Source organism: Pan troglodytes, chromosome 14, assembly GCF_028858775.2.
Source record: "Pan troglodytes isolate AG18354 chromosome 14, NHGRI_mPanTro3-v2.0_pri, whole genome shotgun sequence".
NCBI lineage: Eukaryota > Metazoa > Chordata > Mammalia > Primates > Hominidae > Pan > Pan troglodytes.
In genome coordinates, this window is record NC_072412.2 from 43,090,320 (window position 1) to 43,145,714 (window position 55,395).

A 55,395-nucleotide genomic window follows, 5' to 3' on the forward strand; every position below is an offset into this window, starting at 1 on the left:
TTTGATATGGTACTACTGATTCAAAGACATAATATGCTGTAATGTAGTCATTCCTAGTCTTATTAGATTTGATGCTATTTTTCATCAAATTACCTACAATCATAATATAATTATATCAATACTGACTGAATATAACAAAAATTAATTTTAAAATATGGAGCTAGATCAAGAAGTGAGATGTTGAAACAAAATCTTCTGCCACTCAATTTCGAGTCTCTCTAAACATACTCTTTCATTCTCTTGCTATCACATAAAAAAGTTACACGAATCACTATGTGAAATAAAATTGTTTTCACTATAAAACAAAGCAATGATCTATAGAAATAAAACATAAAAAGAAGATAGTTTTACCTTATTCTTTTTAGTAGGTTAAAATGGACTATATAATTTTATTATACTCTTAATTTGTTTAGCAAAACGTTTCCTCCCAGATACTGAAAGAAAAACTTTAGCTCAGGCCAGATTTAATAATCCTAAACTTTCTGAATGTCATCTGAAAAATTAAACAATCAGTCAAATTCTCTAATCTGTGTTTCTGGTTCAAAATCCTTTTCCCCGTCTTTCTAGGTAACCTTCAGCTATTCAATCCAGAAAACGTAGTATGTTAATGATTGAACAAACATCACAAGACTGGCATCCTATTTAAAATACTGTTTCTGCACTCTGCTCATGGGTTTGAAACAAATAATTTCTCAGTAGTAATTGCTTGCTTTCCAGAAAGAGCTACGGTTCAAGAAGAAGGGTTGGTGGGAAACTTGTACTAGTTACAAACCTGATTGGCTAGCATCTATTTTAGAATCCTTTGGGACAACATTGAGGTGGGTTATATTGGCTAAAAGATCATATTTCTGGGAACTTGCCAACCAGAAACTCAAATGAAAGCTTGTGCCCTGGAAGCTCTGAAACAAAGATATCAAAGTAATACTGTGTCCCTTCATAGTGCCTGCTCCGTGGTTAGGAAATGACCCTAGGTGACACTGGGAAGACCCAAGGCCTGGCAGGGCCTTGGCTGGTCTACACCCTAAAGAGGAAGAAACCACCAGCATCTTTTATTTGATTCAGTTCAGTTTAAAATATCATCCCGTCTGTGCCAAAAAGGGGCAATTTGATCTTATGAGCAAACAACAAAAGGAATTTTGCATTAGAGGATTAAAAAAAAAAAACTGTTTGTTAGTTTCTTACACTTCCTGCAAATATCTTAGTTTGAAATGCTAAATGTTTTTAGGACACTTTAACTTTGTTTTAGATGTGTATTAAGTACAAATCTTTTTTATGATATTGGGCATTTATGCTCAATCTCTTTTCTGTTAATAATTTTTCTTATTTGATTATTTTTAAAAAGAAAAAGAAAACAAATGTCTCTTTGTCCAGTGTCTGGTTCCAGATATTTTACTTTTAAATGTTTACCTAAGGAAAAAAGAATGAGATTGCTATTTGCCAAGCCTGGAAGGATAGAATTTGCTATTTGTTTACGGAAGCCATTGGTGCTACTGCCTTACCTGCTACCCACTGCCCTACGCAACCACTTTCTCATTCTTCAAAAGTTTCACTGACATGAACCTCACTTGTGGGTGCCAGGTTATGACCACATGCATAGTTTCATCTTCATCTTATGCAACATTTGGGGTAAAAGGAAGGTTATGTGGTAACCAGTTTATGACTTGAACTATAGGCAAAGATTGACCAGACCAAGCCCTGAGACACAGTGTTGAGAGCCAAGACATAAAGTTGTGAAGATTCAGACCCAGAGCCCAGCAGGGTACAGGCTGGAGGGGTGATGTGAGTGATCAGTAACACCATGAAGACTCTGCTCCTGGGTCAGGAATGCTTTTTTGTCCCTGTTTTGGATTTTCCACCATGAACAGGTATGTTTGCTCACCTCAGCTGGGAGCCTGAGTGGGAGTTGGGGGACTATGGATGTTCTCTGCCACTGACTGGAGGGGAGCACAGCCAAGAATCATGAGCACTTTTGCCTTCATGACTGTATTTTCTTATGATTAGAAACAAAACTAAACAATTGAAATAACTCTGCTTAATGGAAGTCAGGAAAGAGAAAAGGCAGCTATGAAGTGTTGTTGTTACAGACTGTGCATGGACCCTAATGGTCACCTAAATGTGAGAGGAGGCTAGGCACTGAGAATGCCGTGTGCAAGGAAATAATAAAAGCAAGTCCTCCAAGACATTTCCCACAGACCCAAATATTTTCAAAGTATCAAAAATAAGAAGAGTGCCCTTTTTGAGTCCGAAAATTGGCATGAAGTGAACTGGTTCTATGCTTGCTGTAATTGTTGTTCAAGGAGGAAGTGGGGAAGCCATTGAATGTGTTCAGTGAGCCAGAAAGGTAACTTTCTTAACTGGAAGAAAATGATCAAGAGTGAGAAGTCAGGAGGAAAGAGATGTTTTTGACCAGGTCTCATTCTTCTCCCTCTGTGTCTGACCTTGAAAAGGACAGATTGCAGAATAGGAAAAAAAAAAAAAAGTTTGAACCTTCCCAAGAGATGGGTAAACAGCTCTCCTTCAGAAGAGGTTGAGCTGTCAAGGATAGTGGCTGTGTGACATCTCACAAAGGTAGAAACACTATTAGGCCATCACTGGGATTTTAGTTTACAGGACTCTATTCTCCTTCCCTCAAAACTTTGACAAGATGCAACTTCTTTCCTGAGCTAAACTGTTGTGTTGGTTGTAGTATCTTGTCTTATGCCTCATTACTCACTATCAGAGCTCAGTGATGAAATGATAGAAAACTTGAGTCAGTGAGGGGGACTACTTGAGACTGAACAGGCAACAAAATGAAACCTTCAGAAGCCTTCTGGAAAGAGGGACAGGAGACGAAGCAGTGGAGGAAATTTCATGCGGGGCTCCTGGAGGTGCCATAAACAGGATAAAGATCTGGGACTTGTCTGTAATCAAAAAGCACAGGGGATAACTCAAAAGTGCTCAAGGAGGGGAAAGAAAGCAGACTTGGTCTTCTTGCAGTAGCACTGGCTGGTAATGGTTGAAATGTGAATGATCACATTCTAGTTAGGCACATTTCTTCAACTTTCATTCCATATTGTGTTGTACCTTATATATGTGAAAAATTTAATATGAAAATGAAATTGCTTTTTGATTTTTTTTATTTTAAAGAGCATAATCAACTGTGTTCCTGCTTCCTCCAGTTTCTCCTAATGAAGGAAAGCCTGTCTGCAGACCTCTGTACTTGTAGCTGATACCTGTGTATACACAGTGGGGTACATTATAATTTCAGAGTTAGTGCACTTTCATAAATTATTTAACAAATAATCAGCCTCCATAAGATTGGTCTTGGATATCCGTACCTGTTAAGTGATGGCAACTCTCAAACCCTAGGAATAACAAATACCCACTCAGTTCATCAAGAAATAATTAATGTAAGTTTGGGAGCAGAGAGATGTGTGGGCTCAAATCCCAGTTGCAGAGAAACCACCGTGTCACCTGTAACCTCTGAGAGCTTAGTTTTCCCATTCATATTAACTATAATTTCTAAGAAGCTATACTGTTGTAGGAATTACATATGATGTATGCTAAGTGCTAGCACAGTGACATACAGAGCTTTGGAGCCTCAGTTAATGCTCATTACTGTCATTACAGCATACCATGAGACCATTCCTATTTTTAGAAATATAGGTACTAGATACATGGGGGATCTTAAATCTAGTTGTTTTAAAGTCCCATTGGTCATCTAAATATAAAGTCATAGCATTCTTGAAAGTGGTTTTCAGAAATACCAAGAACTATAAGATTTCTACTTAAACTAGAAATAGTTTTGGTCTCACATAAGGTGACCAACTGGGGCTCCCAAGGTGATGTCCCCAGACCAGAAGCATTAGCTTTACCTGGAAGTTTAGGAAGGCAAATCCGTGTGTCCCAGCCCAGACCTACTGAGTCACAAACTCTGGCTGGAGCACGAAGTATGTGTTTGAATAAATTCTCCAGGTGATTTTGATGCACGCAGCATGCTAACGTTTAAGAAATGCTGGTCTATAATGTTTCACTTATGCCAAACTAAGACATTTTACAGAGGGGAACAGAAAAACAAAAGCAATAAGCCTTTCAATTTCTCTAAGACACATGCGTCAGTACTTTTATAGCTGATAGTCTGTCCCCATCACTAAAATGACTCAAGTTTTCTATCATTTCATCACTGAGCTCTGACAGTGAGTAATAAGGCATAAGATAAAATGCTACAACCAACACAACAGATTAGCTCAGCAAGGAAGTTCCATCTTGTCAAAGTTTTGAGGAAACGAGTTTTGAGGAAAGGAAAATAGAGTCCTGTAAACCAAAATGCCTAATAGTGATGGCCTAATAGCGTTCCTACCTTTGTGAGATGGCACACAGTCAGTATCCCCAATAGGGACTAGAGTAGGAAGTATATGGGTAGGGTCAGATAATATTTCTGAAAGGAAACACCCAGGAGTATCCCAAGTTAATGACATTTTAGACCCTCCAACAACCACACAAGTCAGCTCCTTGGAAAGACTCTGGTTACTTTTACAAAGCAAACCAGGGGAATTTTCATAATACCTGATAACTATGTATGACTTGGAATATTTGAATTTCTAGGACATGGGATTGTGCAACCATTCATTTTATCCCATAATATTGAAATCTCCTTCAGATAAGCCTCTCGGCACCTAATAGAGTTTTCTTAGTGAAGGGCTACCTTTCTGTGGGTAACAGGGAAGGGCAAAATAAACAACAAAATAATATCATAATCACGAGTGTCAGTGATTGCTGGAACAGGTGGGGGTTGGTCATTAAATTCTAGTTGTTTCCACTATTCCAGTGGGAGTTGTGTGAATGGTAACAAAAGACCAGGGTGTTACGATCTGACTGTGTTTCATCAATTGCCTTGACTTTTGGATGAAATGCGATTTGAGGACATATCATTATTAGATTTGCCACAGATTCCAATTTTTTTCTCTAATATGAGGCTAACCATGATGTCCTTTCCCAGGAAGGACAATCTCTCCTTTATCAGGGAAAAATCAGTAGGGGCTTCCTCAGTTTTCTCCTTCATCCCCACCACAGAGTCATAGAGGTCAAGTCCTTTTCTTGTGAAGCCTAAAAAATGCAAATTCCAAGGTTGCTGCTATGGTATACTAATTTTGTCACAGTGACATGCCCTGTCACAGGGCGTATGTGTTCTGTTATACAGTTGAAATATTGGATATACTATTGAAATGTTTTTGTACTATTGAAATCTCAAATAAACTTAATTCTAAAAGAAGCATGACCTCAACAGCCTCACACCTACTTATATCTTGTAGTTCTTTCTGTCTAATGCTGGCAATCTAAGCATGTTCCAGGCAAGCAACATTCAATAGCGTTTTACTGCTCCAATAAGTTGGTTCAATTAGCAATGTCAAAGGCAGTCACTAAATAGATAGTGTATAACCTTCATACAATCTCATATTATTTTCCACTAATTACTATAGAAAAATTGATGAAGTTTCTTTACAATGGAATAACTTCAATCACACTTCAAAAACTACATACGGAAGATAGCCACAACTTGCTGCTCTCAAAAAACACAGAAATGGCATCTTTACTTTGTTTCAAATCCCCAACCCTGGTGGCGGTCCAAAGTTATGGCAGTTATAACCCCTTATGTCATTATAAGGAGGAAGGGTAAATATTAAGTCAGCATCCTTTAAAGCTAAGAGTATGACTACAGTGGGGTGGAATTTGGGACTTCATGCCCACTCCCTGTTTCTGTTCTATTTTACCTTTCCTGACCTCTAAGCCAACAGGAGAGGGGGAAGGGCCACACTTTTGTGACCCTTCTTAAAGAATTGTGAGTTTAGGAAACAAAGATGAACTTCTGAGGGAGTAGTTGAGGATGGGCTGAAGGCACAGAAGAAACCAGCTGGTGTGCCCCTCTCCCCACTAGCAGACCCTTCTTCCTCATTGGTTCAGGGCAAACAATCCCCAAGAATTCAAGAAAACTAACTTAGAGTTATTTTCTGTTATTTCTCTTTTCCTTGATCTGGAGCCAATGCAGGAAGAAATCTAAAGGTGAAGGAAAGGCAGCGTTCAGCACTGAGCAAGTCCATGTTGGAGAAAGGTAATATCATCATTGCCTATACCCAAGAGAAGGGACCAAGATGCCCTGGATGATGCTCAGCATCACCTGGGACTATGACTGTCCCCTGTCATCATTAGCATTGCTGAGCTCAACCTTTGAGCCAGGAATTAAGCCAAAATCTCCATGGATCTGTCTAACTTAGTCTTTGCCCCCATGACAGCTTATTACATCCTGAGGTAGAATCTTTGTAAACCCTGTGTTCAAAGGGCCCTGTTAAGGCACATCTTCTGTCTTGGACCAGAAAATTGCTTAAGCACAGAGCCTAAAGGCAGAGCTGCCATGATCTGCTCATGGGGATTGACTACTTATTGAAGGCAATGTCACACACCTGTTTGTCATTTTCACTTCCAAATGAAGAGTCATGCTGCACATCAGTGAGAAATGTTCAGCTCTCATCTGTCAGCTGTTTGTTTGTTTGTTTTTGCTCTCTTTCTATGTGAGAAGACATTTAATCATGGACCCATTGGGCAAGCAACATTGTGTGGCCTCTGAAGGCTGAGCTTTTAGTTCTCTCATCAGAACAAATGTAAAATAATTGAATAATGAAATCTGAAAGATTGTTGTTTCAAATCTAAAAATATTTTATCCCTTTCTTACCTTCTCTAAATGGTATTGTACATTGAAGGCAAAATAATAACTTCAGATTCTAAAAAGTTTAACATTGTTTACATGTTCAAATTTCTATTTTGTAGTTCCTTTAAAGGGCCTAATTACTACAACCAAATCATACAATTAAAAAGTTTGTATGCTGCTGAAATAATCACATCAGATGTATTGCTTCCAATAGGATAAATATTCTCAAAGATTCAAGCTATGAAGACCAAATCTACAGAAGATAGCAACTCAGTAAGACTTATTTATACAAGTTTAGTTTTATTGCCAATATCCATGAGATATTTTAAAATCAACTTAAGGCCGGGCGCGGTGGCTCACGCCTGTAATCCAAGCACTTTGGGAGGCTGAGGCGGCGGATCACGAGGTCAGGAGATCGAGACCATCCTGGCTAACACAGTGAAACCCCGTCTCTACTAAAAATACAAAAAAAAAAAAAAAATCAACTTAAATATCTGTAATAAAGGATTACAGACTAGGAAATATATTTCTTTAATAAAAATAACTCATGAAAGTTGAATTGTGACTAAGAGGAAGAGAAAAGAAAGAAATAAACTAACAATTGTTAAATACTTATTAGGTGCAGAGATTTATATACTTTACATCATTTAACTGTTAAAAGAGTCCTGTGAAGTGGGTATTATGACTATTGCTTTGAAGTTGAGGGAATTGAAGCTCAGAGAATTTGAGTAACTGAACCAAAGTCATACAGCTAGTAAGTGAAGAACTAGGATTCAAATCTAGATCTGTATGCTTCCAAAATTCACTCTCATTCTTTGTATGAGAGGCCAATTAAAAACCCCCTACGTCCCTCTGAATTTGAACTCAACTGAGAAATAAAACAGAGAGATGCAGATCAAAGCACTCATTTTCTCACTAATAAAAATGACTGGAAAATGTGGCTTTCGATGTGTGACTAATTTGCTTGCTGTAGTTCACAGGGAATTGGAAATCCTTGTCTTCGTGGTTCCTGGCTCAGCAGGACCCCTGTGGGGCCTCTCCCTCTCTTGGGAAAGAGACTGCTCTAGAAGGTTTACTACACCAGTGAGGAGAAGATGAGCGCAAGGGGGATTGGCTGGCTGAGGGCGAAATCAAGACTGGAGCCAAGTGCGCTGAGCTCTCACATGAGGTCCTTTGCTCCTGTTCCCTGGAGGCATAAGTGGCTGGCGTAGAGAGAAGCAGGGGTATTTCTTCTGTCCTTTCTTGCTTAGGGAGTGGGGGTGGAAATCTCCCTGCATCTAAGGAAATTTGAAAAGACAAACTATGGTTGCTTCTTCAAGCAAACCACCTCACCACACTATCCAGGGGATAAAACCCGCTTGCTGCTGCTAAATTATGCCAAGAGAGAACATTCTGATCTTTCTCCTCAATTCTAGGCATGACAGTGTGACTCGGTGCTTAAAGGCATGGAGTTTTGAGTTGCAGACCTAGGTTTGAGTGCTGAATCTACTAGCTTCAGGGTGTTAAAAAAGTTTCTTAATCTCTCTAAACCTTATTTTTCTCAAAGGTAAAAAACTGGGTGTAGTTGTGAGTATAGTGAATGCACATAGTATGTGCATTTGGCATGTTAATTCACTATTATTCTGGACATAGTTTCTCCTAAGAAAAAGGATGAACTAATTGCAGGGCCTAGCCTAAGCTCTGAGAAGTCATTTGTTATAGCATTTCAGTCCATAGTAAACAAGAAGAAATGAGGTAAAGAGTTTAAACCAGGGAAGGCATAGCTGTGGTCACCAAACAACCTGTTGAAGGCGAGCTGTAGGCACCAAAAAACCTATTACGGACTGAATTGTGTTCCTCAAATTCATATGTTGAAGTCCTAACCCCAAGTACCGAATGTGACTGTATTTGGGGATACGGTCCCTGAAGAAGTCACTCAGCTGGAAGGAGTCATATTGGATTAGGTGTTGGGAATTGGCTGGCCAAGGGAGAAATCAAGGCTGGAACCAAGTGCTGAACTCTCACATCAGGTCCTTTAGTCCTGTTCCCTGGACCCTAATCCAATATGACTGGCATCTTTATATGAAGAGGAAGAGGCACCAGAGGGTACACACGCAGAGAAAAGGCCATGTGTGGACACAGTAAGATGACGAACATCTGTAAGCCAAGGAGGGAAACCTCAGAAGAAACCAGTCTTGCCTGCACCTTGATCTTGGAGGTCCAGTCTCCAGAACTGTGAAAAAAATGAACTGGTGTTGTTTAAATCCCCCAGTCTGTGGTATTTTGTCATGGTGGCCCTAGAAGACAAATATACAACCCAAAGGAATATTCTTTCCACTTTCTCCCTCTTCCACTTTATAGTTTTTTCTCCTTCGTTTCTTTCTTTTTCTCTTTTACTTTCCTTTTCTTCTCTTCTCTTTCCTCTGGTTTTTAATTTTAATTTTAATTTTTGGCCTTCCTATACCTCCATTTGCCTTTCCAGGAAGCTGAATTCCAGACAATTAATCATTCATCTCATCAGTTCAGCAAAGCAAATGCCCTCAATGGTTTCTTTTGTGATTTGATTATTATGGGATCAGAATGTAACTTATTCCTCTGGGAAAAATGAAACATAAAAATTTCAGAAATAAGGTTTTGGGCCAGCTTCATTGGTTTTAAGAGAAGGAAGGGAGGAGACTCATGCAGGTTTGACGCTGAGCAGCACCATGTGGTTGGGCCTGGCAGGCACTCGAGGCTTTAGGTCTTGGTTTGAATCCAGACTAGAAAATCATTACTTATTAAAAGCCTTGAGGGTTTGGGTCTAGGAAAGTCTATGTGAAGAGATAATAGTTTGGAAAAAGTTTTGCAGAACTAAAGAAAAGTTTCCACAGTTACCTTTTCTGTCCTAATGTAGAGCATCTTTGTTAACTAGGTCTTGGATCAATCCAAGCTGTGTCTGAGAATAACCATTTATAATTTCTCACTGGCCAGCACTAACACCCTTTAGAAAAGGAACTCAAAGCAGCCCTAGCAGCCAGAGTCATGCAATCATGGTGGGAGTACAGCTCCTCACCAAGGTCAGCTCCTTAGTGAAATCCATGCCTTCTGGAGGACTGCTTGTAAATAAATACTAAGCACAACCATTAAAAAATAATTTGGCTGTGACCATCAAATAGTGAAAGAGTGTATCAATTTCATTATTATATAAGCATACATGACCAAATTCAGCTAGAGTGGAGTCTTGGCTCAAGTACCAAGCTTGGATTTCCCCAAGGAACACTTTCCCATAATTCATAATGAAAATCTTTCCATTTACTGTGGTTCAACTATTTGCAGAATTTTCAGGCTGGGCTCAGTGGCCCTAAATTTATGCATGCTGGTATACGGAGAAGATCACCATGTTACAGAGGCTCTTCTCTCCCAGTTTACTCCTGGAGTCTATTTAATTTGCAGCTCTAACTCTGCGTTCCCAGGATTGCATCAATTGGACTTTCCTCACATCTCAGCAGCCGCAGTTGGCTTGAAATGAGATACTCCCATCTCCGGTCACTGTGCTCTGGCCACCCAGGACATTCCTCTCACCCGCTGCCCACAGCATAGCTGCTGAGAGTCCTCTGCCCAGGAGTCCCAAGTGAGAGGACAGTCTTGACTGTGCCTGCCCTCCTTTAGTGACATCCTTCAGGGATTCCTCAGTTCATTCATTTCCTAGGGCTGCTGAAACAAGTTACCCCAAACTGCGCAGCTTAAAACAATACAAATATTATGCTTTCAAAGTTCGAGAGTCAAGAAGTTGAAACTCATGGTGTTGCCAGGACCATGCTCCCTCTGAAGGAAGGAGAAGAGTCCTTCCTTGCCTCTTCCTAGATTCTGGTGGCTCCTGGCATTGTGGCTGTATCTCTCCAGTCCCTGCCTCTGTCATCACACGGCCATCTTTCTTCTTTTTTTTGAGATGGAGTCTTGCTCTGTGGCCCAGGCTGGAGTGCAGTGGCGCGATCTCAGCTCACTGCAACTTTCGCCTCCCGGGCTCAAGTGATTCTCCTGCCTCAGCCTCCTGAGTAGCTGGGATTACAGGTGCGCACCACCAGGACCGGCTAAATTTTTGTATTTTTAGTAGAGACGGGGTTTCACCATGTTGGTCAGGCTGGTCTCGAACACCTGACCTCGTGATCCGTCTGCCTCAGCCTCCCAAAGTGCTGGGATTACAGGTGTGAGCCACTGCGCCCAGCCGTCTCTTTCTTCTTATAAGAACAGCAGTCATTGGGTTTAGGGTCCATCCTAATCCAGTATGACCTCATCCTAACCTAACTAATTATATCTACAAAGACCCTATTTTCAAATAAGGTGGCAATCTGAGGTTCCAGGTGGACATGAATTGAGTGAGGAGGGGAGGGGCACTATTTAACCCAGTATACTCAGGGACCTTGCTGACCCTGCCTCTCTGCTCACACACACCATACCGGGTCACCTGGTGGTGACTGCTAAAAGTAACAAGCTACCATTTGTCTTGGATTCCAAACCAATTCAGAAGAACCCTGGGAGCCGCATGACTATGAAGAACTATTTCTCACCATGGAAATTACAGCAGAACATTCACTGGGATCGTTGTTCGTTATGAAACAGGTACTAGACTTAACTGGCTTTGAAGGGTAGAACATATTTTAGAATATCTGTTATATGGTTCACTAGACTTTATTTTTATTTTTATTTATTTATTTATTGAGACAGAGTCTCACTTTGTCACCCAGGCTGGAGTGCAGTGGTATAATCTCGGCTCACTGCAACCTCTCCTCACAGGTTCAAGCAATTCTCTTGTCTCAGCCTCCCAAGTAGCTGGGACTACAGGTGCCTGCCACACCTGGCTATTTTTGTATTTTTAGTAGAGACAGTGTTTGGCCATGTTAGCCAGCCTGGTCTTGAACTCCTGACCTCAGGTGATCCACCTACCTAGCTAGGCCTCCTGAAGTGCTGGGATTACAGGTGTGAGCCACCATGCCTGGCCTCATTAGGCTTTAAAGCAATAATTAAAAAAAAAAAATACCCTGAAGATGTTGAAAATAAGGCATAAAGTTGGTGTGGCAGTCAAAGAAGAACACATCAGCTTAAAAAATGATAGAAATAGCTTTTTGAAAATTGCCTTTACAGGCCGGGTGTGGTGGCTCACACCTGTAATCCCAGCACTTTGGAAGGCTGAGGCAGGCGGATCACCTGAGGTCAGGAGTTTGAGACCATCCTGGCCAACATGGTGAAACCCCGTCTCTACTAAAAATATAAAAATTAGCCAGGCACAGTGGCGGGCACCTGTAATCCCAACTACTGGGGAGGCTGAGGCAGGAGAATCGCTTGAACCCAGGAGGCAGAGGTCGCAGTGAGACTCCGTCTCAAAAAAATAAAAAAATAAAAATTAAAAAAAATTAAAAAATAAAAATTGCCTTTACAGAAAAAGATACTGAATTGTACATTGTGCTTACCAAAATCCAGCTCTAAGAGTCCATCGTGTACCTGATATTTTTTCCAAGTTGAAAATGAATCAGGGGGTTGAAGTCACTTGAAAGAAAAAATTTTTTGAAAAAAACTCTGTTACGTCTAAATTGTAGCAACTCCTCCTACCCTCATACACAATGCCAGCTGAGCTTCTGACAAGCTGCTCAATATATATCTAAAGTCAGAATCGAGATTTTGTACTATGATATATGGCTGAGTTATAGTGAAGAGAGAGCAGGGAGACTTTGCTCATTATCCTGCATTAGTCAGACTAGATTTACAGCTCAAAAGAACAGTCACAGTAACTGAAGTGCAGACCAGGAACTTGAACTGATGAAAATCACTTCTATTTAAATGAACACTAAGAAGCTTGCTGCATATAGTTGTTATAATAGCCTTAAGAAGATCACTTTGCCAAATGTTTCCATCCAAAAAGAAATAAGCCAGACTAGAAACAATCTGGAAAACTCTACTTTTTCTGTATTTCCTTTTCCCATGAGGATGGGAGAGCTCAGGATGTGGAGAGGAGCTGACAGAACTCATCTGTGTCTGAATCTAGAGAATTGCAAAGAGGTGGAAGAGGCAAGTATTGCTAAAGAGGCAGAGGGCATGAAAAATTTCAAGGCAATTTTTAAATTGTATGGGCGCTTGGATTATTTGAGCATGCCTAGCAGGTTATGTTAATGCCTTAAACAATGTTTGTCAGGAAGCACCATAGCAGTTAAGTTACCAGCATGGACCTGAGAACCAGACAGACTTGTGAATGAGTCTCTCTTTTGGCTCCATGAGTAAAGAAGTTAATTTTCCTACATTTCATCATGTCTAAGTCGGTGCTTATAAGAGTACCTATTACATAGACTTGTTAAAAGGCTTCAATCAGATAACACATGCAAAATGAATGGCAAATAATAAGTGTTCAATAAAACTTAGCAATTAACTAGAAACCTTTTACTGATTTATTTGATTTTTGCCTTTGGAACATATAAAGACTACTTTCTAATGACTTAGCTAATGGAAAGAAAATATAAAAATCTACCTCTTCAGAGATGCACTGTGAGAAGGACTTGACCTGTTGTTCCTGACATTGAAGACGGAGGGAGACACCAGGAACCAAGGAATGAGGATGGCTTCTGGAAGGTGGAAAAAGCAAGGAAACATTCTCCCCCAGACCCTCCAGAAAGGAACTCAGCCCTGCTGACATCTTTGTTTTTCTTTTCTTTTAGTAGAGATGAGGTCTCCCTATGTTGTGCAGGCTGGTCTCGAACTCCTGGGCTCAAGTGATCGTCCTGCTTCGACCTCCCAAAGTGCTGGGATTACAGGTGTGAGCCACAGCACCTGGCCTCCTATGGACATCTTAATTTTAGTCCAGTGAGATTCATATTTGAATTTCTGACCTACAGAACCACAAGGCAATAACTTTGTGTTGTTTTAAGATGCTGAATTTTTGGTTTTTTGTTATGGCAGCCCAAGAAAAGAAATATAGCATTGTATTATGTCAAAAAAAATGTCTACCTTTTCAGTGGAATTTGCACTATACAGTGTTTAGGCACAATGCTCAGGGGTTTGTGTCCCTGGCTTTGAGGATGGAGGCATATGGTGAAGTTTAAGGGAAAAGGGAAGAGGGTGAAAGAGGAAGAGAACCAAGTGGTCATAAGGGAGAGAGGTGAGGAAGACAAATGAGGACAAGAGAGGGAGAAGGAGGAAGAAGGAAGGAGAGTGGGGAGAAAGAAGGAAAAAGAGGGCAATGTGAGAATCTTTGTTCTGGCTGGCTGTGTAAGCAATGAGCAAAGCTGCATCCCTGTGACCTGAGATAGGGCCCAGGGTTGTGGCTGACAATGGCTGACTGGCCTGTATGAGCAGCCCTATGAAGCCAGCATTGCTGTGTCCGTCCTTTCCAGGAATTAGGATTTGAAGATACCAAGTTTTTCTTAAGGGGTCAGTGCGGAATCAGACGGAAAACCAAACTGTTTGAAGTGTTCTTAGAAAAGGGATTAGAAAACAGAGGGGAGGAAATTACCATGTAAATAATGCAGGAAATTTTCCCTGAAGTGAAGTGCATAAGAATTCTGATAAAAGGGCCTTTCAAGTGTACAGCAGCACAACAAAATGAAAAGACAACAAAGCTGCCAAGGTCCTGAAATTTTATCACATTCATGAACAATAAAACATAACACATTTCCAGAGAGGAAAAAATAGGTCACACACTATAGTTTAGGAATTAGAATGGCATCAGTCTTCTCAGGAATAACACTGAAAGCTTGCAGACAATAGAACAATGTCTTTGAACAGAGAAAAACATACCTCACTTCACATTATTTCTCCAAGAAAATAATTTCTGACTTTTATTTTTATACCCAACTCAACTCTCAATTAAGAATGAGGCACTTTCAAATCTCAAAAATTTACCTTTCACACATAATTTCTTAGGAAGCAACAAGATAATGTACTCTACCTAAATTAAGAAAAAACAAACAAGAAAGAAATTTAGGAAATAGGGGCTCTAATCACAGGAGAAAAATGCAATCACCTGGTTGTTGGGGAGGATACATCCTTAGGAGTTCATAGAAACAGTAATGATTCCAGCCCAGGTGACATGGCGAAACCCTGTTTCTGCAAAAATTAGCCAGGCATGGTAGCATGCAACTGTAGTCCCAGCTACTCAGGAGGCTAGGGTGGGAGGATTGCTTGAGCCCAGAAGGTTGACCTGCAGTGAACCATGATCATGCCACTGTACTCCAGCCTTGGTGATAGAACAAGACTCTCTCTCAAGGAAAGAAGGAAAGAAAGAGAGAAGAAAAGGAGGGAAGGAGGGAGGGAGAGAGGAAGGAAGGAAGAAAGAAAGAGTAATGATTACAGCAGCAAGGCAAAGGACTGCAAGAAGGTTATAGGAGAAAGAAATTGAACCTGATGCATTTCATCACTTTGAGAGGGTATTTGTAGTTCAGGGGGAGATTTGGAAGAGGAATTAATGAAAACTAAACTAGAAAAGGCATATATACAAACAAATAACATGAGAAAAAGTTGTCTAAGAAAAAAATGGCATCATAGTAGATTACATGGCTCAGCTCTAAACATTTTTATTGCCATGATAATGTAAGCCCTGAATACTATTTAAACACAAATTGTGATAACTTTTTTTGTGAGGATGGGTGAGAGGAAAGTGTGTGTGTATTGAGGCTGGTGTAGAAGAAGCAATTTCACATCATCCAATTTACAAATTTAATATACCATATCTAAATGTGAGGAAACATCCAGAAATTATAAGCATATTATGAAAATGGAGATAGGCTGGGTGTGGTGGCTCACACCTGTAATCCCAGCACTTTGGGAGGCCGAGGCAGGTGAATCACGAGGTCAGGAGTTCGAGACCAGCCTGACAAGATGGTGAAACTGTGTCTCTACTAAAAATACAAAAATTAGCCAGGTATGGTGGAGTGTGCCTGTATACCAAGCTACCCGGGAGGCTGAGGCAGGAGAATGTCTTGAACCCGGGAGGCAGAGGTTGCAGTGAGCCGAGCTCGCGCCACTGTACTCCAGCCTGGGCAACAAGAGCAAAACTCCGTCTTAAAAAAAAAAAATTAAAAATGGAGATAAAAGACAAAATAAACAAAAGAATTGATTGAAAATCATTGTCCCTGGAAAGCAGGAATTGGAAAGGAAACTTCTGGTTTTTATTTATTTATTTATTTATTTATTTTATTTATTTATTTATTTATTTATTTATTATTATTATACTTTAAGTTTTAGGGTACATGTGCACAATGTGCAGGTTAGTTACATATGTATACATGTGCCATGCTGGTGCGCTGCACCCACTAACTCGTCATCTAGCATTAGGTATATCTCCCAATGCTATCCCTCCCCCACTCCCCCCACCCCACAACAGTCCCCAGCTTGTGATGTTCCCCTTCCTGTGTCCATGTGTTCTCATTGTTCAATTCCCACCTAGGAGTGAGAATATGCGGTGTTTGGTTTTTTGTTCTTGCAATAGTTTACTGAGAATGATGATTTCCAATTTCATCCATGTCCCTACAAAGGACATGAAATCATCATTTTTTATGGCTGCATAGTATTCCATGGTGTATATGTGCCACATTTTCTTAATCCAGTCTATCATTGTTGGACATTTGGGTTGGTTCCAAGTCTTTGCTATTGTGAATAATGCTGCGATAAACATACACGTGCATGTGTCTTTATAGCAGCATGATTTATAGTCCTTTGAGTATATACCCAGTAATGGGATGGCTTGGTATTTCTAGTTCTAGATCCCTGAGGAATCGCCACACTGACTTCCACAATGGTTGAACTAGTTTACAGTCCCACCAACAGTGTAAAAGTGTTCCTATTTCTCCACATCCTCTCCAGCACCTGTTGTTTCCTGACTTTTTAATGATCGCCATTCTAACCGGTGTGAGATGGTATCTCATTGTGGTTTTGATTTGCATTTCTCTGATGGCCAGTGATGGTGAGCATTTTTTCATGTGTTTTTTGGCTGCATAAATGTCTTCTTTTGAGAAGTGTCTGTTCATGTCCTTCGCCCACTTTTTGATGGGGTTGTTTGTTTTTTTCTTGTAAATTTGTTTGAGTTCATTGTAGATTCTGGATATTAGCCCTTTGTCAGATGAGTAGATTGCAAAAATTTTCTCCCATTTTGTAGGTTGCCTGTTCACTCTGATGGTAGTTTCTTTTGCTGTGCAGAAGCTCTTTAGTTTAATTAGATCCCATTTGTCAATTTTGGCTTTTGTTGCCATTGCTTATCTAGAAAACCCCATTGTCTCAGCCCAAAATCTCCTTAAGCTGATAAGCAACTTCAGCAAAGTCTCAGGATACAAAATCAATGTACAAAAATCACAAGCATTCTTATACACCAACAACAGACAAACAGAGAGCCAAATCATGAGTGAACTCCCATTCACAATTGCTTCAAAGAGAATAAAATACCTAGGAATCCAACTTACAGGGGATGTGAAGGACCTCTTCAAGAAGAACTACAAACCACTGCTCAAGGAGTTAAAAGAGGATACAAACAAATGGAAGAACATTCCATGCTCATGGGTAGGAAGAATCAATATCGTGAAAATGGCCATACTGCCCAAGGTAATTTACAGATTCAATGCCATCCCCATAAAGCTACCAATGACTTTCTTCACAGAATTGGAAAAAACTACTTTAAAGTTCATATGGAACCAAAAAAGAGCCCGCATCACCAAGTCAATCCTGAGCTGAAAGAACAAAGCTGGAGGCATCACACTACCTGACTTCAAACTATACTACAAGGCTACAGTAACCAAAACAGCATGGTACTGGTACTAAAACAGAGATATAGATCAATGGAACAGAACAGAGCCCTCAGAAATCACGCCGCATATCTACAACTATCTGATCTTTGACAAACCTGAGAAAAAGAAGCAATGGGGAAAGGATTCCCTATTTAATAAATGGTGCTGGGAAAACTGGCTAGCCATATGTAGAAAGCTGAAACTGGATCCCTTCCTTACACCTTATACAAAAATCAATTCAAGATGGATTAAAGACTTAAACGTTAGACCTAAAACCATAAAAACCCTAGAAGAAAACCTAGGCATTACCATTCAGGACATAGGCATGGGCAAGGACTTCATGTCTAAAACACCAAAACTTCTGGTTTTTAAAAATTGTTGTTGTTTTGGGTCTTGCGGTAATATTCACGTTTTTAAATTGTATACATTGATACTACAAAGAATTAAGAAAGTAAACGTAAAGTACATTTGGAATGTTGAGAAAAACATACTTCCCTATAATGGCTGGTGTGACAACTTGGAAAAATCCCTAACAGATAAGCATTCTATCTTCAATTTATATGTGAGGAAATTAAAGCCCACAGAGACTGTGCAGGTTGACAAAGTTATTCAGTGACAGAGCCAGGCAACAAACCCAGTCTTTCTGCTTTCCTGTTTCAGGGATCCTCATAATACCTCCCAAATTCTCATTATCTAGCTTGTATTTGTCATGTTGCTTTAAATAATATCATCCACACAGAAACAACTTTAAAAAACTGAAAATAGAAAATGACGTCCTTCATTAGGCATGGCCGAGCTAGATGAACAGATTCTAACGATATCTTAGATCTCTGTTGCACCCCTGTTTTGAAGACACTGAGGAATGGAGATGAACATTCAGGTAAGTAGCACATATAGCTTTGGAGTCTAAAGCCTTTTCTAATGGATAAATGCTTCTCATTAGATCATCCCAAGACAAAGAATTGATCTCATCATTGAACAAATGTTTTCAATTTGATTCAGTGCACCTGGGAAATAACATTTCTATTTGCTGCCAAAATATGATTGCATTAAACCTTAATAATGTACCTGTCATGGGGGTTAGACAAGAATATTTTAATTGAGTGTCAATGACACCACTGGAATACTCTTATAGATTTACTTTTTCAAAAAGCTAGAAACATTGATGAACTCTTAGTTGTCTGCTATTAGTTTTGTATAGCCACTGATTAGTATTGCCCCCCTTCTACAGATACAAGGCATCACTAGACTTCTCCTTGGTAACCAGATTTTTTTTTTGTCCTTCAGCACTAGTTCCTGAAAGTGTCATTATGATGTCTGCAATTTGCAGAATTCAGTGGCAGCTCCAGTTAAATAAACAAAATCTAATTATGTCAAAACTGGGCTATGCTCAAATTACTATGATTGATTTTCTTTCTGTATAATCTGTGAACACCTGCAAAAATGGTAAATGTCAAGGTGTTTCTTAGAAAACTTTAAAAAATTTTAAAAGAATTGGTGAGGGAAATGTAGATTGAGTTGCTGTATAGTCTATACATTTGATCTTTTTAATCTAGGTCCTTGTGTTTTGGATGTATGAACCCCTGCAATTTTATGCAAAATGACACATGAGTGTGCGTTTTGCAAAAAGATTGTCTTTAACTATCATTAGATTTTAAAAGAGGTTTATAACCCACCAAAACACAAATAACCATTGCTTTATAGAAAGAAATGGAGTTCCTGTAGAATCCTTTAATTAGGTACTTCTTAGTGGAAATAAAAATATTTTTGTAATAGGTGCTAGTAAATATCTGAGAGATAGAAAGTATTAAATTTGCCTTCCACTATTACTATTCAATTCCTTTTCTATTTCTGGAACCATGAATATCAAAGTTCATCTAAGACAAATTTCATCTCCCCTCCCACTCTACCCCCAATTTTTTATTCTAGTTTTTGAGGATTCATATGAGATTATCAACAGACAATACTTTTTGTCATGGCTTCCTAATTGAATGTTTTACTTCTCTTTCTGGATTACATACTGAAAATATTTATTAGAATAGTGAAAATCTCAAGCATTTATATTACTTAGTGATGACAGTGGAGTGACCCATTCACATTTGTCTTGGTTTCTTTCATTGATCAGAAGCAGACTTTGTGCCATCTTTGCTGGAGCTCTCACAAGACATTTCCGTGAAGCAATTATAGAGCAAGTAGAGCCTCAACTCAATGATAGGTGTGTGGCCTGGCTTTATGGACTTTCTTTAAAAAAATTTTATTTACTTAGATTTATAGCCAAGAGATTTTATTGCTGCTAAATTTAATCTCTAGCAACCTAGACACATCCCATAAAACCTCTAGGAAGAAAATTTAATGGATTATTACAGTTAATTAACATTTTTCTTTCATATTTTAAAGTTCAACTATGCTATATTTTATATTAATAAGAAACACAACACATACTCTCAGAAGCTTAATAATCTACTAAGAAAAATCTACAGAGTTTAAAGAGAAATAATACATAGGGTCAAGTTTTCAGAGTCAGTAAAGGAGATGAGTCACCACATTGTGAAACTTTCTCAGTTTTCTACATCCAGAAATTAAATTTTGAAGTGCATTTAGCCTTATTTGTTTCTTAGATATCAACTCATGCTAACCAAATTAATGAAACACTAAGGAATAGATCAGACACAAATGTATGTGTTTCCAGGAAGCTGAATATATTAATGTTGGTTATATTTGTGTCTTCTACTTTTAATACTTCCTGGAATCTAGATACTTGGAAACAAAAACCATTAATAGTTAGTTGATAGCTAACATAGAGTTGTAACAGAAAACTGGCTATGGGGAAATTCCTAATGAATGATCTCAAATTTACCATAGTACAGCTCTCCAGAGATGAAGATTTTATGACTGCATGATGGCTTAGCCCAGATTGCCTACATGTGTGAATTGGCTCTGCCACTTTCCAGCAGTGAAACTTTGGATAGATATTTACCTTTTCCGAGTCTCCTTTGCCTCAACTATCAGTAGGGTAAATAATAGTATCTACCTCATAGGTTATTAATATGTTTGAAATAAGAGAATGAGTGTAGCATACTTTGTGTTGTGTTGGTACGTAGTTAATGAATTGTATCCATCGACCACTCCATTTCCCCTTCTCTTACATTTATTCTTTGTCTTTCTTCTCTTCATTCTTAATCAAGTACATCCATTTTTTCCTTGAAAAACAAGAAATAATCATGTATCTTGAGAAATATTTAGCCTTGTTTTATGTGTATGGCTTGAAAGTTTTACATAAATGACATTGTGTTCTAGATCTCATTCTGTTTCATGCATTTTCATGCTACTATATGAGAATTTAATTCCTTACCTCCAAATGCTACACAGTATTCTGCCATGTGTATAAGCCATAATTTATGCATCTCTTCACTTGGTGATGGACACATGTGGCTTCCAACTTTTTACTGTTCTCCAAACAACTCTGTGAAAAAGAAACATGTGCACAGTTTCTTGTGAATCTGTACTAGCTTTTCTCTGGGATCTGCTTCCAGGGACAAAATTGCTGGATCATAATGCACACATTTACATATGGTGGACCTGGAAGGACAGGACATACTTTTACATACTTTCCCAGTAGAATAGGGAAATGAATAGGATGAGAAATGGAAGATGAATAGAAAAGTATTATAACAAATCAAGGACTGTCCTCAGATTGATGCTAATAGCATGACTTTGACTAATGAGTATGATCAACCTGTGTTATGTACTTAAAATCCTTAAAAATGAAATTAAAAAGAGCATGGCTTAATGCATTACCAACATAAATCCCATACCCACTACAATGGCTTTGTAGCCCCATCTGCGCTCCATAGCCAGTATGCCAGCCTCATACTATCCTACCAAGATGCTGCAGAAAATCATTAGGTGGCGTTTGTGAAGCCCTTAAAACTCCTGAGACTCAGACATAGACAGTGAAAAGCTATTATTCTGCTTTGCTAGTCTATGAAATTTTAACTACAGATCTCTTTGTTAATCAGCCCTGGAGATTGCTGTGACTTAAAAGGTCTCCAGGCCTGACCATTGCTGACTTCCAATTAGCCAGTAAAGTTATCTTATAAGGGGACTGTTTTGACATCTTTGACCATTTCATCCAATCAAAGAATAAAAGGTGTCACACTGAGGAAGTGTAATGTCACTATGTTAATACACTATGTGGTCACATATGTTAGCAAGAGGTATGGAATCAGGAGTGTTGACGTCAGCAGTGCAGAAAGAAGTGTCCAGGAGTCAGTATTAGTTTAAATTTCCTCTCATAAATAGATATGACTTTTCTTTTTTGAATAAAGAAGCGAAAAATCATTCAAGTAACTGTTTTGCCTAGGCAAAGTATTGAAATAACTAAACCTTTCATTTTCAACAACACTTTTTGGTTTTTCATAGGCCCAACGCTAAATGACGAGGTAACGATTTCTTCAGGAACTGAGGAGAGACAGGCCTGGAAAAGTTGCAATGATTTTCTTCCCAACTATTAAGAAGAGAAATAATATGAAAGAGGAATCTTTTCTGAGACATGTTCACAAGCAGGTCGGACCTTTCATTCAGAACAAGATTATTTTAATTTTTAATGGTTTAAGATATAATTGATTCATTTCTTAAATTAGTTCATCTTGCTGAAGCCATTATAATATTAATTCACTGTTATTTTTGGTAATACAGATCATTTATTTAGAAGCCAGGAATATACAAGGGAAGGGCATATTCAGAAGTAACTAACACCACTACAAGTTTAGGACCTTTCCATTTTATTGAATTGGGTTTTATTTAAAATTTGTATCTCTTTTTTTGTCATTCTTGTGTCTAATATGTTTTCATTCCTTAAATCTGCTCTGCATGTGTTCTGTTCACAATATTTAAACATACAAATTTTATCTTAAATTTTACACCAAACAGAAATTCTCTCAATGTATTATAGAGGAAATTTAAAACATAGGTTGCAAAGAATTAATTTTATGTGCAAATACCATTCCTATTCAGTTATCTTTATACAAGAAAAACAGTTCTTCATTTGTAAACGTCTTATGAGAGTTGACTATAAACATATCAGAGCTGAAGGAGGGGGTTTAGGACGATAATTTATGATTAAATGCCATCTTTTAATCCAGCTGTGGGGAGTTGCCTGTAAAACTGCCCCTTTTCACTCTAAAATTCACTCCAATCATTTGTATACTCACTGATTTACATAGCTGGAAGATTTGCCTCCTGAAATAGGAGCCTTTTTTTTTTTTTTTTTTTTTTTGAGACGGAGTCTCGCTCTGTCGCCAGGCTGGAGTGCAGTGGCGTGATCTCAGCTCACTGCAACCTCCACTTCCTAGGTTCAAGTGATTCTCCTGCCTCAGCCTCCCTAGTAGCTGGGAAGACAGGCACACAACACCACACCCAGCTAATTTTTTTGTATTTTTAGTAGAGACAGGGTTTCACCATGTTGGCCAGGATGGCCTCGATCTCTTGATTTCGCGATCTGCCCGCCTCGGCCTTGGACTTCTTAAATTGCAATCATTTTAAAGGGATGTTTGACACATCATGTAGCTGCAATCCTTTTAGCTAGAGGTAACTGCTGATATAAAACTATCAAAACTCATATGCACCTCTGTTCTGTTAAGTGTTGACATACTGGACACTGTGTATCTATAGTATAGCCTCATTTTCCAAATCTAATCTAGCCTAAACCCTTTGGTGGGGCAAGAAAAGCAAGTTGTAAAATAATCTCTTTGTCATAACCCTCAAGTCATATCTTCTGGACTTGAAAGGTACACTGGATGTCCTATGTGTTGGTACCTCATGCTGCTCAGCAGGAAATCTGAACTGTTCTCACCTCTCTGGTCCTTCTGTCTCACCAGGAGATACACCCAAGAACATTCTCCACATTGTCTTAATTCCCCTGCCTTCTGCCTTGGGTCACTCAACCCAAATAGAAGAGACTGCACTGTTCATATTAGGGATGCCTTAATTCTATAGTTCAAAGATTGAAATTTGACACAAAAATCTACTTTTTCTAGCTCTAACAGTTCTGGTGAATATTAAAAGGAGGAAGACTTTTGTTAAAAAAAATAGCCTGCAATTCAGTAGCATCGTCTTTATAAGCAGAGGATGCACAATCACCCACTTGCTGGCCACAGCTCTGCTTTAGGTCATCTGAAGTCGATTACTGCATCCTTGGAGGATGGTGTGAAATGCCAGTGAAATCGTGAGCTAATTCAATGACATGCCCATTGTTCCACTCATTTAGGCAAACGCTTTTTCTGAACAGGGAAGATTCTCGCATATTCCTAGTACTAAATTAACTCAAAAAACTTAAGAATGATACCCCACTGCTGCTTGTCTCTAGTTTTCAGCTTTCATCCTGGCAGGCAAGACCCCCAGCTTCTTCTCAGTCATAAAGTACTTGTAAGCATTCAGAAAGGCCTAAGTTAACTATCGTCGGGTTACACAGGTTTGGAAGCTTGAGCACAGTCTACGGCATTTGTGGTATGGCCTCTGTAGATTTGATATCCTTAATCATAGATAGCAGATGGAGCTGTGAGACAATGACCTTCCAGAGTCCCTTCACCAAATCGACTTAATGCTACTACACTTCAAAAGCAATCACTGTCCATCCGCTCCAGGTCAGCGTGCAGTACTGGCCAGGGGCCCGGGCTAGCAGAAAGACACTAGCTAGAGTTGAACGCTTAATCTCCCTGCTCCCAAGTACAGACAAGAGGAGAGAGAGAGGCTCATGGCTTTCTAGAGTTTTACGTGCTTAAGCGCTGATAGGAGCTACCTTTTGCTGCATGTTGGTCACTCTGGAATATAAGACACCTGGGACAGCAGCTAATGTGGCTAAGGAACAGTCAGGCCAGATTTGTTGTTATTTATTTAGCAGAACACAGAATCCAAGAATCCTCATGAATGCCAGTCAAAAGCATGACTCAGGCAAAGGGAACAGACAATAAAAGGAATGACTTCACATTTCACAGCAAGAATTCTCTGGCCTCGGAGAACACTAGATACCTCTGGACCACACATCCCTTTGGCAAAATACTTTTCTCATCTACAGATCACTGTATGGCTTGGTTTACCTGAAGCCTCTTATGGTTTCTCCACCTAATAACCCTCATGATATTTTTCTAGAAAAGCAGCATAGATGGAGATGGAATGTAACACCTGAAATAATAGGATTTTGCAGGAAATAATGTAAATCAAGCCTTTTGCCCTTAATGACCCATAATAAAATGCTCTTGTTACCAAGCTCTGCAGGCAACCCAGTGCAGGTTGCCATGGAAACGCCCAGCTGCTCCTCTGCGCAGTTGCTTAATGATCAGTGTGATGTCAGGCTCTTGAGAGAAGCACAGGCTCAGACAACTCTTTACAGCCACAGGGACAGTCCACTCGGGACTGCAGTTACGTCTGAGTGGGAGCCCCTGTGTCCAGGTATAATTAAAATGCACTCAGACCTATGACTGGAAATGCTTTCAGCAGAAAATTAGGTCACCTTTTTAATTTCTCCATTCATTTTCATTTCTCCACATGACTGCCCAGTCAGAAGCAAGACAGAAACAGGGTGGCCGTGGCACGTTGCTGCAGATGCCGCTTCACCAACCTGTGACCTGGCTTCCGCTCTACACAGGTGGGATATGCAGGTGCTCTGCCTTGACCCATGCCATAAAACGTCACCTTTTTGTCCCCTCTTCCCATGTTCCCTGCACCTACCTTTCACAGTGACTGGACCCGAAATTCTCACTATTACTCATTGCTTGATTTAGATAACAAAGGCAAGAGCTTTTGCCCAGAATATTATTTTCAAAATGTATTTATTATCTGGGAAGAAAAGACAAGCCTTGGGAAATCTCTTCCTGTCTTTCCCTCCTTTTATTCTTTTCTCCCTTCCTCTCTTTCATTCTCTCTCAAAAGGGTTTATTAGGTGCCTATTATCTGCAGGTGATTACCAGAAACACAAGGATGAATGAAGCTTGATCACTGTCCTCTAGGAGCTGACAGGTTATTAGATGGGGATAGGCATGTAAACAAATGCATGAGCTAAAGAGACAAAGGTGTGTACAGGGCACACGTGGAAAAATCCTACCCGAGGGAGAGCTGGAAAGGCTTTTTCGGGGGTGGGGGATGGGAGGTGAGGTAGAGATGCTTCTTGGGCAAACTCTTGGGAAGAAATTAATGAGATTGTGGGATTAGTGAAAGGAAGGGAAGAGGGACACTGTGAGTAAAGACTGAAGGCACAAAATAATCTTGTATGCTTGATAAATTGCAAGTAGTTGAGAATGGCTGGAGCTTTGGCCGGGAGAGCAGTCTAGGGAGAAATACATCAGAGGTAGGCAGGAGTGAGAATCGAATGAAGTTTGACTTTATTTTACAGGCCAGTAGGAGCCACTTAAGGGTTTTCAGGAGGGAAGACAGAGAATTAGAATTGCCGTTCGGGAAGATCTTTTTTTTTTTTTTTTTTTTTTTGGCAACGAAGAGCATGTACTGAGGAAGTACGAGACACGGAGTAATTAGAAGTTAGTGAGAGAGCGTGACTGTACAGAATAGCTATTGTTTTTTTGTCTAGCATCTGTTCCTTTGGAAGAGAGTCACCTGTCTCTCATTGCCTGGCCCACTCACACAAGGGTGGACAAATGACCCAAACTCAACCCTTTACAGTACCCATCCCTGGTTCAGGTGGGCACATAATCCAAGCAGTATTCATCAAGCTTCTCTACTGAAAATTCATATATGCACGCCCAGACATAGAATTTCTTCTTCTTCTTCCTCTTCTTCTTCCTCTTCCGCTTCCTCCCCTTCCCCTTCCCCTTCCCCATCCCCTTCTCCTTCTCCTTCTTCTTCTCCTTCTCCTCCTTCTCCTTCTTCTTCTTCTTCATAAAAGGATGTAGCTTTGCAGCTTCCAGAGGCCATCTTTCCTGGTACATGGAGAACACCTGATCATTAAGCCAATACTTACAGGAAAATGAACAAGAAGAAGGGGAAACAGAGCTGTATTAATATTGCTTGAGCCTCTAACAGTCTAGAGCCTACATCCCCCTGTGTCTGAAACCAGTTTACCAATGGACTTTAGAGTTATACACGCCAATAAGTTTATTTTTGCTTGAGCAAGCTTGAGTTAGTTTTTAGTCACTTGGGACTGAATGATTCCTGATTATGAAACCAGGTAAAAATGACGACAACCTGAACCAAGGTTGTAGGGGATGGAGAGGATGGTTTAGGCAAAGTTGAGGAAACCACCCAGGAATTGGAGAGAGAGAGGCTATGGAGTGGAAGGGGAAAAAATCAACCAAAATTATGCCCAGATCCTTTGTTTCAGTGAATAACAATGCCACCTTATAAGATGTTGAATATAAGAAGAGAAACAATTATTTTGGGAAAGAGATACAGGTTTTAATTTATTGGGTTTTATATATTTGAGGGATGTCCAGTTGAAATTTTCAAGTAAACAATTAGGATTTTCTATAACCCACTCCCTGAAATACGTGCAACTTATGGAACCACATGATGGTAAGCATCTTGAAAGTCTTCCAATCATATTACTCACTTGATACTTTAATTCCTTCTGTTGAACATTTATTAAGTGCCTGCTGGAATCATGTACAGCGCTAGGAGGAAAGTCAATATGTTTTCGCAGCCTGAGTTCTCCTGAGGTTCACAGTCTAGCTGGGGAGACAGACATGACACCTCCATGGGCTGAGTGAGAAGAGCTACTAGTGGCACCTACAAAGTACTGAAGGCACGCAGAGGTTGAACCTTCCAGCTGTGGGCCAACAACTCCTGATCAAAAAGGTTGTGCAGTTTCTGGTTTGGTAAGTAGATTGGACAATATATCTTCTTCTGGAGTAGGCTTGATTTCCTTTGGGGTAACTAGATTTATAGGCAGTTTTATTGTATGTTGAGTCAATTCTGTCTCCCACTGGCTTCACATAACATGGTTTTTGGTGGTTTTTAAAGTAGGTTTTATCAGTATATAAAGTTATCTTATCAACTTTGTATTTGTCTTTTGTTTAGCCATTAAGTAGTCATCCTCATGTGAACAGGGACCTTGTCTGTTGTAGCCATCATTTATCCCCAGCACCAAAATTAGTGACTGAAACAAAGTAGGCACTCACTAAACATTTGCTGGTGAATAGCTTCTAGTGTCTAGTCCATCATCATCTCAGTAGATCTTTTGGGAAGGCATTAGTTTGTCTGTGACCCGACTAATGTGCAGTGTCTACTGGAGAATACAACACTCTGAGATCACTAGAAACATCACAAAATATAAAGAAGTGGTTGCCAATTTGCTCTGGTTTCATATATCTATATTATGCAGTCCAAGATTGCACTGGTCTTTTGGGGAGCTATGTCACATTGTCACCCTCTATCGGTCATCTCAAACCATTAAGTTTTTTTTCATGAAACAGTTGCTAACACCATAGCTTCCTATTCTGGAAGAGGATTCTTCTTCTGTTGCTGGATTCTTACATTTTTTTATCTTGAATTTAGAATACCACATACATCTCTGAGAAATTTAGCCTAAAAAATGCCTGCCTGGCTTTTGCTTGTGATTCTGTTATCCAGTCTTTAGTTCTTCCTGCTTTCTAGCATTGGCATAATTAAAGAGCCTGTAGCCTCCCAAAGGTCAGGCTTCCTGCGTTGCCTGTGCTCCCAGCACATGGACTGTCATCAAGAGCATCCTCAGTTGGATGTTTATTGGGCAAATTTCTAAAGGCATGCCTTTTATATTTCTTTCAAGTTATTAATTAAAATGTGAAAAAAGAACAGAATGGTTTAGCTTTCTACTGGAAACATCCCTCTTTTGGTATCTATCTATCTATCCCAAATCCAGCACATTTGGATTCAGTTCATTTTTTTCTCCTTCATCTTTCAGGAAATTTTGCTGTCATCTAGATACACTGCATTTATACTACAGTACCAATTTCAATGAAAGAAATGAGTTTAGACTGACATAACCTAATATTAAGAAACCCATACAGGCTCCAGGTGATCACCAGTTACTCTTCCATGGCCCCCAAACCCACCACTTACAGGCAGATGTTACATGATCTCCCTGGTGGACACTCTGGTAGGGAAAGAATTTGTAGGAATCAATTGTGAAATTGCATTGACCTTTCTTTCACATTGCCACAGCAGTCAAGGATGTGTGTGGGGAAGTTGAAATAAAGAAGCAGCTACAGAAAAAAAAGAAAGAAAACAAAAACCTTAGAGGATGTATTTTTAAAGGATGTAATTTATGTGTCTATTTTGGGGGTACATAAATTCTCATCTTGTTTAGAAAAGCATCACATATCCAGTGCATATCCAAAATATGCACATTGATTATTTATAATGGGCAATGTTCAAGATGGAGCCTTCCTCCCCTCTTTAAGCCAAAGGGTGATTTGGGCCAAGAGGGTGCTGAGTGGAGGAAGCAGGAAGTCGGGGTGGGAGTTCTCTATGCTCCATAACCCCTTTGAGAGCCCCATCGAGTTAAGAGAGCATTGGTTACATCAGCACTGCTTTTTTCTCTATTTATGTCACGGGTAGTGATTCTGGAACACTGTGAAGGGCCTTCCTTAGATTTCAATGCCCTTTTAAAACCAAAGAGCAGGTGGCAATGGACCAAGCCAATAGCCACTTTCAATACAAAACAGCATGGTCCTTTGGTCTTGAGTGCCTTCAGCCAGAATCCATCAGCATAAAGAGCCACATTTCCATGAAATGTAAAGGATATTTAATAGCAATGAATGTATTTCCTACATGATTTATGGCTGCCTCTTTTCTATGGATTTTGGCAAGAAGATGGGAATTCAGACGTGGCTATGTATGGGGCAATTCAACAGGCTTGGAACATCATTTTGTTGAAGTTAATTTGAGAAGGCTGTCACTTTCCTCAAATCTGTGGCAGTTAGGATGTTTGTTATTACATCTCTGCTCTCCATACTCTGTAATCTATAATAAATTTGATTAAAGTGCAGATACCTCATGGAGATGTTATTTTTGCTCATAAAGAGTCTCTCTGACACTCTTAAATGGCTTTAAAAATGAACCTAAAATGTCATTTTGGGGATTTGTAAGGCATTAGAGAGTTGCATCCATCTCTTTCTCCTTCCCTTCTTTCTTTCTCTTTAGAAGTGCTTAGAAAAGCATAGCATCTTGGGGCCAGAATATCATTATAAAGCAAATTACTGCTAAAATGACCTAAATGCCAACCTCACAGTCTTAAGGAGTCCTTTCCTTACACTGTGTGTTGAACTGATTGCTTGAAAATAACTAAATCATCCGGGAGCTTTCAATCATGTAATGCTTCATAGTTCTTCTGGGGACAGAGACTGAATGTGGCTACTTTGCAGAGCATGATGTTTAATGATGCCAAGTGTCTTGGTGAGTACTGTTTAATGAATAATAATAATAAATAATAATAATACCCCACAAGCATTCGCTGACTGATGCATTTAAGGACTCTGAAGAAACTCCTGATGCATCAATTTCACCGCTTCTCTATTTCTCCACCAGATGGCAGAAGAAGGGCCAGGATATTGACCCTGAAATATTTTTTTGATTCTTAGATATTAAATATGAGATGGTATCAAAGATTGGAAGTGAACATTTAAATATATTCCCATAAATTTATGTTTATTATAAAATCATAAAGCCATTTATGATTTATCATTTATTATTTCATTATAAAATATATTTCCTACATAGAAATATCTTGAAATAAATAAAGCGTGTGGAAAACTTTGATACTGTGTCAAAGGTTAAAAGTTAAGCCAGGCATTTTAGACAAGGGGATGTATTAATACTTTCTCTGATATCCTTACGAAATGGGCAGTGGGACAGGGAACCACTTAGTGAAAGTTTTTTTACCCATCCTCCTTTTGCACCTGGAAATGTAAATAAGAAAGGTGTATGGATATAAAAGATGGTGTTTTATCCAATGCTGCAATGGCTCTGGGCCTTATAAGAATTGCATTCCCTGCCAGGCACAGTGGCTCACGCCTGTAATCCCAGCACTTTGGGAGGCCAAGGCAGGCGGATCATGAGGTCAGGAGTTCAAGACCAACTTGGCCAATGTGGTGAAACCTCATCTCCACTAAAAATACAAAAATTAGCTGGGCATGGTGGCCAGTGCCTGTAATCCTGGCTACCTGGGAGGCTGAGGCAGGAGAATCATTTGAACCTGGGAGGCAGAGGTTGCAGTGAGCTGAGATCGCGCCACTGCACACCAACCTAGGTGACAGGGTGAGCCTCTGTCTCAGAAAACAAACAAACAAAAAAAACAGAATTGCATTCTGTACTCCTATCCAGTGTTATTTTGAGGATAAACTCTTAAAATTTATCTCACAGGGTAAAGTGTGTAAGAAAATTAAAAGGGGTAGTCAGGGACCTGAGGGCCATCAGCCAACACAAAGAAGAGTCTGAATTCTTAGAGCTGGTGAATGTTTAACATCTTGGCATTGTTAAGGGTTGCCCAAGTTTATTTAGTAAGTTCTTAAATAAATGGAGAAGAGTGTTTTATTACTCTCATATAAATGGATTTAAAAGAGAGATCTAAAAAAGACAGTTTGTTTCAGCCAGAAAACAACTTCATTCATATTCTCATTGGCATGTCTCTCATCCATATCTAAAAACCAAAGCACTTCTCATGGATTTACATAGTCTGTCTTTTGAGATAAATGGTCATTAGACGACAATTTAGAGAGAAAAGGAGTGAGGTGAAAGAGATTGTTTTGAGAATATCCTTTTTAGGCAATAACATGCATACTAGGAATGAAAAATTAATTTTAAGACAGTGGTTTTAAGATTTCTTAATCCATATTTGAGTAGTATATTTTAGGAAGTATATACACACTTATGATATTTTACTGCACAGCCTCTGGGTTTTCTGAGGCCCTGGCTTAACCCTTTTCTAGTTGCCATGGCTACGAGGACACAAATACAACATCCATACCATGAGCTGGATCTATGAGGAAGAATTTCCAACTGTATACATAGTATGTGTATTTGACCCAAGCTTTTCAGAAAGAATTTGACACAATTTTAAATGTAGTAAATTGTCTGTGTGAGTCATACAATGGAAATAGCGTATGCAGCTAGGAAAATGTAGTCTCATAAATGAACCAAGGGGAAAATAACATTGGAACCCCGTTCTCTCTAAAACCTCCATCTTGCCTTCCCTCATCTCTCTTCCTGATGTAAAGAATGTCATAGAAAACTTGAAGAAAATCATTCTAAGCTTTTATTTTTTTTCTTTTTAAAGTTCAAGCCTAAAATAAATGATTTATTTTCAAGCAAATCATAAATCTGTAATCTGAGATACTGGTCTTGCAAAAACACTTCAACGCTTCCAATTACTGGCTGTAAACTGCTTTTCTAAAAACCCTCCTAAATGTTCACTCTGCATTCTGAAAGAAGAGCACAGACTGAAATTTCATTGCCATTTGCTCTGATTCCTAACTAAGGTGCTCCTCACACAGAATCTCCAGGAAGCAGAGATGGATGCGTAGATTCTACAATGGAGAGAGGACCGGTCCATTCCCAAAGTTCCATCCTGGACATTGAATAGCATCTTGGGAGGAACCAAAATGGGATCCCACTCTGGGTAAGACATGATAACACCAGCAGTGAGATTCCTGTGGATAGGGGAGTTTTCTTGGGCAGGGGTGAAGAGACGCAGAAGAAAAGCAGGGAAGTGTGAATGCTAGGGATACAAAGAGAAGCCCCGGCAGGGAGCCTCACACAGATGCTTAATAAATGCTTTTTGATTTGACTGAATGATCAAAGTGTGGTGTTAGCGTCAAGCAGTCTTAGCACCATCGCATATGAATGCCTTTGGCAATCCACATGTCGGTTTATCTGGGGGCGGGGGTCAGGCTGTCGGAAGGGATGCTGTGCCCTTGCTTGATGTGAGTGGGCAGCCAGGGCCAGCCGTGGGAAGGGATTGAATCGTGGCGTCCTGTTCTTGCAACAGCCACATTCCTCATCGGAAGCTTGTACTGAGTGTTTGTCCTGCAAGCAGGAGCAGTCTGGGTGCATTTTTGAGATTCTGTGGGAGTTGCTGCAACTCAGACCCTCGGTTTTCTGATGTCCAAAAGAAGGGAGATAGTAAACAAGTAATAAGTAATAGTATTTGTTTATGTACATAACTTAACTCATAAAATTGTGCGATGATTAAAAAAAAAAGCTTTAAACAGCAGATATAAAAAGATAAGTTCCTTTTCATCAGAGGGTCCTGCTAGAATCTTTTCAGGAGGTAGGAGGCGGCATAGCTGAGTGGAAAGAATGTTGACCTGATGGGCCAGAGAAACAAATTCATTTCCCAGTTGAGCATAAACAGTTGTGAGACCTTGAGCCTCTCAGCCTTTCTGGGTTCCAGCTTTCTTATCTGCAAATTTAAGGTGCTGGTCTAGAAGATCTTCCACTTCATGTTTTATTATCCTACAGAGAATTAAGAAAGGAATTGAGAGCCTAGTTTCCCTGGGGAGGTCAGTTTTACTTCTGAGGCCCTCAGATAGCCCTCTAGACGTCTGGCTAAAGGACAGAGGCATTTACATTCACATTTTCAGGTTGTATTTGGGAAATCGGAGTAAGGAACAATACATTTCACATGCCCAGAAGCACAACCCCAGGTTAAGGAGAGGAAGGCACTGCCTTACAGCAAACATCCACCTTATCTTGACCCCTAACCTGTCCTGGCCACATACCCCTGTCTAGATGAGCCACTCGGGATAGCCAGTGACCAAATAGCATGTGCAAAAGGAGTGGGGACTGGTGGGTAGTGGGGAGGAGAAAGAGAGAAAAGACTTTTCTGGACCCGTGGTAAATATGATTTCCTTGGTACTGAATGGAAAAGAATAAGCATTGCTTTTGATTACTCAAGTCCAACTTTCAAGAGTTTCAACAACTTCAGTGGGAAAAAGTATGCACATGTGTGTATGTATGTAATGTATGTATATATGTGTGTATATGCATATACATGCACAGACATATGTATACACAACACATAAATACATATGTGTGCAAAGCATATATGTATACACATACACCTGTATGTTTATAAATTTATATTAGAAATCTTAGGAATGGCCTTATCTTCTCACCAGTGGTCTCTTCTCTCTGTTTCTACATCTTATTCTCTCCCCATAAGGCATATACCCAGTGAAATTCAGACCGAAATGTACAGAACTCTCTTCTAGATATTCTTCTTGGTGCAAACACTCCCTCGGTCCATATCCCTGTCCTTGTGCCCCCACCATCATAAAAAACAGGGACAGAACTTGAGAATTCTAACAGTTTGGGAAACTGTAAATGCCCACCCTTTCTGCATTTGCCACTGTTTCCATGACAAATTTTTTTCTCAGGAGAAAAGAACATTTCTAAAAGATCAAAATTAAATCACTTTGCAGACTCAAAAAAGGATGGTGGCTCTGGGAAAGTATTAACATGAAATAACACTATTTGTATCTAAAATCATTTATACTATTCATAAAATTCTCCCAGCATTTCAAATTTGCTAAGTTTAAAGTTCAGTCTTCTTCTTGTGTGTTTCTTTCTGTTGGCACAGAATACAAAAGGGAGAATAGCTTTTGAACTCTTCGGTGATGTAACAAAATCTGATTTTATTGATGAGGATCATTGCTGAGTGAGGTATTTTGTGCTGAAAAAGTAATTGCTAGTTTGACATAGAGAAGCCATATCTATATCTACACAAATGCATATATAGAATGAGTAATATACAGATGTGTGTATTTATGTATATCTGTGTGGATAGATAGATTGATAGATGGATAGACTAATCCCCATTCAGACGAAAGTCCTCTTTGCCTTCCCTATATTATTCTTCAGTTATGTACACAAGGATTTCACTATCATCAATCTACTTGCCAATTATTTCTATGTTTTATCATCAGTTTTGGTTTTCCTCCTAGAAACTGTTGTTAAATGATATGTGATGGATGCTATATAAGCAGATATTACTTATCAGCCTGGAGAGACAGGATTGGATATTTTTAGGAGATCTCATTAAGAATACATAGGCCACCACCACCATCAAACACACACACACACACACAATATATATACCACTTTAACAGCAACAACAAAAATAACTCCCCTTTCCCAAGTCCTCATCTTGTATCTCTCTGCCTGACCTTCCACTGAAACAATAAGATAATATTCTTATGGAATGGGATTCCCACTTGTGGTAATACCTTTATAGAGGGCATGAACAACTGTGAATGAGTTCATCACAGTTTCTGGACTCTGACAGAGAGGGACCAATAACGTGCTACTGTCAACCAAAAAGTATCTGAGACAGGTCTAAATCAATTCAGAAGTTTACTTTGCCAAGGTTAAGGACAGGACCAGGAGAAAAGAACACGGAACCACAGAAACAGTCTATGATCTGTGCCTTTTTCCAGAGATGATTTTAAGGGTTTCAATATTTAAAGGAGGAAAGTGGGCAGGAGTGGAAAGAGGAAGGGGATGGATGGTCACATTGCTGAATCCACATGTTGCAAGAGATAAAAAGCAAGTAGGAGAATAGGCAATTAATATTTGTTTCACATTCAGTAAATTGAGATAAGGCGAACATGGAGTAGCTACCCGTGGAGATGTTTAACCTTTTATCTGTAGCTGTCTGCTTAGGAACAAAAGGAAAGGCAGTTTCTTGCATGACTCAGCTTTCAGCTTAATTTTTTTCTTTTTGGCATGGTGAAAGTGTTTACTTTCCTTTCACACTATGAACCACTAAGTATCTGAAAGGAAAGGGGCAGGGATCCCAGCTACTCGAGAGGCTGAGGCACGAGAATCACTTGAACCTGGGAGGCAGAGATTGCAGTGACCCGAGATCACACCATTGCACTCCAGCCTGGGTGACAGAGTAAGACTTGGTCTCAAAAAGAAAAACAAAAAGAAATGGGTGGGGATAGGTGAGGAGAAAAAACAATGCTTGTGTGGGGAGAGCAGTGAAGTAAGAAAAGAGAAAGAGTTAAAGGAAAACTTCATATTATCTAATGGAGTCTAACAGAAATTGAATTCAAACCTTGGCTCTTTCGTTTAGTGTTTGTTTTGTATACTTGAACCAGTTGCCTAATCTCTATGATCCTTAGGTATTTATCTGTAAAAATAAAAATAAATTACAGGCTCATGCCTGTAATCCCAGCACTTTGGGAGGTCAAGGTGGGCGGATCACCTGAGGTCAGGAATTCAAGACCAGCCTGGCCAACATAGTGAAACCCTATCTTTACTGAAAATACAAAAATTAGCTGGGCATGGTGGCACACGCCTGTCATCCCAGCTACTCATGAGGCTGAGGCAGGAGAATCGCTTGAACCCGGGAGGTGGAGGTTACAGTGAGCCAAGATTGTGCCACTGCACTCCAGCCTGGGTGACAGAGAGAGACTCCGTCTCAAAAAACAATTATAAAAATAATAAAAATATCTATATTACTGGATGGTTTTAAGGATTATGTGAAACTATATAATAAATATAAAACATATAGTACAACTCCTTTCAAAATAATTATAACTTTCATCAATTTATAATTTCCCAAGGATAATCACTATGCCCATATAACTATGGAAAAATTTTTGAAACATTTCTGGTTTGAGGGATGATAATTAAATGAATTTTATTCTAAGAAAATAATTAAACATCTGAAGGGAAACTACCTACAAAACAATGCTTAACATAAATAACCAACAATGAAGAAATAAAAAATAAATTACAGCAGATTTGTGTTACAATGGACACACTTCAGAGAGATACACTATGCAAACAGTAACTAGAAGAAAGCTGAAATTATTGCCTTAATATCAGACAAAATAGATTTTCAGACAAAAAAATATTACTAGAGACAAAGAGACATTTAATAACAATAAAGGGATCAATACATCAAGAAGATGAAACAATTATAAATGTATAATTTATAATACATAATTTATACAAAGCCCCAAAGTGCATGAAACAAAAACTGACAGAATTGGTAGTAGAAACAGTTGGAGTTATAGTTGGCATTATAGTTTGGAATTATAGTTGGAGATTTACATACTCCTCTCTCATTAACTGATAAAACAACTAGAAAGATTTAAACAACAGTATCAATCAACTTGATCTAATTGACATATACAAGGTGCTCCACCACCAACAGCAGAATGCATATTCTTTTCAAGTACACATGGAAAAATTTCCAATATAGGTTTTATGCTAGGCCATAAAGCAAGTAATAATAAATTCAAGAGATCATTAAAATTTTAAAATTAAAAGATAATTAACTATGATTAAGTGGGATTCATTCCAGAGATGCAAGAATAGTTTAATATATGAGAAATCAATAAATGCAATGCATCACATTAACAGAAAGAAAGACAAAAACCATATAATCATTTTAACGGAAACAGAATTCCGTTGACAGAATTTAACATTCCTTCATGATAAAAACTCTCAACAAATTAAGGATAGAAGATATGTACCCCAACACCATAAAGACCTATTCAGGATGAGCCTGGAGTATCTTATAGTGCAAGAAAGTAAGGAAGTGTCCAAAATACAAAAGCAAACATAAAGCAAACAAAACCCCACAGTAAGGAAGGTATTATAAAGGAATACAGGAGCTAACTGAAGGCTCCCAATGGCCAAAGCTGGAAAATTTTGAGCAAAAAATTAAATAAAGTAGCATGGGATTATAATTCAACATATAAAATAAATGTCCATGAGTCCATAATGATATAAATAAAGAAATAAATGGGGTAAAAGGGACAAATCTCCCATGCAGAACAATTCCAAGTAATTCATGTGGATACGCCACCTTCAAAGAGATGAGATGGTGTGGTCTGCACACAGTCACTTCCTTCAGAAGAGCACAGTGTGAAAACAGGGAATAAAAGAATATCTTTCCATTGGAGAAACCTGCTGGACACCACCTCAGCCAGGTGATCAAAAACAACAACAGTGGTAAGTCATGTTCATCGAATGTATCCTTGACATGAGGAAAATGGTACTTTACCTCTGTGTTCTTCCTCTCCCAAACCTGTAACTCCAGATTAATCATGAGGAAGACAATTCCCAATGAAGGGACATTCAAAAAAATGCCTCAAAATTGTCAAGGTCATCAGAAATGAAAGACGTGAGAAACTGTCGCAGCCTAAGAAGACACAACTACTAAATATCATGTGGCATCCTGGATGAGATCCTGGAACAGAAAAAGGATGTTAGGTGAAATCTAAGGAAATCTTAGATTTCCTTAGTATGAACTGAAATTAATAATAATGTGTCAACATTGGTGAATTAATTGCAGCAAATGTGCCGTGATGTAAGATGCTAATAACAAAGGAGACAGAGCATGGAGCATAAGAACTGTCTTTGCAAGTTTTCTGTAAATCTAAGACTATACTAAAAAGTCAAGTTTATTTTTTAAAAAGTACTTCTGTTTCCTGTAATAATGTAAGACAGATTAGGGGAGAGCCATATAACAAAGTCTAGAATCAATTGAAGTGGCATCATAAAGCTAAATTCCAGAAAAATGTGTACCATCTGGCTTCGTGGAACCCAAATGTGCTGGCTTAGTGCTAAAGTGGCAGCCAGGAAGGGTTTAAATGGTGTTATCATTAATACATATTTGGCAGCAGGAATTTCCATTATTAGCAGCTGAAAAAACATGCCGTGGAACACTTGAACAGAACTGTACAGGAAAATACAAACTCTCCCACTTTGCTCTCTTTATGCAGCTGACATCTCCTGAGAAACAAAGAGCCGAGTTTTTCTTTTCAGAGCCTGCAAGATTTATTTCTTTTAGAAAAATCTACCTTTAATTACTGTAGAATGCTCCCTAATGCTCAAAGACTCCTGAGCTCATTGGATGCCTCAGGACTAAGAACTGGGCTTTGTTATTATTATTTAGAAAACAAACAGGTTCAGAGAGGGTCAGTAATTTGCTCTGAATCCACATCTGGTAAGTTGTGGAATTGGAACTTGAACCTAGGTCTTTCAAATAAAAACTGAATGTCCTTTATACAACTAAAAATTATTTGATACATTTTTTGTCCTGTTGTTTGGGCACATGTTAGCGGACATCAGACATCCAAAACAAAAACGTCACCTTCTGATGAGTGAAGGCAGCAAGATGGGCTTTGGCCTTCCCAATGGGTGTCGACACTAACCAGAAAATTCTCCTGAGCAACACTGAGCCTCGGTTCTATCATTTATCTTCTTCTTTCAGTTTGTCCCTCAAATGCTTTCACCATCTCTGTTTCTTGTATTAATCTGATCATTTTTGTCTTTGATTTCTGCACAGCTGGTGAAGTCACTCTTCACCTTATTTGGTTCTCCTTCCACACTGCATTTCAGCTTTAATCACCTCTCTCATCTGCCTGACGCTGAGACCCTAGTCCCTGTTCCTGTTTGCCGTGGTCTTGACCACATGACAAAGAGTATTAGACTATCAGAGAAGACCCAAATGCTATTTTGATTCGAAAATCTGCACTATTTTCAAAGGTTCACTGGGAAACTGGAGTACTTGATAATTCAGAGTTATTAAGAATATCTAATTCTGCCTAATCTCTCTTATGTGGGAGATACGGTTTAATATGTATCACTTCTAATGAAAGGAGATGAGGAATTGGGTCATTCCTTTCAATTTCACAGTAATATTTCACTGACCTCTAAAAATACCTCCTATTAAAATGTATAGAAACCAATTCTTGGGCAGAACTCAGACTTGAATAGAAGCAGAGAATAATACTGCACATTAGAAGAAGAAATGTCTCTTCTGAATAGGACCTTAGGTTTTAACAATCCAACCAACTCAGAAACAACGGGACACTTTGAGATATACTTAGATCTCTGTCAGCGAGTTTTCCAAAAGAAGTCAGGGCCACCCTTACTGGGGATGTTGTCAAAGAGATTCATATTTTACACATTGGGGTGAAGGGCCTGGGGAAATGTTGATCACTTCATGCAAATTCGTGAAGCGTTCCATATTTTAAAAAAAAAAAGAAAGAAATTACTTTTTTAAACCTACATATAAAATGAGATTTTATATTGAGTCACTCTAGCCTATTAAAACTCATCTCAATTTTTGTTACCAGAGTGCTATTTTCATCGTGCAACACTTTGCAAATTCTCATTGCCCTCTGCTAATAATTCTGAATTTGAATCTATATCCTCTTAGAGAGAGTGAGATCTTTGCACTTCTAAAGGTTGCAGAGCCAGTGGCTTTGTCTCCATGTGACTGTGCACTGAAGGGTAATGTTCTCATGCCTCAAGGGGCAGCCAGATAGCCTGGGGAAGAGCAATGGAATGGAGCATGCTGAGAGAGCCAAGGCCTGGAATTAGGGAGTAGGGAGAAATGTTGGCTACAGGCCCTGGGAAGTATAGTCTAGCAGATAGAATGCTATATCCAAGGGTAGGGAAATAGATACGGGGGAAGGGGGTTGGAGGTGGAGAGAATGTGTTGGAAGCAAAGATCTCAAAGCAATGTAGTAGGAAAATTATGAAAGACAACCAGAGAAAAGCAATGAAGACTGAAGGATAGAATAATAGTCATTTCATGAAAGGGCTGTATATGTAAAGCAACCCCCAAAATGCAGAAGGAACTTGATAACCAAAGAAGGAGGCACACAAGTCCTGCTTGCATTATAGAGAGATTTTATTGGGGAACTTACAGACAGAAGCATGGTTTTAGGTAGATGCAAGCCAGGTAAACCTCCTTACCATCACCCCCAGACCCAGGGATTATATACCATAGGAAAAGGGTACACATACTTCAGAGGGAATGGGAAGGACTTTGATCTAAGGGTAGGATTTATGGGAAGTATGAGTTTATGAAGGTTGATTTGATCTAAGGACAGGATTTATGGTAACTATGTGCTCTTACACAAGAAGCAAAGATAAACTGGAAATCTCAGAGTCAATCCTGGAAAGGGGGTTAATCAGAAGTCAATATGGCGGATTCGCTTCCAAGATGGAGTCACTTTAACCTTCACATCAGGAGTCTGGGAAGACAGAAAATAAGCACGTAGAAGAGTTTCACCGTCTATGTTGGGCTTAAAAAAATAAGACTGTGGTCCCAGATTAGTCCTTGTGGCCAAAGAACAAAGAAGTGGGCAGGCAAGAATGAGGCAAGAGTCAATATAAGAGACAATGCCAAGGCCAGGCGCAGTGGCTCACACCTGTAATCCCAGCACTTTGGAAGACCGAGGCAGGCAGATCACCTGAAGTCAGGAGTTCGAGACCAGCTTGGCCAATGCAGTGAAACCCCTTCTGTACTAAAAATACAAAAATTAGCTGGGCATGGTGGCGCATGCCTGTAATCCCAGCTACTCAGGAGCTGAGGCAGGAGAATTGCTTGAACCCAGGAGGCAGAGGTTGCAGTGAGCCAAGATCGGGCCAGTGCATTCCTGCCTGGGCGACAGAGCAAGACTCTGTCAAAAAAAAAAGAGAGAGAGAGAGAGAGAGAGAGACAATGCCAATGGCCAGAGAGCAAAACAGGGGTTATCAGGGACTAGGGGTAAGGAGTGGGAAAATGAGGAGTTGTTTAATGGGTTCAGAGCTCAAGTATGGGATGATGAATAGCTTCTAGGGATGGATGGGAGTGATGATTGCACAGCAGTGTAAATGTACTTAGTGCCACTCTACTACACACTTAAAAATGGTCAAAATGGTAAATTTTAGCTTATGTATATTTAATACAAAAAAATTTTAATGAATTTTTTTAAAAAGAGAGACAGTGGCAGCATCAGATTTCCATCACAGAAACTCAGGTACTAGCAACAACGGAGAAGCCCAATTCTCAGAACTGGCATGTGAGGTGGAGACTAGATCTTGGGTGACAGAAGGGCCTGTGTGCAATGCGGAGCTCAAGGTCAGAACGGACCAGAGGTACATCTGACTGTGTGCAGTGATTTAGGGCATGTGCTGGAACACTTGACTGCTGCTTAAACCCGGGAAATGGCTGAGTCTGAAAGTGGACTTAAGTAGCCTCAGCTATGGACGTCAAGGAAGTCTAAAAAGGCTGGGTATTGGGCAAGACTAATACATGTTGGTTCTTTGTAATCTCATTTTCCTCACCCAGGACTCATGTTGAGGAGGACAACAAAAGAAATCAGCCCTGAGACAAACCAGCTCCCACTGAAGGAAATAATTTGACCATGAACAGAGTGGAAACAGGATATAGAGCTCCCAATATTTTAGGCCAACTCACTAACTAGTAGACAATTCTTCCTTTTAAAGAATTCTATGCCTTTTCACTAATGAATTAATGTCCCTATGGAGCCACAAAGGATGAGAATTTAGCCCAAATGTATACTTAAATTGGATCGCCTTGTAAGAATGCTTTAAAAAATAAAATGCAGCCACCTGTGACGTATTAAGACTGTTAATGTACTCATTGACATAAATACCTGAAGTGTTTTTATAACAGCTGGAACATGGCTCAAAGATCTTTTGTATTTGATTTTTAATGTACTTCCAAAGTGGACTTCATAAAATTGCAACCACTACCACCAGTGGGGTTTCGTTTAACTCCTTGAGTCCTCATCTTCCACTGCTATTGATGCCAGTGATTACCATTACTGCTCACTCTAAATGTCTTGAAGATAAAAATCAAACTCCAAATACATTAGCAATTGAGAGACAAGACTTAAAAGACAGGCAATCAAGACCTACATGTCCCTGGCCACAACAACTCTCACAAAATGACATTTTCTTGGCTCCCCCTCACTTCCTCTGTAGAATCCACAGTCCCTTCAAATTCTTCCCATATGGGTCTTAGCAAGGCCTAAATTCCTCCCATATGGCACCACTGAAGGGTTCGGGCAATAAACCTCCTCAACTGTGACTGGACCCCAGACTGTCCAGGCTACTGTGGGGCTGCATCCATCTCATCTCTGCCAGAGGTGACAGCTTGGCCTCTACTTCCCACTAGACAAGTTGTTAACTGTTGATGTCCACGCCAAAGCTGATGGTGACTGAGGCAGAAGGAACTGGTGTCTGAGCCACAACAGCCGGTTATGACAGACCCTGTACCACTCCTAGGGCCACCCTTCCATTTCATCTCCACCCCATCGTCCTTGAGTTTGGTTCAATCATTTGTCTGTTCGTTCAGTCAACAAATGTTTATTAAACATCTATTATGTGCTGAGCACCAAAATAGGCTGATGAAGTAGAGGCTATGTGCAAAAGAAGCATGATGGAGCTTACATTCCCGTGTGCAGACCAACAGTAACAGGTGAACAAATTAATAAATGCATAACTACTTATGCAAAGTGCTAAGAAAGTAATAGTCAAGGTGCTGTGATCAGGAATAAGAGCTGATGGAGTGGTCAAGAGTGGGCCTCCTTCAGGAAATGACATTTAAATTAAGACCCAAAGGGTGAGAAGGAAACAACCATTTAAAGAGCCGGGGAAAGAGTTTCGCAGGCAAAGGGAGTATAAGGAAGAAAAACACATGGGCCATTCAAAGACCTAAAATAAATCTGCAGTGGGTGTAGCTAGAGTCAAGTGAGAGAGACGCAGAATGGTAGGAGGCTGGGTTGAGCAGCAAGGTGGGGCAGGCTATGTTTGACTTCTGTAGGTTGAACCTGAGAAGCCATTAAATAGAAGGGGAATGGATAGTTTTCTTCACATTTTGTAAAAAAATGTAAAGCTCATCTTGACTGCTATGTGGAGAGTAGATTGGAAGATACCAAGAAGGGAAATAGGAAAGTTATTTGTAATCATTCAGGTGAGAAATGATGATGGCTTAAAGTAGGACAGCAGCAGTGAAGAAGAACATAAGTAAATGGGAGATGCATTTTGAAATAGGAAGGATTTGCTGATAGATTCAGTATATAGGTGCAGTAAGGGAGAAGAATCAGATGACTACCAAGTTTCTGGCTTGAGCAATTGGATGGATGATGATGCATTTACTGAGATCAGGAAGATAAAAAACAGACTGCGGCAAGGAAATCAAAAGTCTGCAACGTATTAGGTTTGTTATGCTTATAAGATACTGCAGTGAAGCACTGAGTAGGCATTTGCATATACTCATTCGTTAACATATATTTTTGAGTCTCTACTATGTGTAGGAACTGAGCCTAATTCTAGGGGTATAGCAGTAAACATAACAAAGATGATCTTTGACCTTAGGAAGTTTACAAACAAGCAGGTAGGGCAAACATTGGACAAGTAACTAAGCATGATATAGGTACCAGTGCAGAAATTGGAGCCAGGGGGTGGGCAAGGGGGGAAGAACAAGGAGGCTGACAATCTGGGTGGCTAGCAGAGGTTTCCTAAGGAAGTTTCCTAAGACACTTAGCTCTGATATATGAACAAAATTAGCTCAGTAAAGAGGTGGAGGCAGAGTTTCAGGCAGAACATGTGCAGAGCATGTGTAGAGGCCTGGAGGCAGGAGAGATTAGGTTTTTCCAGGAACGAGTCTTATAGAACTAATTCTTTCCCAGAATGTTCTCAGTCCTCATGAAATTCCCGTTAGCAGGCTAGTTCCACTCATCCTCCAGACATGCTGGAGTGGCCAGAGGGTCAACGCAGCCTGCACTCCAGCCAGGACTCCTGCTATACTGTGTCTAAAAGATCTAAGTTCATTCTTTCAATTAGCAATTCCTTGAGCACCTGACTATGGATCACAGAGGTCTAGATCAGCAATCCCCAACCTTTTTGACAGCAGGGATCTGTTTCATGGAAGACAATTTTTCCATGGATTGGGAGGGGGAGGGAGAGATGGTTTGGGGATGAAACTGTTTCACCTCAGATCATCAGTCACTAGATTCTCATAAGGAGCAGGCAACCTAGATCCCTCTCATGCACGGTTCACGATAGGGTTTGTGCTCCTATGAGAATCTAAGGCTGCTGCTGGTCTGACAGGAGGCAGAACTCTGGCAGTGATGCTCGCTTGCCCACTGCTCACCTCCTGCTGTGCAGCCTGGTTCCTAACAGGCCACGAGCTGGTACCAGTCTGCAGGCCTGGGGGTTGGGGACCCCTGCTCTAGATAAACTTCTTGCCTCTCAGAAAGAACTTGTCACTTAGTGGAGAATGAAGAGTGTTATACTAAAGGTATGTCTAAAGAACCATGGGGAGATTGAAGAAGGAGTGACCGGCTCTCCCTGGAGCCACAGAGGAGACATCACAGAAAAGGAGGGAGAAAGGAAGAAATGGCAACACTGACATTGGTTGAGCACTTGGGATTGATATGTGCATTTGGGAAATGGCAAGCCATTTGGGAGAATGAACCATTCTTAGAACTCAGTTTGCCCAATGAATATAATTTCCTCTCTTAGATACATGATCTTCTCCCTTAGCACTGAGAAGATTTCTCTGCATTTGGTAATAGCTATGATTTTGCAACTGGCAGGTTTTTTCAAGGAAAGACCCTAGTATGGAAGGCTTATGAAATAATCCAATGCTTGTGGTCCTATGAGTAAAGGAGGGAGAAACCCCCAGGAGTCAAGCTGAAGGCCACAAATCTTTATTTCCACCTGCCAAGTTTCCATCACTTTTGCAGGTAGTCCTGAGACAACTAGGATGGAAACCCTCTCCTTACCAGTAAAGACAAGCCATCCACTTAGCGGTCCTTCTGTTCCATCCTCCAGAAAGACATGAGGCCTTTGGTAGCTCTCCATACTCCCTACTCCCCCACTCCCAATACCAATATTGGAGAATCTGCCATTTGGAAACTCTCAAGCACAGCCTTCCTTCAGGACTGGCTGAAAAAAATCATTTTGCTTTTGGCATTTTTAATTAAAGTGGCATTGCATAAAAACAGATGAAAACATGTCAATAACTCAAAGTTATTAGAAAATGGAGATGAGAAGAGAGAGAAAAAAGGTGAGAGTGGGAAGAATCCTAGAAAGGAAATGAATCTATGTGAGAAACTATTTCCCAATGAACTCCCATGCTAATCACAGCCTTCAGACGTCAGTAGCAGAGGCTACAGCCGAGTGATAATTAGAAACCAAGCAATCTTTCTGAAAGAAGTACAAGATGGAACATTATTAGGTAAAGTGGTTTTTTCTTTCTTTTTTTTTTGTTTTTTTTTTTACACCCAAGAAGTGTGCCGTTGTTCCTTAATAGCTTTGAAAAGCAAGAACATTAAACACAAAGGCAGCGTGTCAGGAGTAGCAGAAAACTCCAGGATGGGCTTTTTCTTGTCGCTCCTGGGAAGAGTCAAGTCATTTAGTCTATACAATTAAAACACCCCAGTGTTGCCAGGGGTGGGGGACAAAGGGAGATGGAAGAACAGGGAAAGCACAGGGACTATTTAGGGCAGTGAAACTATCATGTATGAAACTATAATGGTGGATGCACGACACTGTGCATTTTTCAAAATCCCCAGGATGTAAACTCAATGTGTGAACCCTAATATAAACTATGAACTTTATTTAATAATAATGTTATTTAATAATATTAGTTCATCACTTAAAACAAATATACCAGACTACTGCAACATGTTAATAACAGGGGACACTAGGGGAAGGAGACGGAGTATACGGGAATTCTCTGCGCTTTCTATTCAATTTTTCTGCAAATCTAAACCTCCTGTAAGAAATCAAGTCTATTAATTAAGAACAATTTAAAACACTTTAAAGTGAATTGCTCAACTTGATCTCTTCCTTCATTTCATATTAGACTTGATAAAATATGTAGATATCATTTAAAGCCATTGTCTGAATGAGATCATCAAGGGAGTGAATCTGTATAAAGAGGAGTTTGAGGACTTGCCCCAATGCACTCCCATATTCAGAAATCAGAAAAAAAGAGGATCCTCAGAGGAGACTGAGTAGAAGCAGCCTGTGAAATCTGAGACAATGTGGGTAATTTTGTGTCCCTGTCGTCAACTAAAGGCTTGTCAGAGTGGGGAATCTGTATCAAATACTACTCAATGAGTTAAGGATGTAGAGTTGACTGCTGGATTTGATACCTTTGATATGAACAATTTTAGAGGAGTAGTGGGCACAGTATCCCAACTGGAGAAGATTTAAGAGAAATTAGTGGAGACAGAGTAGGGAAAACAAGCCTAGAAATCTCAAGTTTCTTTATAAAGGGAAATGGAGGGATGGTGAGAAAGTTGCTGTTTCGGCAGCCTTCATAATTAGAAAAGGAAGGGGCAAGGAAGTTAAGAGGGAGACTGAGGCCGGGTGCAGTGGCTCGCGCCTGTAATCCCAGCACTTTGTGAGGCCGAGGTGGGAGGATCACGAGGCCAGGAGATCGAGACCATCCTGACTAATACGGTGAAACCCCATCTCTACTAAAAACACAAAAAATTAGCCGGGCGTGGTGGCAGGCGCCTGTAGTCCCAGCTACTCGGGAGGCTGAGGCAGGAGAATGGCGTGAACCCGGGAGGCGGCGCTTGCAGTGAGTCGAGATCGCGCCACTGCACCCCAGCCCACGCGACAGAGCGAGATTCCGTCTCAAAAAACAAACAAAAAAAAGAGGGAGACTGAATGATTTTAATTGTGGGCTGTGGATTCTAAACCAGTAAGGAGCTAAGTTGAGGACATGAAGAAGAGGATGAGGTAGGCTCAATAAAGTAAAAGGCTCTTATTTCTGAATAACCATTAAAATTGTGGTACAAGAAATAGCATGCTGATCAGTGTCAAGGTCATTGTGCCACAATTAATTTTTGTGCTTCTAAGCACTGATGACAAAGGACCAAGGCTACAATGAAGTCTCGTTGTATTCAAATGATAAATGGAATACAAATCATAATTACAAAGACTACCCAGTTTGATTTCCTTCTTTCTCAACCTCGTAGTTTTTAATTGTTTCATTTCCTCATGAGAAATTTCTAACAGCTCTTGGTATAATTATTATGAGTTATTTTAATGAAATCATTATCACACTCTTTTCTGGTTTCACATGACTCTTCTAATATAAAAATTGAAAGTTCATTCTGAAAAAAATGACGCCAATTGTCCTCCACGTAAATTATTACACACCAATAAATAACCAAATATGTATTATTATTCTGGAGGTTTTGAGGAGGAAGTGACAGAAATACCAATTACTTATTAAGAATTTATTCATGCCTGCCATTTTGCTAGGAAATTGCTCATCTGTGCAACAGCTTCACAAGGTGGGTATTATTATTCTTCTTATTTTACAAGTGAAGAAGGAAAGACTTAGGCTGTATAACTAAGAACACATAGCTAAGAAGTGACAAAATCTGGGAAATAGAACTCCAGACACAACGATGCCAAGATTCCTTCTCATTCCTTGACTGTCTCTCAGGATTTCTTCCGTGCACTTTCTGGTATCACCTGCTTTGTGAACTGCAGCACCACTCCCTGGTGGTTTTCCATTTTTGTTGTGGGAGCACAAGTTAATAGTTTGCTGTAGGTTGACAAACCAATTAAGACCACAGAGGTTGTGTTTGTTAATTTCTTCCGTCATTCACTCATTTACATAACTACCCTTAGTATAAATTGGGCACGGATTATCACTTTTCTGTGAATGCTACCATGCAGTACTGATTCTCACCATGACTGATCCAGTGCTGATTTTTCAATAGTTGAGGAAAAGGGGCTACTCAGTTCTGCCACTTTATTTTCAAAACCTCAGCAGACACAGAATGATTATTATCACCTGATTTTCAGTCAACATCTCATTTTACAAAGTTACACTGATCGTAGTGCTACTTGATAAACAGTCATATTTTTAGAAAGAAAAAGATATTTTCTAAAAATAGATGAGTTGTTAATGGTTCTCTTTCTCCTACAGACACCCACGCCAACATCGAAGAGCTTTTTTTTCCAGTACCTTTCCCTTTGGTTTCAACTAAGAACTTCCTGGTAATATGATCTCTTGGTTTGTTTCTTTCCTCCTACCGCTTGTTTTCTAGAGTGACCACGTTGTAGTCATCTATTAAAAATGTGGTTGCCAAGTAATAGGCATCCTAACTTCAGATTGTTATTTGACATGGAAGAAATATAAGATCTTTTGATGTTTAAATAAAATTTTAATCAAAATTATATGTAGAATTATAAGAAATTTAAAAGCACAGTTAATCCACATTTTTAAGAATGAGAGAGTAGCTTATATCAAATCAGCTCTTCCTTTATTAACATCGATGAAACCTGGACAAATAGTAAAATGCAGCGGTTTGAAGGCATTAGACAATAATCAAGGCAGAAAGGAGTTAGGAGATAAATATCCTGGAAGGAAAGGAAATGCAATGAAACAAATTAATGTTATTTGTTGCTCCTCCTCTTGAGACATTGCGCTATTGCGAAACTGTGCAGGGTTAGAAGGCAAACAGAAAGATGCACAGAAAGATTAAAAAGCCTAGCAAAGTTTTGTTCATGTCACGGTGCTAGGAGATAAAAATTGGAGTTCAAAGCCCAACCAAAGATGAGAGGCAGTGGTAAACATTCTGCTATTGAGTTGAGACCCATAAAGAACTGCACACTGAGAGTAAAGGCAGACTGGAAGTAGACAAGTCCTCACAAAACCAGAAACTCAGCCTCAATTTCTCCCAATTCCCCTTTGAACCAAGGTTACATACTTCTCTAATTACTTCCAAGAAGAAAAATAAATCTTTTGTGCAAGAAGATGTATCACCAGAGCCACTACAGTTTTTCGTAGGTAATAGGAATTATTCAATTGAAAATGACTGAGCATGCCTGGACATAGGACCAAACAATTGAATATCAAGAGATAAAGAGCAAATAGTAGAAATGGATCCACAGGTATCTCAGATATTGGAGTTATCAGAAAGAGATTTCAACTCTACTGTCATCAGTATTTTTGAGACAATTGATGACAAGAGTGTAAGGGTATATAAAATAAGAAAGAGCTAACATTTGTGATTGGCCTTCTAGAAGTAAAGGAGCAAGAAAATGGGACAGGAGCAATATTTGAAGAGATAACAACTGAGAATTTCCAAAGTCCAATGAAACATATCAGCCCACACATTCAAAAAGCTCTAAGAAACTCAACAAAGGTTAAATACAAAGAAAACTACTCCAGTCACAAGGTATTCAAACTGCTGAACGCTAAAAGCAAAGCAATTTATTTATTTATTTATTATTATTATTATTTTTGAGACAAAGTTTTGCTCTTGTCACCCAGGCTGGAGTGCAATGTTGTGATCTCGGCTAACTGCAACCTCCATCTCCCAGGTTCAGGTGATTCTCCTGCCTCAGCCTCCCAAGTAGCTGGGATTACAGGCACCCACCACCATGCCCAGCTAATTTTTGTATTTTTAGTAGAGATGGGATTTCACCATGTTGCCCAGGTTGGTCTCAAACTCCTGATGTCAGGAGATCCACCCACCTCAGCCTCCCAAAGTGCTGGGATTACAGGCATAAGACACCACACCCAGCCAAACAAAGCAATTTAAAAGCAGCTAAAAGAAAAAGACTTATTACTTTAAAAGTAACAATGATAAATTGGCTGATGCTCAACATTAATAATGGCAGTCAGAAGACAATGGGATAGGATCTGTAAACTACTGAAATAAAATAACTGCCAACATAGAATTCTATACTGAGTGAAAATAGTCTTCAAAAATCAAGGGGGAAAAAATGTTTGCATATTAACAAAAAATTAGCACAAATATACAATAATAAATATTTAAAATAATTATTCAGGAAGTTGAAGAATTATTTTAAATGGAATCACAGAAATGCACAAAGGTGGAAAGAGCACAAGAAAGGGTAAACATGTCAGTAAATATATTGACTGCATGAACAATAAGGTAACAATATAAATATATTTATATTATTATAAATAAACATTGTATTTATATGTTATAGGGTTTAAAATATATGGCAAAAATAGCACAAAAGGCAGTAAGTAAAAAATTGCGTTAAAATATCCAAAGTCCTTTCATTGTCTGGGAGGTGTTAAAAATATTAATTTATTATGGGCCATAATAAGTCTAGTGTGCATACTATAATATCTAAATTAATCACTAAAATTATAATTAATATGCTAATAAAAGAAAATAATAGAAAATACTTGATTACTCCAAAAAAAGTAAGAAATGAGAAGAAAAGGAATGATGGTTAATAAAAACGGTATGATAATAGAAGAAGCAGAATAAACATTTTAAGAATGCCACACAAAGGCACATCATAATTAAATTTCAGAACATCAATGATAAAAAGAAAATCTTAAAAACAGCAAGAGGGAAAAGATAAATATACAGAGTATCAAATATAAGAGTTATGAAAGACTTCTTTTCAGAAGCTATGCAAGCCAGTAGACCATGGAGTGAAGCGCCAAAAGAAGGAAAAAAATCTAACTAGAATTCCATATCCAGTAAAAGTATATTTGAAAAACTAAGTAAAAAATAAGGACCTTTTTAAAAGAAAAAAGTTGACAGAATTCACTGCCAACAGAACTGCAATGCAAGAAATAAAATCAGAAAGAAAGAGTATTATTTGAAAATTTGGGTCTACACTAAAGAATGAAGAGTATCAGCAATGGTTGATATGTGGGTAAATATACAACTCTTGTCACCGGGTGCAGTGGCTCACGCCTGTAATCCCAGCACTTTGGGAGGCCAAGACAGGTGGATCACCTGAGATCAGGAGCTCGAGACCAGCCTGACCAACATGGCGAAACCCCATCTCTACCAAAAATACAAAATTAGCTGGGCATGGTGGCACGCGCCTGTAATCCCAGCTACTCGGGAGGCTGAGGCAGAATTGCTTGAACCCAGGAGGTGGAGGTTGCAGTGAGCCGAGATAGTGACACTGCACTCCAGCCTGGGCAACAAGAGCAAAACTCTGTCTCAAAAAAAAACAAAAAACAAAACAAAACAAAAAACTTTTTTCATGTGTAGTCTGCTTAAAAGATAATTAACTTTTTAAAACAAAAATAATATTAATGTATTGTGGCGTTTATAACATGTAGAAGAAAAATCCATCACAGCAATAACACAAAAGACAGAATGGGGAAGTACACTGTCGTAAGGTTTTTATACTGCATGTCAGGTAGTATTTGATTATTCAAAGGTAGAAAGTGATAATTCAGAAATGAGTATTACAACTTCTAGAAAAACTGCTAAAACAATTAAAAAGAGGCATAGTTAATAAGACCATAGTGGAGATGACATGGAATCATAAAAAGTATTCACTCCAAAAGATGTCAGGAAAAGAATAAAAGAAAAAAAAAATTTTAAAAATAAAACTTTTAGCTATCAAGATGGTAGATTTCAACCCAACTATATAAAAATTATATTAAATTTAAGTTGTTTAAACACTCCAATTAAAATGTAGAAATTTTTAGATTGAACAAAAAAGCAAAGTCCAATTATATTAACATCAGACAAAATATATTTGAAGAATATTACTATAATGATTAACAAATTGCTTGACAGGACATAATTATATATGTTTATGCCTCTATAATAGAGCTTCAAAACGCATAAAGATAAAGCTGGTATAACTCAAAAGAGAAATACACATATCCACAATTAGAGTTGGAGATTTCAACACATTTCTATCACTAATTGATAGAAAAAAAATAGAAAGCAGCAGGGGGGAAAAGATATATATATATATACACACATACATATATACAGAGTAGCAAATATAAGAGTTACAGAAGACTTATTTTCAGAAGTTATGCAAGCCAGTAGACAGTGGAGAGTTGGAGATCTTCCATCCAACAACAGCAGAATATACATTCTTTTCAAATGCACACAGGATAATCATTAAGGCCACATTGAATGCCATAAAACAAATCTCAATTTTGTAAAACTGTTGAAATCATACAAAGTATTTTCTCTGGCCACAACAGAATTAAAGTAGAAATCAATAACAGAAAGGTATGTGGAAGTTCCCCTAAAAAATGGAAGATTATACTAATAATTGGTTGAAATCATGAACAAAGTCTTATAGCATTGGCCAGAGAATCTTTCATCTTTTCTTAAAAATGAATAAATCAAGTTAGAAAATATTGAAGCAACCTACCTGTGGACACATGTAAACTTCCAGTGTATATAATATGTTAAAAGAATTGTGAAGTTTGAGGTAGATGAGGAAAATATGAAAAGAGAACTTTATTTAAAGTGTTATCTCCCAGAGCTAAACACAGGCCTTCCGCTGTTGGATAAAGAGCTTCTCTGGGCAAGAAGATGACAGTTCTGGAATATAAAGATGCTCTCTACTTTTGAGGTACCCACTGTCTTCTAATATTAACTATTAAGTATAAATTGGTCTTCTTTTTAGGGTTAAACTCTAGCCACATTTGCCTCCTTGCTGTTACTCAAACAAGCTACATATATTCTTGCCTAAGGCCTTTGCATCAGCTGTTCTCTCTGTTGCCTTGTCTTCCCCCATAAATTGGCGTGGCTCACTCCCTTGCTGTCTACAGGTACTTGCACAAACTTCATCTTCTCAATGAAGTCTTCCCTGACTATAATCTATCATCTTCATGGATTAATTTTTCTCCATAAACACCTCCCTGTTGAGTTTTTCCACTTAGTTCTTATTATTTTTCCTACCCCACTAAAATACAAAGTTGACCAGGTGCAATAGCTCACACCTGGAACCTCAACACTTTGGGGGGTCAAAGTGGGAGGAGTTTGAGACCACCCTGGGCAGCATAGTGAGACTCTATCTCTAAAAAAATATATATATATATATCAGCCAGGCATGGTGTTGAGTGCCTGCAGTGCTACTCAGAAGGTTGAGTCCAGGAGTTTGAGGCTGAGCGAGCTGTGATTGTGCCACTGCATTTCAGCCTGAATAACATAGGGATACCTGGTCTCAAAAAAAAAAAAAAAAAAAAAAAAAGAAGAAGAAGCAGCAGGAGCAGCACACTCTATGAGGGTAAAAATTTTGACTAATTTGTTCACCCAATATCCCCACTACCTAGAATTGTGCCTGGCACATAGTAGTCCAATATACTATTTCATATAGTACTCCTGACACTGGAAGGGTCCTTCTCAGCATTCCAGTTTCAGGTTAAATGTCACCTCAGAGACGCCTTTCTTGACCACATTATTTAAAGTACCATCATCTCATTCTAGTTATACTCTCTCTTAATACTCTTACACTTTCTTCACATGCTTATACACATCTGAAATTATTTTACTATTTGTTCACTTCTTTACTGTCAACTTCTTGCTGTTGTAGAGGACAGAGTCCTTCTCTACCTTGTTCACAACTGATCCCAGACCCTAGAACTGAACATTGCCAGATACATAGTAGGTGCTCCATAAAATATCTAATGAATGAATGAATGGATCTGAGTCCTTTGTGCTTTTCATTACTTTACTGTAATGCTTATACAAACCTATCTGTAAATCTCACTTATGCCTTTTTGCTCTGAGTATTCTGACTGTAGTTTCCATGTAAAATATAACTTTAGTTGTCTGGTGACCCACTGTCTTCCAATCATATAAAACACTCCAGTCTTCACATAAACAACTATAATAACAACAAAATCCTAAGCAGAGGAATTTACTATCCTTGGGCTAATAAAGGTAAGTTCCTCCTGTTGGGTCTTGTTTTATCCACAGCCATTTTACTTCTATATCTTTTACTTTTCTGAGCTGAATTTACTGAGCAGCAAAAGTAAAATCCTTTAATCTTCCATTTTGGGGCCTATGTTTGAAAAGGATTAAAGAGTCAAACAAAATTAGTTTCCAAACCTTCAATTTTCCAGGCCCACAGGCACTCTCCCTCTCCTCAGAAATGAAGGTGGCTTTGAGCCATCTGTTACTTCCCATGAAACATTTCTCTCGGCTGTCACAGCTGATTGCTGTACTTCTTTTCATATATAAGAGAAAATGAAAGAAAGATAGAAAAGAAAGGACCAAAAAAAAAAAAAAAAAGATAGGGCTATTCCATCCACCTTCATGCACAGTTTGTTTACTGGTCCTCTAGTTTCCTTGGGAGACCCTGCCAAGAAGAGGTGTCATTTAACTAACAACAGCCATTTCTCATTAAACCCCTAATTTAAACAAGACTCAGAGTGGAAAATTGCAAAACAAGAAGCTTGCAAATTGCATCAAAGCAGTGGTATTAGACATGGGAGTAAAGGACCCTGTATGATGCAGGCTCTTGGGATGAATCCTATAAGATAAATTTAGGGCTTTGTGCATAGGCTGCTGTGGGAACTGGCACCTCTTAATTGGAGTTACATGTATCCTGGAGATACATGTGACTACTGGCAGTAACCCAAGTTCTTTTGAGAGATGGAAACATTGACTAAAGGTAGGGTGACCATATGTCCTGATTTGCCAGCAGGAACAGTCTCATATTATGCCTGTTGTCCCAGGACCATTATTAATAGTGCCTTCTTTCTCTCTCAAAAGTGTGCCAGTTTGGACAAAAAATTCTATGGTCATCCTAACTGAAGATCAGGATAGCTGATTAAATAATAAAAAGCATATATGTTCTCATCTGGTGTGGACTGCAAACGTGTTTGGATGGCAAAGATAAATCTTGCCAAGTTTCACCCATGTGCAACTAAGCTCATCGACTGATTGACTCTTGGCTGGCTAGAATCTTGGGCAACCCAACTCAGACTGTTTGCAACCAGACTTCTCAGCTTTGGTGTTGTAAAAACTGAAGGCAGCTAATCCCAGAGAAGCATTTACAATTTGCCCAATGAGCCAAAAGAACTTAATTTGACTCTCTCTTGTTTGGTTACTTTCTCCTCTCGCCTTATTATCAAGTCCTGTACTGCTCAATGCAGTGACCACTAGCCATATGTGGCTACTGAGCACTTGAAATGTGGCTAGTTTGAACTGAGATGTGCTCTAAGTACACTGGATTTTGAAGACTTTGTACAAAAAAAAAGTAAACTATCCCATTAATAATTTTTGTATTGATTACATATTAAAATGGTAATATTTCAAATGTACTGATTTAAATAAAATGTATTAAAATTAATAACTAAGGTTAATTTTATCTGTTTCATTTTTACTTTTTTAACATAGTTATTAGAAACTAAGAATTATTGGCCAGGTGCAATGGCTCATGCCTGTAATCCCAGCACTTTGGGAGGCTGAGGCAGGTGGATCGTAAGGTCAGGAGTTCAAG

At 39.1% G+C, this 55,395-nt stretch overlaps 3 long non-coding RNA genes across 8 annotated transcripts; all 3 read left to right on the forward strand.

Annotated features, from left to right (window-relative positions):
- Positions 1 to 1,672: 1,672 nt before the first annotated feature.
- On the forward strand, positions 1,673 to 9,815 carry LOC134808125 (uncharacterized). Its single transcript, XR_010150453.1, has 3 exons — positions 1,673 to 1,865; positions 6,017 to 6,088; positions 7,656 to 9,815. It is a non-coding gene; the product is annotated as an uncharacterized LOC134808125 (long non-coding RNA).
- Positions 9,816 to 16,790: 6,975 nt separating this feature from the next.
- LOC107968058 (uncharacterized) lies at positions 16,791 to 22,672 on the forward strand. The gene is made up of 3 exons (XR_001708935.3): positions 16,791 to 18,280; positions 19,526 to 19,615; positions 21,823 to 22,672. It is a non-coding gene; the product is annotated as an uncharacterized LOC107968058 (long non-coding RNA).
- A 3-nt stretch (positions 22,673 to 22,675) lies between these two features.
- On the forward strand, positions 22,676 to 55,181 carry LOC104004372 (uncharacterized). 6 transcript variants are annotated; one of them, XR_008538791.2, is made up of 5 exons: positions 22,676 to 24,849; positions 24,958 to 25,045; positions 26,997 to 27,224; positions 31,878 to 32,002; positions 54,666 to 55,181. It is a non-coding gene; the product is annotated as an uncharacterized LOC104004372 (long non-coding RNA). The 6 variants fall into 6 exon arrangements; XR_008538792.2 differs by lacking the exon at positions 54,666 to 55,181 and adding an exon at positions 48,113 to 48,235; XR_677309.4 differs by lacking the exon at positions 54,666 to 55,181 and adding an exon at positions 41,471 to 41,768.
- The last annotated feature ends 214 nt before the right edge of the window (positions 55,182 to 55,395 follow it).